Source organism: Schistosoma haematobium, chromosome ZW (genome assembly GCF_000699445.3).
Source record: "Schistosoma haematobium chromosome ZW, whole genome shotgun sequence".
Classification (NCBI taxonomy): domain Eukaryota; kingdom Metazoa; phylum Platyhelminthes; class Trematoda; order Strigeidida; family Schistosomatidae; genus Schistosoma; species Schistosoma haematobium.
In genome coordinates, this window is record NC_067195.1 from 28,279,310 (window position 1) to 28,340,257 (window position 60,948).

A 60,948-nucleotide genomic window follows, 5' to 3' on the forward strand; every position below is an offset into this window, starting at 1 on the left:
CTGTTACGCCAACAATGTCTTCATTAGGAATTATTTTTGGATCAGGAGCATTAGCCTCAAAAGAAAATTGATGACGACCAACTGGAATTGGACCAACTAAGATGGAATCCAATGTCTGGTCTAAAGCTGGGTTGTAGGCACTGCTAACATACACTAACTTCCATTCTAGATCTAAAGTCAATGAAAAACACTAACGGTAATATGAATTAATGTGGAAGTACTTGATTTTTTTAATAAAGCCAATTAACAAGGAGCACATTTAAAAGTGGAATACTGATTGAGAAAACCTGAAGAATGGAATATCTATTAACTCATTAGCATCTGACCCCCATGAAGTGTGGCTTATTAGATCAAGCAAGTGACAAATGGAGAAATGGTCTAAAAATTGCCTTACTAATCAAGGTTGGGGGATCAGGTGTAAACAAAACCAAGAAAACGGGTGTGCTAACCTAAGACACTTGCCTCTGTTAGGTATCTTAGATTTCAAGTGGTTGATGAAATCAGTACACACATTTTAATCTGACACAAACTACACTTGTAGATTAGTCTGGTCAAAAATAGCTATACACGAGTATTCACACAGAATATCCTACTTATTCGATGAAGTTCTCACTGTCCACTATCTGATTAGGTTCCGTATGATTTATCAACGGTTATGTTGAACTGTTGTAGTTCGATTTCTTATAGTTTAAATTTTACTGAAAATCTTTAGGTAAGATGTGGATATGGCACTAATTATTGCTTCAGGGGACTAGTTGCATCACAGGTACATAACACAGACAGTATACGGTCAAATTATGATGTTGGATTAAAGTGATTATTAGGAAGATTCCAGGTATGGTAACAGATTTACTATTACTACGGGGTTTACAAATACGACCGACACCAGACGAAAGGGTAGTTTGGGAAACCAGTGGCACTAATTGTTGTGTTGAGTGAAACTTACGAAAGGCTCAAAAACATCTGCATACACAAAATTAATCTGATTGTTGCCATACAAAGCCTCCTGCGTTTATTCACAAACCACACCTAGAGATTCGAGTGTTATGAAAACGGCTCTTTTGGGAACTGTAATGCTTAGGTGGCAGAAATAATTCGAAAAGTTTCATTTGATTAGCTGCATTACTTGCTTACATAAAATCGAGATAATCACGGATTGGATTTAATTTATACACAGCATTTTATGTGCTGCGGGAAGCAGTCAGTACTAACAATTGGCAACAGTTCGAACAGATTACAGCGACGCATAACGTTGGGCCGCTTGTTATAATCATCGTGATTTATCCTTTCAGTGTTTTGCTATGATGTTACTCAAGATAAAAATGAAGTGAGAAATGAACCTTCCGATGCGGGAAAGAACACAAGCTATTTCCTGAAATGACAATTCTAATAACATTTTAATGACAGGGATGGTAAACTGTCAACATCAGATCAGAGTTTCGAGTACTTTTTACATGCACTTCTTCAAATACCAGGATAACTTGTACATCTTTACAGCTTACGGCATCGCAAAGGACCTCTATGTGGTGACAGAATATCCTAGGATCGGCATCCCATTGCCTTATGAAATCGTCCTTACTTTTTAAGGATAGTTTTACTATACCTTCAAGTGCCATTTCCTGAAGATTTTAGAATCGCACGGCGGCGCTTGAGTTATGAAGATCGTGATAAATGAGTATGAGGTGTTGTTGGCTGCTGATATTTTAAGTTGTGGCATAAAAATGTATACTGATACGCCAAAAAGTCGTTTACTAGATATCAACTTAGTTTCATGACGAAGAAAGCAAAGAGAAATAACAATTTGGTGCTACTATTGATCATTAAAAAAGTATATGGGCTCACCATCATCTAGAGGTTCATGACACTCAAATGTTATACGGAACTTAAATGGATCAAAGAATGAAGCAGGGTTGTCCAAAACCTCAACATTACAAATGTTAACCTTCGCCATTAAGCAACCCCAGAGCGTAGCGCAATACGTTCGAAACTTTTCACTATCAATTTCTTGTTTTAATTATCAGATTGCACATGTTATTTCTGATTGTTATTAGTCACTCACGTTATTAGATGTAAGTTCATTCTATGTGTTAGCTGAGCTTCCTGCTCACTTTTTCTATTGTTGTCTTCTCTTCCATATAATCTCACTACTTCCAAAACCTCGGTTTTCGCTTGATGAGCTCGTATGCTGAATAGTAACAGTTTACCGACACCTCTCATATGAGACAAACTCAGGCAAGGGAAAGATCAGTAAATTAGTGTTGTATTAGGTTCCTTCTTTAGGGACTCCTTAAAAAAGTGCCTTGGACCAAGTCGGAAGACTGAGCCCCGAGACTCGTGGGGGCGTTGCGATTACATTCCAGTCTGCTGTATTGCACCTCGGGTTTCTGGTCATCGCCATCAAGGTTCCTGTTCGAATAGAACTTAACTAGAATCTCTAGAGGATACCCAGTTGTGCCTCGTATTATGTAAGTCATAAAAATTTCATTCACGAATTGCTTATTTTCTAAAGGGTAAAAATCTAGGAACTTACTGCTTGAATTCAATCCCGTGAACTGATTTTTTAAACCCCCTTCAATACGCGTCATAGCATTCTTATCTTTTTGAAGTGACAGAGGAAACATTATGCTTTCATGCTATAAAAGTGATCAGCTGATAGTGTTCACCGTCATCCTAAGATCCTTGTGTGACCAGACTACGGGTACAGGCACTTCCCCTATGCTGTACCTGTCTACCTTTGCATCCCTAAAGTATATGAAGACACATTTGGTCGCGTTAATAGGCATCACCCACTTCTTCGACCAGTTAATCAGAATACTTAAGTCTGTCTCAGGTGCACATGAATCTGGGTCTCCTGTTATTTCTCATCGACGTACAATATAAAAAGTAACGGACCTAGGACAGAGCCTTATGAAACTCCATCAGTACTGGTTTCTAGGAGGAGCACTTGGAATCCATTCCTATTATCTGTGTACGACCTACCAAGGAATCCATAATCCATTTTAGGATAGGTCTATCAATGCCTAAATTTTTCAGATTCTTGAATACTCTACTTTTGATACTTTATCGAGTGCTTTTCTGAAGTCTATGTCGACAACATCCACTGATTTTCTATTATCTAGAGCCCCTATCTATTGCTCACTTGCCATAAAAAGATTTGTTGTGCAAGGCGAACCTTTTCTGAAACCATGTTGTTCTCTGTCTAACAAGTTGTGACGTCCGAAAAGGTCACTATAGTCTTTTTGATTAGTTTTTCATAGTATTTTAACTACCACACTAAGGGATATGAGATTATGGCGTCAATTACATTTCGTCCGGACGAGTTTTTCAGCTCCCAACGCTGAAGTGGATTTTGATATAATTAGTACTTTTTTTGAAATAGCCAAATCGACTTGCATTGTCTGATCCGTCATAACCGAGGCTTCGTTGAGGTAAAGCTTATCACTTAACACAATTTCGGAGCATTATATTCAGAAACATTATGACTGAACCTCATTAATATATTACTTAATACTCATGATCATTTAACCTTATGATAATATGCTTGGTGTTGTAACTATTATTTATTAGCAAGTTGTACATTTGTTGCTCGGCGGATCTGTAGGATACAACTTTGTTGCATCATTAAGCCTTGAAGTCACAGAGAGCTTGAATGGCTTCGTCTCAACGTTAATCACAGCATGAAGTGGAGCAAGCGGAGTGTGGGTTGACTTTAATCAAACACAGACGCCTCATCATTCAGTAAAGGAAAACAGGGAGCATTATGCCCACGAAAAAATAAGGAAAAATACCCGTGAAAATTCATTAAAATCACCGAACCGTCTATGTTAGGCTGGTCTATCTGAAAACCTCAAAGCTTTATACCGATATCTTTTATTCTGTACCAAGTTTACTGTTGACCGTGAGCTTAATGCCCTCGATCTGTAAAGGTAAAGCCGTTGCAGTCATACTTGTTAGTCGACGTTAGATATTAATCGGTGTTCTCAGCTTTTGTAAACTTTATTCACTAACAAATATCGTCTAGGCAATCTGACACACATCCTTAGGTTTTTCCAGTCTGTAGCCCGTACATGTGCAAGTCAGGATTAAGTCACCCATAAGTAAATCGAGTATTGGATCTATTCAGTGGAACTTCGTTCCTCTTGCACTTTAACTTGAGGCAAACTAGATTAACAAATGACTTTCACGTTATATTTCTAGGAGTAGCCATTTGGTTCACAGGTTCCACTTCCACAAGGTAGTCTTTCAGTAATGGCAGATTAGATACCGGTTTCAGTGCATAATAAGGTTCCTACGTATTTGCACCTTTGTTCCTATCAACAGTTGATATCGCGAAATCTTCAAAACATGATATACTATGGTTTACGTATAGAATCAGCAACGTTTTTGTTACAGTATTGGAGGGATATAAACTGTCGAATGATACCTGGCTATGTACATCAGTGATGTTTCCTTCACTTTTGCGCCTTCTTTTCAACTGCACTGCCATCGTAGCTCCTAAAGATAAGCTATTAATTTCTAAACGCATTGCTGACATATGCAAGATTATCCTGGTTTATTAAAACTTTCAAATTCTCGAGGCATACGATTTGTAAGGGTTTCACGACAACCTTTGCATTTATCTTAGTGAATAGTGCTCTACACTAAATACAGAATAATTGGACGGTGGGAAAGACGCCACAGGTATTTGGAGTTTGACAACGCTTTAACACCTAATATATATCGTACCCACCAAGTGAAATCAAAAGACAGAAGCGAGGAGGCTCGAAGATATATTTGGTAGGATATCAATATATCGTGAATCGACTGATCTAATCTGGCTAGGAGCACGGCGTTTCCACTCGTGATCTGGTGAGGATGCCTGATCGAGCGCCTTCAACTAGGTGAGTCCGTTAGAACTAATGTGGTCGGCATCCAATGTCGAAGAGTTACAGGGCTATTTAGTTTGGGGATTTATTTACCGCTACATTGGCAACCACCTTTTTACCATAACCCATAGACGTTGGAAAATCTTGGATGATAACTCTAAAAAACTGGATAAACCACGACAGGAAAAGAGTTTAAATAAAACAATGGTTTTCGGATAAAACTTTAAGTTCAAGCAGTTTAAAAAAACTGGGGAAATATATTATTACTTGTCACAGGATAGCTCTTTTTTGGAACCTAAGCTGAAACAAACTCATGTGATGCAGAATTATTGGTGTGGACACACCAAAAATTAAGAAATCCAGAAAAATACCAGTCTCTTTGAAACAGCAGGAATAAAGTTACGAAGATAAAGGAATATACAGAATGATTTTCAATCAAAATGTTTGGTTTTGGGTTTGTGATCACAGAGAATTTAGACACTATCTCAAATTATATAACGGACACAGCCTAGGCAAATGCAATTAGCCGCTTTATATGAGGACAGCTTAGCGCAATCACCCTAGAGCTTTTCCTAGCTCTTTAGAACGTACGCAAAGCCCCACATAGATGTTTTCAACGTCGTTGTTCCCTGTCTTCAGAAGAGACTATATCTCTTAGGTCAGGTGCAGATGGAGAACTAAGTGGTTAGTATGTCTAAAACATCAGTCTAATGAGGACAGACTCCAAAACTTAGGACATTTGTTTCCGAACTTTAAGACAATAAGGGGTGATCTGATTATGAGATAGAACACATTATGTACTACAAGTTGCCCCGACATGAGCACCTCATCACTGCGCTTCTCAAGACAACCCCAAAACAGGTATTCATCAAACAGCAGAAATTCAGGTACGCCCCCACTTTATCTGATAAAGAATTGCTTCCGATTTGAATGATTCACAAACCGAGGAAACCAATTCCCCTTCAGTAAATAGAACCAAGAGGAGACTTGACAAGTACTTACTCAACCACTGACCATCATCCTCTGCCTGAACCAGCTGTCTCTGATGCACTTCTTGCCTGGTAATTTGATAGCTAGTGATGCCCAGAATGTATGCTACCTTGAAGTAGACGAACTCACTCGAGTCACAAAATATACGAGTCCACAAATAACTACCAAACCGACTAGATTTAATGCAATCGATTGTCTAGACTGTCGCCCATTGGACATTACCAAACACCCGTGTACAGTAATGTTAGCTCAGGTTTCAATGCACTAGCTACAACATACTTCCTCTATTTTTAGATCACGTAAAGCATGAAAAGGTTATAAAGTCGTACTAGCTAGACGGTGCAGTGTTAAGGTAATTTCAACTTCAATGGCTTTCTTATAAGTACTAAGCATTCCTGCGAGTTTCATAGATTTAGATGATCTAGGCGATATTACGAATAAGCAGCCCATTCATACCACTCGATCTAAAATCCATGAAGTTATCTCACCGTAAAAAATTAGTTTTCGGGGACTCATACCCACAAATGACACTGAAGTGATTTGACCAATTAGTCAAACCGAACTAACGAGCGAATCGTGCTACACAATAATTGAGATCGAATCGGCACAGTACGTTAGCTTTCTTAGATGGGATTATGGCATGAACTGCTTGACAAACTTAGTCATGTTAAAGAAAGTCTGAACATGATTTGAATAAACATTATTTAACAGTCTAGGAGTCAATATGCTCTCCTTTCACATTTGGTAGACAAAAAATCATAGCTATGATTTATAGGGCGACTCGAGGTAACTAAAGAGCTCACTGTTTTCAGACTAATACCTGATTCCGAATTCACTCAGTTCTTTTTCTCATTTGAACAGAAAAACATATTTTTAAAGATATTGACTAATTGGGCTCTGTCATCAAGTTTCTATAGAATTTAAAGATATATAAAAGACAACGGTCACCACACTTTTCTCCCTCTCGAGATCCATTCGAAAGCATTCCGGGCTGAGAAATTTAGTTTAAACCTTTGAAAGTTGTATGCACACGGTTATAAGCGGGCTTCAGATAGCTGTTATGTGCATATCAAAGACTTCATACTTGGCTCCTGTTCACTGGAACATATTCGCCACACCAAAGCTTTATTGAGATGTTTTTAGAGATCTAATCATTAACCAAGACAAATATATTGTAGGTCACTAATCTAGACTATCTGTATCGAATGAATGGGGGCCTACTAGAGTTAGATGGGAGTGGCGTGACGGACTAGCTAACTTCAAAGTCAAACCTCTCAGTCAGCACCTAACGTGGATTACCCTTTCGACGTGTCAAGGTACTATGGCTGACTTAAAGACCTTATAACACAAAGGAAGTTATTGCACAGATATATTAGTAAGGGTAGTTACAAGGAAGAGAGTGCGACCACCACCACATGGGCCAGTCCAAGACGTGCGACTAATTGATGCGCGTTAGTTGTCCTTGACGTTTTTGTGGCCCAGGATCTGACTCCAATCGGATGGTATGAATGATCATTGCCAAAATATACATCCTGGCTATCCTTGTTTAAAAATATCGACTTAAATCGCGTTAGTGAATAACGGAATCAAACAAGTCACATACGAGAATGGATGTTTGAATACATATATTTTGTACACTCGTTGACTGGAACAGACAATCAGAGAATTGCAGCGAATGAAGTTAAGGAGGGAGAGAGAAGCGAAACAAAAGGTTTCGCAGTGGAGGAGGCTTGTGAGCAGATTCGATTTAACCAAGCGTTAATCAATATTTATAGTAATACAAAAATAAGACACAGACATGTGATGAATAGAACAAGAGGTGTACACAAACATACGCTCATATAAAAAGTCAGGGTTGATAAGTGAATAATTAACAAGGTCAAAATATGACTCAAGAAGAATAGATAAATTTACCTGTCCAGAAGCTAGAATAAGGTATATGGGTTTAACATAGCAACCGACACTACATAGCCCCCTTGTAGAAAATAGTACATTAGGAAAACTGTCTGTTTTCGAAAATCACACTGAAGTGGTGTGTAAGTAGCATTGACAAGTGGAGAAAAATTGCACTATACCTGATAAAGTACAGTGTCACGTGAGGTAAGAGTGTTATACTTATGTAAAAATGTGCATGAGGATCAGTGAACTGTCCATCACTCAGTGACTCAACTGCCGTATGATTTTGCTAGGGCTCAGTGGCATTTCACTGGTCCTACAGTATTTTCGACATTACTTAGTTTGGTTTTTCAAACATCACATTGGCACATATGGAGTTAATTACTAAGGCTACGGCGTTGACTCATTAACTGGAAGCTAACTCGGCAAAGAAACAAAGTATTTCTAAGATTATCTGCAATTTCATTCGATGCTCTGTAGCACACTGTGCACACGAAGTGGAATCAACTACAGATCTCCTCAATGAGAAAAAGAATGTGTTTAGTTCCTCGCGCAAAGCATTGATATGGAACAGTGGTGAGGAATCAGTTTTGTCATATTCCACCGTGTTTTGGAGTTCGGCTTTTCTCCTCGACCTCTGCTATGTTTTGAAAGGGAGCAGCAGCTGTGCGATTGTCCAGTTAGTATATGGTTCGACTTCAGATTTTTCTGTAACGTTTGTTATTGAGAAATATGAAAGATCAAATAGCACTGTAACACTTAAAAACCTCCGAATGTACATCCGCCTATGGACTAAACCTGTTATACCACACTACGTAGCCGCCACGAAGAAAATCAGCAAATATTGAGCTCCAAGTTATTTCGCTTTATCGGCCCCGATAGTATTTGTATACCATTAAAGCTATTTCGTAATGGATTACTTGCTTGAAACTAGTATTCCTTGATTCGGAAATTGTCAATAAAATTACCAAAGAAGACAGTCATTCCGCTTTCTATTTAAACCAAAATGGCTTGATTATACCATTAGAACAAATCGCATAGCTCAACATTGTGGACTGATCAGCACATTTTGTTGACTAGGGACTTTGTACAAATTTTTCACTTCTGTTGTTTTGTTTAGCACAATAAACAATTTTCCTACACTTTACTTGACATATATACATTTATGTGCATTTTTAAAAGACCATCTGTCTTCAAGTCAGCTATATATATAAATTTATTTCTATTAATTACTGTCATAATTTGTTGCTAAGTATGGCAGTCTTGGATATTAAATTTTCCAGTTTTACCCCAGACATATATAACTACAGTTTCCTATATTATCGTCATTCAAGCTTGCAATATATAAATATGTAGATTCATAAAACATGACTACTTTACTCCACACCTTTTGCGCTTGATATTTTTGTGATCATTTTATTAATCAGTCTTGTATTATAGTATGTCTTCAGGAAAAGTAAGGAAGAAGTTATTCATAAATAACAAAAAATCATTGTGTAAATAAATTGTTTCGAGTTTTCCACCTAAATTCCATCCATTTTGCTCATCTTAAATTGCTGGTCGAAAAACGTCTTTTTCAGAATTGTAACGCGGCTCTTCTTGTGTGATATTAACTTAACTATCATTCCCCCTAATGCTTTTTGGTTGAAGATGATGTCTTTAAAGTCTGTGAGTATTAATATTTTGATTCATACCTAGTGTGGATACCGTATTATTTTATGAATGAAGGCAGAACTTAAGAGACAATACTTTACTGCACTGCAAAATGTTATATGTTACTAGAGAAGCTGTCGTCGAAAATGGCTAAGCATATCTGGGATTTGCAAGAAAACGTTTTAGTTGTTGGATCACTCAAGATAACCATAATAAGCTGTGGACTAAGGGTTAAAAATTTTGGAACTTATACTTACTTACTTATGCCTGTCACCCCTCAAGAGGGCATAGGCCACAGACCAGGATTTTCCAACCGTCATAGGCTGTCCTTTCCAGTCTTTTCTAGTTGCTATTCATCATTTTGATATCTGTTTCAAGTTCCCAGCTGTGTGTTCTTTGATCTGCCACTTTTCCTTTTCTTTTCGGCATTCAAATTCAGGGCTTGCCTAATGATACAGGTTGATCATTTCATCAATGTATATTCTATCCACCTCCAGCATCCTTTCTTAATTTCCTCTTCAACTGGAAGTTGATTTGTTCCCTCCCATAGTAGGCTATTGCTGACGGTATCTGGCCAACGGATCTGCAGTATCTTGCGTAGATAACTGTTTATAAATACCTGTATATTTCGATGATGGTTGTGGTTGTTCTTCAAATTTCAGCGCTGTACAGCAGAACTGTCTTGACGTTTGGATTGTAGATTCTGACTTTGATGTTATCTAACAGTTGTATTGGGCTCTGTATGTTCTCCAGTTGTGGGAATGTTTCCCTCGCTTCAGCAACCCATGCCTTTATATCTTTATCAGATTCTCCTTGTTTATCGATGGTGCTGTCCAGGTACGTAAAGCATTCCACCTCTTTCTGAGTTTCTCCATCAAGATTGATTTGACTGATGTTCACTGTATTGTATTACAGGATCTTGTTTTTTCCCTTATGTATATTGAGGCGCACTGCTGCTATACTGGCTGCCTTCACCTGAATTTGTTGCGGTGTATGGGATAAAAGAGCTAGGTCATCTGAGGAGTCAAGATCGTCTAGTTGCATCCAAGTTGTCCATTGTATTCTTTGCTTCGTCTGAAATGTGTAGGTCTTCATAATCCAGTTAACTATCAGAAGAAAGAGGAGGAGTGAGAGTAATCATCCTTGTTTGATACCGGTCTTCATTCGGAATATATCTGTCAGCTGCTCTCCATACGTGACCATGCAGTGTAGTTCGCAATATAAATTCAGTATGATGATGGAACTGGTGTTCATGGGATATCTCGTCTTAAACTAAATAATGTTAACAAAGTCCCAACCAAACTGTTGTGAAAATGATATGCTCACAATAATCATTTGCAAAGCATTAACCAACTTCATTTTGGTTAGTCTTTAGAAGTGATCTAGCTTCATCAATAAAGTTCGTTATATAGCCACCTGGTTGAGTAAATCATCGTTTCAGTTCACCTTCTTTGTTGCTCACTAAAAGTAATCTGAGGAACTCCAGGAACGTAGTTTTTTAAATATTTAGATTTTAAAAACAAAGCTCACCTTTGCACATGTTTCGTAAACGAGTTAGGGCCCTATTACCCTCTTATATGGTAATAAGAGTAACATAAATTAGGACAGTACAAAATGACTACTCATCAAGTAGTTTCTAGCGCTATTGCGTTTCTCATCTGAAAGCGGTTAAAGTTTACAATTGTCATGCAGTCATAGTTGGAAATGTGCAAATTGCAAACTAACAGTAGGTACTGAAAGACTAAATCACTTATTTTATCATATTGGTCACTTTTGATTATATAAGTATGGTCATTGTCTGTCATGTGGTTAATGTAGATTCACCTCTTTTAACCTTTAGTTTTTGCAGATTACATAAAATCTGTATTGAAGTACTCTGAGGAATATATAAGCCACAAAAACAACCTAACAAAATAAATACATTTTATTGTTTACTTAACAGCATCTCTCTCGACCGAATGTAATCACGAGCTATTCATATTCACAGTCAAATGATAATAACTTTGTTGTTATCTGGAACCCTCTATTGGTGATCATACGAACAATTATATACGCAATTACTGTTCAATATATGCCATAAAAACCATTTAAATAGAACAAAATGAATAATATGATGAATATGTCCTTGGAATTTTATATCACATGGAACCCTTCAAGTAGCGTGTTGTAGTTTTCTGTTACATGTAATTTGTTGGTAATTATTTCTATTTCGTTCATCAGATTGTCTCGAGAAATGAGTTGTTTATGGACTTTCGCAATATGTTTAGTATGGTAAGTGAATGCATACTATCTACTTTTACAAATAACATGTATGGTGTCCTAATCAACTGCTTACTGACATATTAACTATAATGTTGGTATCACTTCCTAAAATATACAAATGCACAGTGGCTGTTTACATGAAATCCTTTGGTTATTCGAACCTGTCACTGAGAATCACACAAGATTTCCTTTTAGTACTACTAGAACTGATCTGGTGCAGCCTTAATGTTAAAATTCAAATTATGGAGGTTTACAATTGTTATATATTTGGCAAATCTAACTTATGTACTGAAGCTAGTGTAATCGCTATGAATTATCAACCGATATTATGCATAAGCGTGTACCAACTTAATTCAGAATAAAAACTCTGGATAGGTGAATTAATTTTATTTCATTTTTTTTGTTTACTGAAATGAAGATAAGTAGATATAGAAATAAAAAGGAAAAGACTTGGACAGTTAAGTAATCACAACTCATTTAAAAAGTAAAAAAAAAATTGCAGTTATAAAGAAATTTTTCAGTCACTAAGAAATAATAATTATGAGGAAAATACAATGTATGAAATAATATGTAGCGTAGAACATTGATGTAGTACAATAGTAGTCAAAGAAGACAAATAATAATAAAATTCCGATCAGAAAATACTATAGATCATACCTTCAAAGAAAATATAAAACAAACCATTCAAATAAGAATGATGTTTCTCAACATAATAAAGAGAAATGGTAACAAACTTTCATAGACGTCAAGTGAACTGATAGGTACACTTCGAAAATACGTATGTATGAGAATACGAGAATCAAAATGCTACAAAGATATTTGTTGGTTTAACATTATATGGTTACTGGTTAAAACATATCACATGCTTGATTATAAATAGCATAATACTATTAAAATTACTAGTTAAGTTTGACAAAAGCAAACAGATCAACAAACCAACTAACGAACGAATAAATGGAGCAGAAGAAACCTATATTTCACTCAACTCATTTCAACCAAAACAAAATGGACGTATACACAACTCTGCCTTTCTTGGAGAAAAATGTTACCTTATTTATTTTTTGCAGAAAGCAAGGCATCATTAGTAAATGTTTAGGCATTCAGCGTATTTGATTATTTCAGTAGAAATAATAATAGAAATAGGTAGGTGTTAGAAAATGAAGAGAATAAGTGATAGGAAAGTTATTTTTATCCCACCAGGCATGTGCATGTTTTTAAATGCAAATTATTAGAATTTTAAGAGATAACAAAAGAAACTAAAATCCGTACCATCATTGTCATCATCAAAAACAGAATTTAAATTTTATGTATAAAAACATAAGTAGACATACATGAGCACATACTTGTAAAGTGATATACACAAACAGTATTAGAAGTAGCAGAAAGTGGCAACAGTAGCAATAATCAGTCACATTTCAAAATTGGAGTGCATGCACCAAACACAAAGATGTACTTAACACTAAACAAAAAGTACCTGAAACGTGTGCTTTTTGTTTAGTTGGAAGTCATCAACTCTCAACAGTAAGATATGCAAGCAAACTGAGTAGACGGACAAGCAACAGGTGTTGCTTTGTGCATTTCATATATTACATTCACAAGAAATTGCCTCCGATATACTTTGATTTTTCATATGTACCTTCCTTTCCACACATTCTGGAGATTCAGCATAACCTAATAATACCAATCAATCACGGTAGGTAAAAAAAGACCCCCAATCTCAAAGGGAGAATAAATTACTGCTTTTTGTAAGCACGTCAATCTATCCTATTTATGCGTCGAATCAATTTCTTTAGACGAGCAATGCACACCAAAACTAACAGGAAATAAATAAGGGCAAATAAACACGAGCAGATGATTATAACTTTATAAAATGAGCTTTACAACTAATAAACAATATTAGCAGAAGTGCATTCCACCTAATAAGGCTAGCTATATAACGAAAACGAACAAAGGCTGATGGAAGTACATTCGATTTTAATAAGGCGAGAAACGTTGATAGCTTGAGTTAGTTCGATATATTGCAGGTGTAGTGACCACTGCATTGTTTATTGCATAGCCCGCTGCAAGTCTATTTAGATAAGGGTCCATACTAGCTGCTGCGGCAGCTGCTGCATTTAAATCCGGTAAATAACTGAAATCGAAAATAATACAACATTTTATAACATCACACATTTTTATTTTAAAGACACTTCAATAGAATAGGTTAGACAAAATTATACAGAACCATTGAGAAGTTAACTTGTATACTTAACAACGTAGGTAATTTGAAGATTATGAGATAGTATATAAGCCACTAACCAGTTATTAAGTCAGTTCATTAAACACCACAGCATTAAGTATTTATTATTGAGTTATTGTGATTATTAAACAAATTCCCACCAGCGGATATTTGAATTTGGGAAAAGTAAGTTTTCTATTATTTCTAAGCGAATCCTTTTAATAATTATTATATTTTTGTTATATCCCAATGAGTAGAAGATTGTATTTCTGACGTTTCATGACTTAATAAAACCACTTCTTCAGAGTAAATGACTAACCGTGTCGGTCATTTATTTTCTCTGAAGAAGTGGTTTACATTAAGTCATGAAACGTCAGAAATACAATCTTCTACTCATTGGGATATCACAAAATATATATTTATCATTAACTTTCTAACCAATGCTCAATTTATTTAAAAATATCAAGCCCAACCTTGGCAGTGATATCCACAAATATTTCTAGTTAGTGCCTACTAAGAAGAAATGTGCTTTGAGGTTCATCTTCCGATCAAATTCGACCATTCAACACCAAACTAAACGGGTTATAGTTAATAAGCACTTACTCTAGTGGCGCAAATAACCTGACAGTTGAAACTGTTCTCCTACCATTTGGGTCATTAAACAATAACATATGTCAGTGCATCACACTCATGATAAAATGAACTTCAGATAAAGCTTCTCTTTTGATGAGTTATAAAACAGTAGAGTTCCAAGTGACGAGTTTCAGTAAGACATTATTTGGATCACTGTATCACCAATTTCCTAAATATTTTACATTTTTCCGAAGGTAGGACTAGGAATAAACAACATGACATTATCTGTAGAAGAGTCATGACCTTTGCTTCGACTTGATACACAGATGCACCTCCTATAAGTAGTAAAAGAGTATAGGTTTAATAGCCTGCAATTTTCATTGAAATTATGAACTGATCAATGTTAGGCCACCAGTGAAAACCTGGGAACACTAGACGGCCTTTTTGTCGTAGTATGGGATTCCTTAGCAATGCGCATCCACAACCCCACAGGTGGGAATCGATTTCGCTAATTTGATTTTCATAAAACGATGATTTAAAAATTTCAAAGTAGTAGATCTGAGTAGGAAATGCCTTTAACAGAAACCTAATTCGAACGTCCTTGATAAAACTTCTGTGTGTCAGATTGGTTACCCAGACTGATAGTTCTAATTACGTTCTCAGGACCAGTTATGGGTAAAAGCTGTTATGAAATAGGAAATAAGCCTAATCAGTCAACTCAGTTTTTAACCAATGTATAACTGACAATAAATTGTGTTAGCAACTAATGTCACCGTTTAAAAACACCCCTATTTTGTCAAAAATCAACAAGAAAGTGTGACATTGAAAGATATCAGTATCACTTTATAGTTGAATATCGAGAATTGGTGTAATATTTTTGTTATATTGTATTTGCAAATGATAAATGATGGCAGTTAGGTTTACGATGAGATAATTTACTTTCACAAACCAGTTTAGTCTACAACCACTAAGCATCAACTTTTGTCGTTTCTTTTGGTTTGATCCAGCCTATCTGACTGAATTTAAAGACTACAATTCGTTGATAAAACAACATACTTCATATTGCTTGTATTGGAGAATATATAAATAAACCAGTAAACCTTGAACCAAAGCCTTTCAAATCAGTGTTAACTAATGATCTGCATAATAATAAGACATTTAAACAGTATAACGAACGCCTGATTTGAAACCATATACTTACGACATCACTGTTGGACTAACTGATGTTTGTGTGGGAAAATGTTGAGAAGCTACAGCTGCAGCTGCCGCAGCTGCAGCCGCAATTGCAGGTTGATTTGTTCCAGAAAGTGAGGCCTGGACTACTCCTGGTGTATTTGACCCACTGACTGCGACTTGACTGGCAGAAATTGAGGTATGAGCACCATTTGCCTGAATTTGTACAGCAGTAGCATTCTGAGAACCGGAAGCTGAACTAACAAGTACATTTGAGTTACTTGTGACAGATCTGTTAGACGTTAAATTAGTGGCATTAAACGAATTCGTTGAGTTTGAGAAAGCCCTCAACATATTTGCAGCTACAGCTGCAGCTGCTTGAGAAGGTGAAAAGGCTCCACACAATCCAACTGGATTCCCTGAAATCGACCCCGTCAAGTTTTCGATCGTATTCGTGGCAGGAAGACTTACAGGAGTAAAACCAGCAGCTACCGCCGCTGCTAGAGCCCTTTGGTTTGCTTGAATCTGCTGCTGTTGCTGTTGGATACGATGCTGTAACTCTAGTTCAACACCCATATTTGAACTAGGATCAAACCACTGAACCTATTAAAGTAACGGAGAGACATATATAAGATTCACAGTTCATAAACAGAAATAAAAATAAATCTATTATTGAAAATTTAAGATTTCCTCTTTTACGGTATAATATAAATTTAACTATTATTAACAGCTGGTGTCGTTTGAAGAACAGGAGTAGAAAATGGTTAGTGGATATATATTGTTATAGTTCCAACTCCTAACGACTACGTATATAACTATATATATAACTGAATCAGTTCGGACACAAATATATATCGCCGTATAGACAGCATGAATTAATAAAAATAACACATTTACAACCAGTGGTATAAATACCAGACTGTACACGTTTTTAAGTGAAATTATGTTGATTAGTGTCATTTGATTTTACTTGGCGCTTGTCTGAATCATTATTATTATAGTAAGGGATGGATTGCTTACCAGTGGTGTATGACCATTCGGTCCTAAAAGAGTTCCCGTTTGGGGGAACATTGCCATAGCAGCCAAGGAATTTGTCAAACCGGGTGCTTGAGACGGTGATCCAAACGTTTGGATGGCGGTTGATGGTGTAGTTCCACTAACGGGCCCATTATTGGTCCCAAGGCATCCAGGACTTGGACTTCCAATCCCTCCGAACGCTGCAGCAGCATAACTAGCAAGTAAAGCTGCGGTGTTTGGGTCAGCTCCAGCTAAACAGAATGCAGCTGCAGCTGCAGGATTGTAATTTACGGGTGTTCCTGAAGCACTTGCCATCGCAGCTGCTAATAAAGCTTGATTCGCATTAAAAGTATTACCAGCAGGCATAGCAGCTATATTTGTGAGTGTTGGGTTAGTGGTTGCAAAACAAGCTTGGTTCTGTAATAGTCCACCAAGTCCTGAACCAACAACCATGGATGCTAGGTTGCCGGGTGTTGGCATTGAAACTACTGGTAATCCACATGTAATCCCTGCTGCACCACGCAATGCAGCAGCAGCAGCAGCTATCGCAGCTGTCGAAGACGTACTTGGTACAAGCGCTCTGACACCTCGAAGCGTTGTTGCTGCTAAAATAACAGAACAACCAAATGGTACATAAGTTAGCTTGGGTTTACATTTTAAAAAATATCAGTTTTCATGTATTCTTAAGCGACAAAAATTAAAATTATTGACATTAACATATAAAAATATTTTGAAGTGCAAGCGCTATGAAGTGTTGATGAACTAACTCTACTTCTTGTTGAAAAGAAAATTAAATAAAATTTCCAGAGTAGGTAAACATCGAGTAACATAGTGTTACACAAGTGATGATGGACGGTCCAGTCAAATGCACAAATGAAATTTTTCGAAAAATGAGGAAATGGATGCGTAAAAGGAGAATGGATTTGCTTCTATTTTCGTTCATGAATACAGCCCAGAAATATTATTAGTCGTATAAAAATCTTATAGATATTATTCATTTGGTGGTGCACAAAACGGACTGATTATGTTCAAACAAATATTGAAAACTAGGAAGCATTGGACAACTGTTTTTAGAAGAATCAACTCCATTACTCTAAATCCTTGCGATGGGTACTTAACCCTTCAACCAATGAGTTGGTACTCAGTGGCTTACATTTTTGACTTTAGTCGATGAGTGGTGTTATGCTAACACTTTACATTGCCATCGGTGTTATCTGTTTCACACTCGGGCCGCTTAAACTCCATCGGTCACAGCTTCTCAATAAGACTTCGGGGATTTCCTTTCGAAATTGACCAATATTGCGAACACAAACATCACAAGTGAGGGTTTTTGGAGGTCGTTCAATAATGAGTTTACAGTTAATTAAGTCCCCCCATGGGAAATCAGTTCATTATTATACTTTGAAATTTCTCACTTCCGTAGATAGTGGGCAGTAAAAGTTCACGTATTTGTATAGCATAATTAGAGTAAGTTAAATGAAGGCTTTAACCTCAATCTTTGAACCTTATGACGTTCACTGACATAGTACATTTAAAATTCTAGTGAAATTCACCCTTCCTCAGAAATTGGAACTAATCCTTTGATATTGTATTCTCATAGATTGTCGCTAATAATTAAAAGCGAGAATCTACCTTAGTTATGACAACTAACTATTAAAGAGAAGGGTGTAAACTCAAATCTTAAACTAAAAAGTTTTCAAATGTGATTTCATGTTGATTATCAAAGCAGTAGACTTCTTATAGGCTGTCATTAACATTCAAGTATCAAGGACACTACACTATGATATCAAGTTGTAAAGCGTAATGCTCGCATCAAACAAATTGATTAATATACCTGATCTGAGAACTCAACAGATCGATCTTACTTTATAAGTTTACACTAATAATCCTTTATGTAATGATAGTGAAAGCTTGATAACCAAATTATTCAGCAAGGTGGATATCGTATCATTAAAAGCAGCAGACGAATTTCAAAATTTTGTCCGTCTTAAAAATCCGCTAACTTTGTAGATCCTACAATCATTCATAATACTAAAGATGACAAACTATATACTCAGAGAATATAATCAACATGAAATTATGCAACATATTTAATAGATAGACACCAGTTAGGTTCATAAGTTAAATGCTGGTAATCTGATCACTGTGTTGATTCACTTTTGTTTCCTGATTCGTAGCTAATAACGTGATTGTAAAAGAGCATTCTAACATGGCTAATCATTACTAGTGACTGAATCGCTCTAATAAAACTAGTAGTGATCGTTCGTATATTACGTAAAATTTCGATGAGAAATCGATATATTTGAACCTTTAGAAACAATGTACATGACTAAAAGGCACTTAAGAAGATTTGGAACTATTAAAATAGTCTTATTTTCTACCATACAAGCGGACATACTAATTACTGTTATGCTAACATTTGTAATGATGCACCACTCTTTTTGCCCCAAAAAATATAATACATATATTCTTATTTAAATTACGGTTTTAAATCCCATACTTTATTGATAAGATGAACTTACTTTTCAGGAGTGTAGGTGATTCAGACTTTTTCTTTGTCATAACCCGTGCAGTAGCATTATTAATCTAGTAAGAAAATGGATTGACACGCAGACCTATAGGTTCAGATTTTTAGTACAAATATAAGAGCATCTAACTACTAAGTAGATACCAATAAGCAATTGAAGCGGTAATGAAAGTAATTACTAATCCAATGTAAAACAAGTTAAAGTAACTATTTTGAAATGTTTGGCGTAAGTAAATACACACCTCAAAGACTTTGTCGATGAATTTAGGACAAACTAAAATCGTATAACAGATAAAGTCGATATTTTTCAATCAATTTTTATTTCTTATCACTTGTAAATCGGACTTGTATCTGTCTAAACATTTCGACATTCAGCTATTACGTGGTAGAACTTGAGTTAGCTACATAATAGGTTTGAACAAGATTTAATGAATCTTAACAAACATAAAACTCATATCTAAGGCACCTTTCAACCATCTTTTAAAATGAGTATCAGAGATTTGTTTCAAAATTCGTTTTAGGGTAAAAATTTGCAAAATATAAGTAATAAGCTATAAATGATTCATTGACCATTAATGTTATTCGACGGACATTTGGAAACAAAACAGTTGGTTAAGAATTTCAGTTTGTCTCTACTATTTTTATTTCAATATAAAGCCTAAATTGTCACTAGTAGTACTTTGTTAAATGCCCCTGAGTTTTATTAGTTCCGTTATCAATCGTAACGAAGTACGGCTTTGAGACTGAAGTAATCAACGAGAGTTAATCTATTGCATCAAACTAGAATGCAGTGACAGAGAGTTGGAAATCTTTTATACTTTGCTGAATGATTAACTTTCGAAGTAAGCAGTCAGATAATGTCAGTGTTCCTAAAAGATAGTATATCTTCAGCTTAGTTAAATTAGAAATTAAATACAAATATCAACGTGTGAAAAGAATTCGTGGTTCACTAACCTCTCTCCTGATTCTGTCTAGAAATTATCCACAATCGCTTAATGCTTTTTAAATATCTACATAAAATCATATTCATAATCCATTGTATGACATATCAGTGACAATAATACGATGTACATCGTAACTTTATAAAGCTTATAGATCATAATCAAACAGCAAAAATGACTTCATAACTTACTCAACTATCCTTTATTAGATAAAAAGACAGACACTATGTTTTTCGTTAAGAGAGATGAAGATAACTAGGCCAGATGAGGTTTCCGGTTTCCCCCATAATTCGCATAATCAATCTCAAATTAGAAAGATTTCATGTAAGCCTCCTGATTGAAAGACATAATTAACCGGTACTTTAGTTAGTAATATGAAGCTGCGTGCATCACTGGACTTAAACACATCAAATACTCTCATATCATTGGTAGCCTAACTACATAACTCCTGAATTCCCCTTAACCTCGTTAAAGCTGATTTTATCGACCATAGGACACTAAATTTAAGGTAATGCAGCATTACATGCATCAACTGATCAGTCTATCAAATGTTACACGTATCAGCATTGAAAAAAAACACTTTATCAACATAGAAACAGATAAGTAATTATACATGCGAACCTGATTAAATCGCTTTTCTGTGAACAAATGGCGTGCCGCGAAAGTCATGCGTGTCAAATAGTTATCGGAAAAGCTCTAAATGTGGAACATAGATTAACTTTAAGCTGAAGGGTTTCATTCGACAACAGAAGCTTCAATATATATTGTCCATAAATGCTAACAAATCTACAGTCACTCGAAAGTGAAAAAATTACTAAACTGCCTTAAAGTTATATGGTAGAAAATCAAATTTCAAAGCTGCCATACAGATAATATACTAGCTGCTCACTTTTTTCCATTGATTTACAGAACTTTTATCAAGATTATACCACAGAAAAAGAATTGATAATGTACATCAGTATGTAACTTAAACATTAAAAATAAAAAAATGATTCAAACTACAATCAACTTTACTTTTCAAATTATCGAAAAGCTTGGGGTATAATTGTGATTCATGAAGTTACCCATTTCAAGCTCTAAGTTATCGTTATACATTAATCTGTCATAATTATGGTATTAACATACTTACGTAGTGAGTAGTTTCAATCTATATGCACTTGTGTTCAGTGCATTACCATACACACAAACATTCACAAATGAACCAACAAATATTTGACTAAGTAACATAGGCTTTGCACACAGAATTGCGCATTCAAATATTGAAAAAGCTTATGTTCATTGACTGATAACACACAGTATTCTTTACCAGTATGTCGTCTTATGGGTATTGGACCAGTGATGTTAGTGAACGAGAGTGAAATTCAGCATACTAGAAACAGATTGTTTTGCACATAGAAGAATGATCAAAAATTAAAATTACTACGAAAATAATACAGTGTATGATGCATTTCAAATATTTTGTTATTCATTCTTCACTATGTCATCATTTTACTTAATTCATAATGCAATATCTAAACATTAAAGTGTAGGAATAAATAAGAACTTTCGTCCAAATTTGAACGAATAGTTTCACAATATTTGGGCGCCGAGTTAATGTGAGTCATTAAAGAGGAAAAATGTATTTGTAAAATCTCAGCGAAAGAATTTGAAGTAAATCCAACGTTTCGATAATTTTGTTGTTTGATTATATTTTCCTTGAAAAAGCTTGGACCAGATTGCCAGGTGAAACGTTGGATTTACTTCAAATTCTTTCGCTGAGATTTTACAAATACATTCTTCCTCTTTAAGTATAGGAATGCTTCAACATGATGCCTATTTTGCTCTATGATACTTCATTTACGAGGTGTAATTGGTTAACTTACATATACGACTATCAGCAATTAACATATTGTGTTATCAAAGTATGAGTACATGATGTCTTGATTAGAAAATTTCTAACTCTTTTGATAGAAAATCACTTTAAAATCAATCTACAATATACATTGTAATTTGACAGTATTTTCATCTATAACATTGAAATCTGGTCGAATGATTATCGTATCATCAAAGATCACAATTCAAGTCATATCATCACACTATTAAGTGCAAATAACAGTTTTAGACAGTGAGTCATATAATGAATCTTGTGAACTGGAGAATACAACTAATTTTCACCACTAGTTTAGAGTATGTCAAGTGTATGAATCTCATTTCGACAATAATTTCTAAAGAGTTTTTCTGTAGCACAACAGTTTTTGAAGTGATTCAGTTTCAGTCATCTTGTTCATCAAAGATTAATCAAACGTTGTTTTTAAAAGATTTATTCAGTTAAGAAGTGACCAAGTTGCTAAATGCTTTCTAATATCCCACTGTCTATTAAATAGGTTGACTGTATGACAAAAGTACTAGTCTGTTGGTCTAAGGGGTCTTCAAACGAACACATAATGTTCTTTACAAATTTTACAGCTCGTGATTGAAAAGTGGAGTCAGCATGTCAACTGGAATTTTCGAAACATAAATTGCTAACTTTTTAAAAATATAAATGGTTAACAATCAATATGTTAATTCTAAAATGAGTTTTAATCCTACGCTTAGGAAAACATAACATTAAGAGGACTAAATAACAAGTTGATATAGGCGGGTGGTGAATATCAATAACTTATAGTATTGTAGGGTATCGAGAGTTGTATCAAAATGGGATTGGATAAATCCCTAAACACTCACTAATGACTGGTTTGAAATTCAGCCTCATAAATCTACTTGGCGCTTGATTATAACAGTAATGTAGATGACAATAAAGAACGTTTTCCTATATAGTAAATCGCTCAAGCAAAAATATCAGTTATTACAATTTGACCCAATAATTTTTCAACCTAGAGTATTTGTATAAGGGTTTATAGATTCCAGATTTTTAATAAACAAGTGTTATGGATTAAAATTGATAAATACCTCCAAAGAATGACAAAACAATTGTCTATTACTTTCTACTTTCAAACATTTGGAAACTAATTCGAAGTAGTGAAACAACCTTATGTTCATTAGAAACATTTCCATCTGTCGGTTAATAACTACTTGACTATTGGCACCAAACGGATAGTTTTAAACAATATGTGTTGTTAAAAGATATCCAGTATTTTAATTCCCAGAAGCGTTTTGTCAAATTATTTGAAGATTTCACCTCATCAAAGATACAATTTTCCATTATAGAAAGTGCCAAGTTGATGCTTTACACAAATATTGATTCAATGAGGCAAATTTTAATAGGTTGTAAGAAAGCAAACAAATGAACACAATTTTAATGTAGCATAGATTTTTACACGTTTTTGAAGACATATTAATACGAATTAAAACATGCCAACACATTCATTTGTTTCATGTATGCACTACATTAACTGAATTGATTTTCTTATGTACCCTTCACTAACAAACAAGCACCAAAGGTCATAGCAATAATTGTGTATGTGTTTAGTATGATGGACTGAGAGTGAAATACAGAAAGAGTGGCTCAGTTAGTTGAGGTCATGATTTTCTTTGTAGATATGTTTTTCACAAATCCTTTTCATAAATAAGTGGAGATTTACTGTGCAAGTAACCCTAATTTAAGTAAACAAGTATCGCATAGATTGGGATGTTTAAACAATGTATTTTTTCTTTTTTGGTTCCATAATCTAAAGTGTCGTTTTACAATATCTCAGTAGGATCCTACCTCAATTTTTCTGCCTTCAACTACCGTGCCATTTAGATTTTCTCTTGCATGATCAGCTTCTTCGCCCGTTGCGAATGTGACGAAACCAAAACCCTATCAACAAACATAATGAAGAGAGAGGAGGGTACTTGTTTAGATATCAGGCTTATGAAAGAAAATTAAAATATGAAAGAAGTCCATGGAAGAAAAAAAGAGCAAAATAGTGAAATCTGAACTCAACTGTCCAATAATGATGTAAATAGGGGGAAAATTACTACTATTCCTATACCTTGACCAATTTTATTAAATAACTATAATAGCCGACTATAGATATATCTGTTAAAGTTTAAGATTGAATAAATAAACATTACCTACTCAGTACTCAACGTAAAACTCACAAAATTAGTCTCTTAAGTACTTATCGAGGTTAACCGATTCAGTGTTTCCAGAATGGAGGGTGACAAATATCAAAGGGAGGTGGTTACTGAACAATAATCTTATCTATCCACTTAGAAATAAACCTCAAGTTCCGACTTCATTTTATCGACTGAAGTCCTATGGTAGTTAAAGTTAAAAACGGCTGTTCGATCATTAAATACCTCCATAAAAAAACTATAAAATATGGTCTTAATCCTAACAGAAGTTGGGGATGCGTTCCCAATAGTAATCATAGAAAATAAGGAATGCAGTATGCAATAGACTCAGTAATTTAGCTTCCTCGTATTTCTGATTTAAATTTCTATTGCCAATGGTTTTTCACTTTTGATAATACTTCCCGATCATTGGAATTTCAATTAACCAAAAACTTTCACAAAGTATTTTCATAAACAAAACCCGCGAATACTTTTCCTTTTTATTTGATAACTGTCAGTTACTACCAATAATGATCGTGCAGATTACTACTTCTTTCATCATGACTATTGCAAGAGAATACGGACTAGCATAATCATTGATGAGTATGTGGAGATTTTGCCAGGACATTAAATAAAAAAGCATTTTGCTAGAAGTCACTTTATCGAATGTTTTATTATCTCTCGAAAATATCAGTCAATGTGGATTATATCTTCAGAATAACAAATAAATACTGCCAAAATTAAAAATTAAAAAATATACCTTGGAACCACGTTCATTGAAGATAATTTCTACATCCAGTATTGTACCAAATGGCTATTAGTGGTCAAAAGAAAGGAAAATGAAGGAAGATGAGTGACTAGATATGTTCTCTGCAGTTACACTTCTAATTGATCATATAGATTACAAAGTGATTACGAAAAACTGGATTCTTAACTGTTGCTGTTATTAAAATTGGTTAATAGGTTAATGTAATTGGGCTTACATACGATAGTATTGGTTAGCTACCGATTTGTTTGCTCGTATACTTGTCATGAAGAATGACCTTTTTATCAGTCTAATACACAATGAAACGTTTTGGACATTTATGGGATTAGTTATATCCGACATACACTTGACCAAGTGAGAAGTATGTTCTAGTTTAACAAATGATACTGAAAAACGAAACTACTTATAATAACCATAATTTTATGTTTAGTGTAAAATTTTGTATAACTTACTCCTAAAAGCTGACGAAGGTCTGCCTCTCTGAATCTAAATGGAATATTAGACACATGAAGACGTTTAGGCCCAACATTGACCAGATTAGCTGCTAAACCGGCTGCTGTTCCGGAATTCATGATGGAACTAGTGACTGAAGGAGAAGCACTAGATGTGATTGTAGTTGAAGTAATCAGCGGCAAGTTTAAATCTCCACATAAGGAAAATAATGGAACTTTATGATTCTGAGTTATAGAAGAGCTTGATGAAGTAAATGAGTAGCTCGTTTCTGTTTTATCTTGTACGTGAGCATTAGAACCAGCATCTTTCGTTGACAAGTCAGTTAGGTGAGCTGGGTGGTTAACAGGATCACCATAAGTAGAAACCGGTGACATTATTGTAGACGTTTTCGATGAGACAACCAAGGCCGCAGCTGCTGCTGCTACAGCAGCTTCCAATGAGGCAACCTAAATCAAATATTCAGAAATCTATTAAAATTGCTGTTTAAAGTAGGCATTTATCTACATTGTATGTATCATTACCAAGGTTTGATTTGATAATCTCGAATAAATTGAGCATTGGGTAGATTGTTATAAATAAATAATATATTTGTAATATCCCAATGAGTAGAAAATTAGATTTTCTGACGTTTTGTGATTTAGTGTCAGTTACTTCTTCAGAGAATAAATAACCAAATTTGTTCCGTTGTACTATTTAAACTTGGATTAATTTTAATTTGGTTATTTATTCTCTGAAGAAGTGATTTACACTAAGTCACGAAACATCAGAAAATCTAATTTTCTACTCATTTGGATATTACAAATATATTATTTATTTATTTATCTACATTGCTTCAATTAAATACCGCTTTTTCACATTCAGCGGTAAGTGATAACTTATTTAGACCCAGGGGCAAAACACTTTTATATCATGAACCGTAGTTAAGAGAATTATCCCTCTGCTAATGAAATTACGTGTTCACAAGGTATATTGGTAAGTAGATAAATAATGGTTAAAAAAATCATTTTCAGCTCAAATTCCTCGAATTGCCGGTGACAATTTTAGACAAGTATTTAATTATTGTTAAACAAATTTTAAAACTTATGACCATCGTCTACATCAATAGGATCGATACATGTGGAGTTGGTATATTTCTTCTCTTAGCTTTACTTTCGGTTAAGCACTTTGTTGACCAGAAATACTTCCATCGTTTCTGAAAAATGACCTCTATCTAGTATGATTTTTCAATGTATATACGGGATTCATCAATCTAACATGAATACAAAGCATATGAATACTTAAAAACTGTCTAGTATTCCATTCATTTAAAAGTGGAGGAATACTTTCTCCTTTTTGTAGTATGCTGAGCTTTTGCGGTGGCCTTCAAATAATTTTAGGATGTCTATAAGTTTGTTTTATGAAATTTGTTTGGGTCATGTAGTATTCTTTGTACAAACGATTGTCATGCAGTGATCACGAAGCTCATTTTAATCATCCAAAATTATGGAATAAGACATTTTCGACAGGATAAACATACCCGTAATTGATGAAAACAGAAATTAAATGTTTATTTATATGTGCAATATATTCCGCTTAAGTATTGAATCGTGACTTGATGGAAGATAAGAGACAATCAAACGATTAGTGCTTAGACTCTCTTGAACCATTTTAACTAAATTGTGGACGATAACAGAATGGGCAATAAGATTTTTAACAACCCAATAAAAGTTAAATTTAGACTTGGTTACATCTGGTATTTGCTAACTCGTCAATTAGAACAAAGGACTAGTCACTTGAAAAACCAAATACGGCCTGATCTATGGGTATTAACGTAAGGAATTTAATTTATATGGTGAATTAGTTAGCAGGAATCATATACTTAATGGTTGGAATGTAGAAGGGAATATTAGCTCTTTGCTTGACAATGGTATAACACGATTCATTTAAACAGTTATCAGTGCGAACAGTTAAAGAAGGTGAGGTCTCCGGATATGTAACCTTTTTATGTTTTAGATAACGTTACAATGAGTAGTTAAATCGCGATCATGTACTACAGAAACTTATTGAAATTAGGTCTATAAACCTTAGTCCATTATCTTACTCTTACAGATTTAAAACTGTGATTATCAAAGACTCAGATTAACGACTGTGACGATCGGATTTACAGTTTTGATATAAAGATTATGGTATGCGCTTGTAACATACATGAAAAATACTGGAGTCTAATGGTGACAATTTTCTATTTACGTTTAACTAGTAATTTAAGTGTATTTTAACTATTGAATGGTTGATTTATTGAACTTAAAACATTATATCAAACTAAGCTATTACTGATAATGAAGATAAACACAGGTAAAAACAAATAGATAGATAAACCCTGTTATAAATATCCACATTGGACCTGAGACTATCGAATGTATTTAGAATCTTAGTTATCCGAACTTAATTAAATGACAATAGTTATTTATACATTTGGTTTAACTTTTTGAATTCTCTTTAATAAATCCACCACATATCCACCTAAAGAATCTTGTACCAAATGATAAATAATAGGATTTCGAATTCCCGTCCTTTAAAGTGAACAGTGATCTGTAATAAATTTTTGCGATGTGTAATTTGGCTCAAAAATAGAAGATCAATTCATGAGTGACTTATGCTATAGAAACATTGTATGTATACTGGTCAAATGGTATAATATATTTATACCTATAATAACTTACTTGATGTGAGTTAATTGGATCTAATATATTGGTTGCTTCAACTTCATTGATTACTTTGGTACAGATGTCTGCTACAGGATTCAAGCATGTAGATGTTGTGTTGGAAAATTGAATGTCTTCATGGTCCTTTGTATATGTAACTCCGGATGGTTGAGCAGTTGATGAGCCAGTGGGACTGTTGAAATTAGCTGGAACACCAGTAGTTGAAGAAATAATAATGTCACTTGATGCAGACGATACAGTACTGGGCACCACGAGGTTATTATTTATGGGGCTAGTTGAAGTGAACATGATTTCTTTTCTTTCTGATAGAGTGAATGCCTTAAGAAGTGATCTAATTAACTTTAATAACTTCCTTACAGTGAATGATGTTAGGTATTCGTGAAAACCTTCAGCTTTTGTGCCCTTATAATATAATAAAAAGGATATTGATATAATCTTAAGGATTTCCATGAATAAGAAATGGCTTTATATTTCATGAGATTAGAATTGTTGTTAGTCGTTTCAGAATTGAAATTGTTCGGACAAAATTTGAAGAATTGGTGTTGAATGAGGTTTTCATAACTTATTATTAGAGTGAATGATTGACGGTCCAGATAGTATCGGTTTCCAAGACGGTCACAAAATTAAGATTCTTAGAATTGACTATGTCTATGGAAGGTGAGTTACTAAAGAACAACAATAGTTCTCCTCTTACCCCGACAAATTAATGTTAGATATTAGATGTTTGGTGAACTAAAGGACTAGCCAACAATCTCTTATGGAATACTGGATATCAACTCAGTGGATATATATTGTTGTCGTGAGACATGTAGGTTATAATCTGTTTGAAGTCCTCACTGAGTGCAGCTGTAGCTTTCACACTGGTACGAATGGACCCTCGGTTCTCCATTACATGGTTCTCTAGCTAATGTTATCGACGAAAACTGACTTCAGAACGTTTTCTATTCGACAACAAATGAGTGTTTGAACTGTATATAATATCCGGTGAGCATATTGTGATCAGTCAGTTTTAAATAAATACAAATAACAAACCTTTCGTTCTACATCAGCTAATCCTTCAAGTAAACATGAAAATTTGAGTAGTTGAGTATGTGATAGTGATATATGTATTAATCCATCATAGTCATTTATCTTACAGCACCTTATCTTTATTACTCTTCTACTACTAATAATGAACATCAAATCCCTTTTATTTCTAAAAATAAAGTGATCTCTTGGAGACATATTACGTGCTAATTGGTAACAATAATTATGGGTTTTCTCATAATATTCAATAATATCCAATAAGTAAATTATTAGCAATTTAGGAGAGCCAAACCAACATAAATTACTGGACTCAACAATTGATTACGATTAACTACTTGCTACAAAGGGAATTGACTCACGGAAATACATGACTGATGCTCATTATTACCGACTTTTTAGCTTTATCGAAACTCTTATATTCAGCTTTAGTGTAAACATGAAAGGTACTGTTTATCCAGACGAAGTAAAATAAGTAACTCTTGAAGAATAACTAAACATGAAATAAAACGAACAGTTCTCCAATTGGTTACTATTAAATGTACAAGCGTTAAGTTTTAGATTACAGGAAGCTTACCAATAATAACAGTTAGCGGTACTAATTGAGGCAATTATTTTTAAATGTTTCCATGATGGCCTAACTCTTTGAAATATTAGTGACCTTAGATAAACAGACAGAATAACTTGGAATTCACCAATAAGTTTAAAATGGTACATTCCTTTGCAGAAAAACCAGTAATGCTAGCCGTAACTGGTGATCCATTATTAACAATAAGTTGCATTTGAAAACTCCATATTATGCATCTATTAATTACTTTACATATTTAAATCACCAACTAATAAAGAGTTTAGGTTAAAGATTTATGATGGGAAGCCTCCACAATAAAGCCTGAAATTTTGTAGACTCTTTAAATGAAAGTGCGTGGAAAAGAGTAATTTCTTTAATATATTCATCCTCCACAGTCTTATAAGCATTACGCATCCAGTAAAAATCTCAAGTAGCAAATAATTATAAGGCACTGAAATACATGAATTCTAAATTTGGTTTAATGACACCATAGAACTCTGAACATAGACTAATTTGAAAAAAAGGTTGAAATAATCCTAAACGATAAAACGTAGTTAATCGTAGATTAAACAACATACGCGTTAGATTTTCCACTTACCAGACTCTTCTTTCCGTTGGAAACTTAATGACCGAACTATCAAAATAGCAAAATATATTTGATAAACTGAAGCTTCTGTTTCACTTAGTTGGCAGGAAAATATGTGTTCAATCGATACGATTTACCCAAATAAACATTAAGATTCCTAATGTGTTTGTGTGATTCCCAGCGTGAATATTAGTGAATACCTGCACACAAAAATAAACACAACGAAAGCATCAACTTTTTAGTGAATCAGTCCAATCAGGAACCCAAAAGAGGAAGAAAATAGGATATTTTCCAAAAATATTTGAACACATGCTGTCTGGACTTGCGGTCTGCCCTACTGGGGCAATAATCAAAGTAATGAAGCACACTACCCTTTATATGCATTTTGACCGTGCCCAGTTCTTATTTAGATGTTTTTAACAAATGGTTTTTGTTGAGGAAGGGGAATGCAGCATAAAAGTTAGTTTAAATGGAAAAAACGTTTACTTGGAGACAACGTGTTATAAAAAAACTAGATTTTTTATGTAGGCAATACATTTTTCTTTCATATAATACTTGTGAAATGTTAGGAAAGGTAGTGTCCTAAATAATTTTTTGATAGAATATGAATAGCTTATTGATTACAGGCAACTTAAATCACTGTGAATATACTGATTGTTAAAGTGGGCAGATTCCTAATATTTATTTTAGTAAGTGTGCATCTACACATTAGATTGTTTCTACCTACATTTAAATCATACCAGTCTACGAACATATTTATTTAATATCATACAATTCAACTGGAGCTGAATAAATAAATCTAAACTTATTGTCAAATGAGTCACTACTGAAAAGTTTTAGTTTAAAGTAAATAAATGGGTTTTATATTTTGCCTTCAATTTTTAATATTTGGACGACTAGTAAATTACATATTATGTCCGTTGTACATACACCGTTTCACGAAAATGGAGATAACCCAGTCAAGTAAATTCACATGAATTATCTAACTATTGAGTGTCTGCTCAAGTAGCCAGTTAGTTGAGTTTAATATTTTAATCCAATATTCTCCATCAACCATTATTTCGACTGGTAGTATTATTTGATCATAACGAAATGCGATTGGCGTAACAAAATGACTTAAGTGCAAACTCTGATAGTTAGAAATAACAAACTGAATGTTATTTTGAATCTTCATTATGAGCAACAGTGGTATCATAAAAATGATCCAGTAAACAAATTGTTTCTCCACTATTAAAACATTTTCGAAACTACGTGTAAATGTAAAACTCCTTTGAAACATGTAGATAGTGAAAAGTCTGAGACATCCTATGTATATGTGAATCACATCAGTACATCAGTTAAGGATTAAGGGAATAGATAAATGATGTAAAAAGTCACAGTTTAGTTTAATTAAAAAGTTAATACTTCAGTACAGTAACTTTTACCTGTAGACTCGTAGCTATTGGTGACGATTTGACTCATAATGAAGACAAACGATGGACAAATTACGAATTAACTGCTATGAGAAAGAACGTACACAACAATCCTTGTCACAATTCTCAGTGCATCGTATCAAGTTTAAACTTCGTAATACTCTGTGAATTTATGAATATAAATTTGTTGGCTGGATGGAAACTGATCGGTCTCGGATTAGCGATCACTGTTATGTTATCCGGTCCCTGTACCAGTCTACTTGTGACAATAAAATTGTTGTATTATTTGTACTTAACTGAAGTTTTACACTTGAAATATGTATTTAGTCTAATGTGCATTTGACTTTCACAACTATGATGTTTTCTACGCTCAACAACTTCTTAGCTGATTTACATTTTCTAGTTTATTGTCTGTGTTAAAAAATAGAATTTCTGTATATGTGTTTTATTCCTCTTATTTCAGACTTTATAATAACAGTGGATAAGAAGTATTAGGATATATTGATACTGTAAGGTGTTTCAAATCAATATGCAACATGCGACATGGTGCGCTGTTCAGAGAGTTCAGTGTGGGGCAAGCGGTAATAGCAAGAGATTGCTATGGAGTAAAGCCAACTTGGAAGATTGGAACTATAATCGACAGCAAAGGGAAAGTTATTTATGAAGTAAAAGTCGGAGAAAAGATATGGGTGTGACATACAAACCAAATACGGCTGACCAGAAAATAGTGGGGGATTCGATGTGATTTAAAGCTGGCTATACCATTAATAATTAACCGAATTGGCTAATGAACCTAAAAATAAATCAAGTAACAAGAGAAAGTATGTAACACAGCCAAGGCAGATGCAGATCATCCGACGAAAATCTGACCGAATAAGAACAAATCCTTATGATTTTTATTATCCCTAATGCTTCAAAAAAGGGAGGTGTTATATGCAAAAAAGATTAAATTATGGGTAACTTCCGAGAACTGTTTATAGACTCCGGCTCTGAGCTGGAGCTTAGAGGACAAAACTCCATCAAAATCATCAACGTGAGCTACAAATCTTCACCATCTCAAGACTTAATGGCTATTATTATACGATTTACTACTATTAAGTTATTCCCAATCTATTGGTTACAGTTATTCATTTCCCCCTAATTATATGACTTACTAGTGTTGTGATAAGATATTAAGGAAATACTTTCGTTCAATAAATATTAATCAAGAATTTATTATCAGTAAATGCATAATCAACCCCGGTTGTTATTTATTGTAAAAACAAGATCCTTAACTATGAGTGTGAGTTTATTAGCGCCATTATAAAGTCCCAGAAGGATAAACATTAACATTCGTTGATCTGAATTAAATATGTTTCAAGGTTGTCATAGATAACGCATTTCTTTGTGACTTTAGTATAGATAATTATTTTTGTTTTCACGTGTACAAAATAGGTTCTCTTTGGATCATTTTCTGTTCAACTTATAAACCTATAATAGTACCTCATCAGTATTTCCAGTTATTCATTTTCCCTTTATTTAATATATCTTATGTCTGGATGGCTGCAGGTATAAAAAAACTGATATGTTATTACTGTATCTCCTAATATTATAAGTTGGGTGCACATTGGTTTGATGACTACATCTCCTTCATCAACTGATGGAATAAACTGGCTTACGAAAACCACAAAAACTAAAGTATAACGGTCAATTTACTCTAGGCTCATGTCACACCATTTCTGCTCATTGTTGATCAAATTCCATTATGTTGGGTCACTTATCCTGGTGATAACCCTTGACATTTTGTAAGTACTGAACCTCAGAAAGTGCATTCACCAGAGTCATAATCTAACAACATAGTAGTATATTAAATGAAAGTGTGAGACAAGAGTAACAGCTGCAATATTACAATTCAGTTAAATTAGGTTAACTTTGATTTCTTTCTGAATGACTTTTATAATCTTGATTCACGTTGCCTTTTTCGAAATCTACAAACATTTTCAGTATTTTTCTTAATGGGATTGAAACAGTGTGCAACGTTTAAGTGTTATATACTTTGTAAAGTAACTTCAGTTAAGTCTGGTCAGTCGTATTTGGTTTGTATGTCACACCCATATCTTTTCTCCGACTTTTACTTCATAAATAACTTTCCCTTTGCTGTCGATTATAGTTCCAATCTTCCAAGTTGGCTTTACTCCATAGCAATCTCTTGCTATTACCGCTTGCCCCACACTGAACTCTCTGAACAGCGCACCATGTCGCATGTTGCATATTGATTTGAAACACCTTACAGTATCAATATATCCTAATACTTCTTATCCACTGTTATTATAAAGTCTGAAATAAGAGGAATAAAACACATATACAGAAATTCTATTTTTTAACACAGACAATAAACTAGAAAATGTAAATCAGCTAAGAAGTTGTTGAGCGTAGAAAACATCATAGTTGTGAAAGTCAAATGCACATTAGACTAAATACATATTTCAAGTGTAAAACTTCAGTTAAGTACAAATAATACAACAATTTTATTGTCACAAGTAGACTGGTACAGGGACCGGATAACATAACAGTGATCGCTAATCCGAGACCGATCAGTTTCCATCCAGCCAACAAATTTATATTCATAAATTCACAGAGTATTACGAAGTTTAAACTTGATACGATGCACTGAGAATTGTGACAAGGATTGTTGTGTACGTTCTTTCTCATAGCAGTTAATTCGTAATTTGTCCATCGTTTGTCTTCATTATGAGTCAAATCGTCACCAATAGCTACGAGTCTACAGGTAAAAGTTACTGTACTGAAGTATTAACTTTTTAATTAAACTAAACTGTGACTTTTTACATCATTTATCTATTCCCTTAATCCTTAACTGATGTACTGATGTGATTCACATATACATAGGATGTCTCAGACTTTTCACTATCTACATGTTTCAAAGGAGTTTTACATTTACACGTAGTTTCGAAAATGTTTTAATAGTGGAGAAACAATTTGTTTATTGGATCATTTTTATGATACCACTGTTGCTCATAATGAAGATTCAAAATAACATTCAGTTTGTTATTTCTAACTATCAGAGTTTGCACTTAAGTCATTTTGTTGCGCCAATCGCATTTCGTTATCGCAAAATATCTTCAAATTTAGCGAATAAAGTACACGTTTTGTTTCATTATCCTAGACTTATTTGATTTACCATGTTTTGTCTGTCTTTCATTTTGCTAATTTTGTCAGTAATTCGAGAAAGAAAGTAAGACATATGTATATGATATGCAATATCGTTTCAGCTTTTGATAAACGACCTAGATGCTGAAAATCAATTATAATTACTTATTGGCCAATTCTGTTATTCTAACCTAAATCGAGACATAATTTAACCAGTTGATTCTTTTCATGCCAAAAATAGCTGAAAAGGTGTACTTGTGTATCGCAAATATACTTTCAAAACTTCTTCCGGTCTGCTCTTATTCCTGGTCTCACCATGACCTCATTATTTTGGCTTGTTGCTCCTGATGAGGTTGAATATAAAAATCGCAGCAAAATATCAGTTGTTGGTTGTGGAGCAGTTGGAACATCGATTGCATTTTCTCTGCTCGATATGGCTGGTGCAATTGCCCTAATTGATGTCAATGAATTTAAGGTAAAGGGTGAAGTCATGGATTTGATGCAAGGTCAGCTGTCCTCCGGATATTGTAAAATTACTGGTGGTTCCGACTTTAAATTGACGACAAATTCAGATATTATCGTAGTTACAGCATGTGTGACTGATAAAAACGAAAATCCTGAACAACAATTAGTAAAAAATGTTAAACTTTATCAGGAAATAATCCCTAAGATTACTTATCATAGTCCTCAATGTGTTTTGTTGATTGTCACAAATCCAGTTGATATAATGACACATGTAGCCGCCAAACTCAGTGGTTTCCCGAAACATCGAGTTTTTGGTACTGGGACAATTTTGGACTCAGCAAGATTCCGTTATCTTCTTGGTCAGAAATTTAGTGTCGATGCCTCATCAGTTAATGGTTATATAATTGGAGAACTTGGTGAAAATAGTATACCTTTATGGAGTACCGTGAATATTGCTGGTGAACGTTTAGTCACAAAAAATGCACATATTGGATGTTCAAGTGATCCTGAAAATTTCAAATTGGTTTATGAATCGACAATCAAAAGTACAGAAGAACTTAACCGATTAAAAGGTTGTAATTCATGGTCTATTGGACTTGCTTGTCGTGCCATATGTGATGCTATAATACACAATCTTCATACCATTTATCCCGTCTCAGTGTATGTTAAAGATATGAATGGGATCCAAGAAGACGCTTTTCTGAGTTTTCCTTCTTTGATCAACTCTAAAGGAATAAGTCATATAATACCACAACAGTTAAATCCTGATGAAGAAAGGAAAATAAAACAAAGTGTTCAGAAGCAAATAAACATGGTGATACATCTAGGCATATGAAGCTTCACTGTAATGGATATTTTCAGTTTGTTCAGAATGACTTTTATTATTTATCCGTGAGTTTTTGCCATTTTGATAAACTACTTTTAATACACTAGTGCATTGGAAGTACTTCAGATGAATTTTCTTTCATTTGAGTGTGTTTTTATCAGTAACAGATAGGAAATAGTATAATCAAAATTTACCTCAATTAAACAGACGTGTGGTAGCTATTGTCCTGTTATGGTTACAACTAATAATTACTAGTAATGGTTTTAATACAATAAGAATGGCAGCAAGTATTTAAGAAGTACGTTTCATAAAAAAGTGAATGTTCATTTAGTAATTTAAGCTCAACTTTACTATGAAAACGGACCCATATGGTGTAGGTTTCCCTAGAGACAAGTTTAAGACATGAAACTTCCATAGCATTTTACATAGACAATTCTTGTTAACCTCTAGGCTTATTAAATATATACATGTAAAATAGCAATTAGTGTAAGAGCATTTCGAAATAGATTGTTGCTAAAAATATTTCACGATGTATGACACATTATAATTTCAGGTCTCAACAGAGACCAAATGAAATATGAATGTTGACATTCCAACGAAAGATGTAGATATCCCGACATCTCTTCTAAGATTTCCTGCAATCCAGAATGTGCGCATTTTGGTTAACAGATCATGAATGAACAGACGTAGATATTTAATCTTCAATTTACATTCACTTAATTATCCAAATAATTTTATGCGTTATATTATTTTATCTACGTGTAAACTTTATTTAACTTGCTTAAGTAGAAAATTATGTTGATTCAGTCTATCCATGGAATGAAATTCTGTATTCATAACAGAAACTTTGATATTCATTTATTACTTTCCATATTTTAAATATCTAGAAAGATTATTCGTAGTATAACATTACGGTGATAGTTCAGAAACTAGTACAATTAACGAATGATAACTACAGAGTTTATTCTCTAATTAGAGATTCAAATTATAAAAAAATTCCTGTCGAATATTTGAGAAATACTTAGCTTTAGTTCAATATTACTAATTATTTACTTGTTACCAAGTTTTGATTTTATATATTTGAATAAAAATAGAGTCCTTATTGTCTTTGACACTGTAAAAATAATCTGTTACTATAATTAGTTTTCCCAGTAAATTTAGATAAAGTAGCTATGGTTTTATATTTGGTTGATAACAAGATGGTTTGTATATTCGCCTCAAATGTGTCACTGATTGTCACTATCGCTAACAGTACGACTTTAATGATTAGTAAAAATACTAAGAAAGTTATCTAGGTGTTGGTTGCAAAGGTATCTATCTATCAATCTGTTATTTTATCTCTCATGCATCATGAAATAATACAGACTTGATGACGTTAGATTTTTAATATGTGGCTAAGTGACTAGTAGGAAGTAAGATTTACTTAAACTAGAAACTAAATAACTATATCTTAATATATTTAGATACCTCAGCAACATATTCTTTAACTAGAGCATTGGTTTTTGACTTCCCGAGTCAGTCACGCGAGTTTTCAAAGTTTTACGATGCATCAAGGTTGTTTGGAAAGTGAATACTTATGTGGAGATGTGAACGATATAATAGTAGAGAAATAGATCATTCGCTGAACTAAATTTCAAAGCTTAATTTAATACTACTTGGATCATTTAGGTTCACTTAATTCTTACTTACTCATTAAGAGAATCTCCGATATAGTTCCCGTCTACGATCGAATTTGTTTGTAGATGAATGAAAGTTTAGGTTATAACAGAAAACTTATTATTCATCAACTATAACTTATGCTTATTAGTATATTAACATATCTCAAGACATCAGTAAAGAAACTTGTAACCAGTTGTTAAAGCAGAGCTATCGTACCCTGTCGTAAGGGTGCCCAAGAACCAATGAGTCCAAGCGTCAAAGATTAGACTAGACTTCAATAAATATGTAATTATTGGAAGAACATTGTTGCTCATTAATTATGCGTCCCAAAGAAAGTAGAATTTAAATAGCTTTAGGAGTTATACAATTTATGAACTTAGAAGTTGATGTTAGTAAGTTAGGGAGTTATTCTAACTGATTTGTCTAGTTTCAAACAAGTAGATCTTCAAAATGAAAAATAGGGTAAATCGAAAGTCAGCAATAAACAATGGTACTAATATCTTATTTGATCAGCTGATACGTAATCTGTTTTCCTATATCTTTGTATCAAAACACGCAGCAAAAAAGTCAACTGCTAACACACAAAAAGAGGAATTTTCAACGAGATGAAGTAAGGAAATCTTGTGGTTAGCGGTAGAAACAAACTATAGTATACCTATGTCTATGTAATGTGAAATACTTTTCATTTATCAGGCTTGAAATATTTCTGCCTCTAATAGTAAATAACTCACAACCACCAATCCACCTTTCGTTCACATATTACCCCCTATATTGTTTTCTTTGTTGTTTTATTCATAAGTTAGCCACTAGTAGAGAATTCCCAAGCCACAATCAAATCGACTGGTGCTTTTCACCTTGTGAATTCATAAATGATTGATGGCATGCTGACATACCATTACAGGACAGCAGTACATCCATAAAATTCTGGTTTGTTAATAAACAAAGAAGTAGCTTTCGGTAGTACGAGACTGACATAAGATTCCGGGCTAGAATCAGATAACTCAGGTATCATACATTGATTACATTCATTGGGTATGTTACAAATGAGATATTTATTCATGTACTGGTATGCAAGTCATATCGACCAGACGAAGATGGTCTTAGTTTTTATTCCTGGTTTTAATTGTTCTGATTCACCTGATGTCTTATAACTACTTCGTTGATACATCATAGTATATTTGATAGTAGAGTTCGTTAGTATACACAGTATTCATGGTCATGAATATCAACAGATCTCTTCAGTTTGTTATGGAGTAATGAAATAAACATAGAAAGGAGATTATGTCCTATTAGAAATTTAGCAGTTTGTTTATTTGGGAAACATTTCCGAGGCCTAATAATGACTAAATCGTTCTTTGTTGAATTAGTTTATTCAGTGTCTTCAAAACTCTTGTAGCCTTCATTTTACTACAGTATTTCGGAATAATCAAAGTAATCACAACTAAAAATCCGTCTTGTTAGAGCTTTAAAACATTTGTTAAAACCAAACACTCAGAAAAGTACCTAAATTTGCAATTACATGAAAAGCACCCATTGAGTTATAAAAACTAGAAAATTGTATTGAAATAAAACTAAAATTATTTTGAAGCGATCTTATTTAGCTCATCAAGATATCCAACTATTTACTGTTTAAAGAAGTATTACAGCCAGCTATAAATTGGTTCAAACTTACTTAACATTGAGATATCTCACCAGATCACCAATAAATAGAGATATTTAAAGCTTAAAAATTATAATCAGGCGTCAGACATGCATCTTGGTTTAATGCATCGGTTTGATGAATCCCTGTTAACTTGAGTAACTAAAAAGGGGCAATCACCAGCCTTATGTCATAGTATTAATACTAACCAAGGTTGTTGGGATACACGTTAAATATTACAATCCACCGACTATTCTGATGTACCACGTCGGATAGCAAAAAGCCGACGACATGCGGGTTAAGACGTGTTATCAGTCTGTTAAGTCACTGACCATTGATCTAAGTGGTATAAAGAGCTGAGAACATCTTAGTCAAAGCCTGTGAGACTATCATAATCTTTCGTTGGAAATTTTAGGTGATATTCCTAAAATTTAAAAACCGTTGCTTTCATTCCATGTTTTCTAGATCTTGAGACTAGTATTTGTCTTTCAAATCATATGTTTAATCTTTACCTATCGAAGGAACCCAATCTATAAAGATCACTTTTGGTTTACTGAAAATATAATGTTGATAATTTCATTATTTGATATTCAATATCTAGTAAATAAGGTATCGTTTCAGTGAACAATATTTTTAGTATGCATGAAAAATGTTCTGCTATTGTTAGGTGATTATTAAGTAACTGCTTGGTTTTTATCAGAGTAAATAAATTAAAATAGCATTAAATTCACTTGGTGTTGTTTTACTTGTATCTTCCCATTGTTATTTGGGACTGCGATTGATCAGTCTCATGTTAGCATATGTGCATCCTATGTGGATTGCCTCGATATAGCATTAAGTCACAAGCTTTTTAAACAAAGATGGATAGTGGCTAGTAGTGGAATCCAGGACGCACGTTTCGTACTATTTGGGACTCGTCAGCTGGATGTACCTGCATCACAGAGTTGATATTCACTCTGGGAAGATACAAGTAAAATAATATCAAGTGAATTTAAACTTCACCTCACTGCACAAGCAAGTGGCTATCAGGACTCAGTAGCTAAGTGGATAACGCGATGGTGTTTAAAGCGAACGGTACTGGATTCGAGTCCCGGAGTGGACATCAACACGGGGATGCTGCTGCATCCAGCTGACGAGTCCCAAATAGGACGAAACGCGCGTCCTGGATTCCAGTGCTAGCTCCTATCTGTCTTTGCTTAGAATAACAATAATTACACTGGACAATATTTTATGTGGGGGTTAATTGAAGGAAATAACTCTCATCCGAATCATATATATCTACTAGATGTAATGTATTATTTTAATACAATCAAGTTTATAGCCTGGAATTTATTCAGTTATTTTTCTGGATTTTAAAGCTATTATTTACATTATTGTATATCCAAATAAGCCAATGGAAGATATTTATATATATACATGTGTTGATCCAATTGATTCAGTGAATTAATTCAGTTACTTAGTATAACTGAGCATATATCAGTTAATCCCCAGTTGTTAAACATCCGACTTATAGGAATAACCCATTTGATTTATAGACATATGATAAAACTAATTTATTTCATTGAATCATTAACTGAGTGGTGGTGTCTTTTGACCTAAAGAAATGGCGCATATTGTTAAAATAATTATAAACCTCATGTCCATCGATCTAATGCAGAAGAATAACAATCTAGAAAAAATGGAATAAAATTTAATAAACCAGATTATAAATGAGGGGAGAACAAATAGCTCAAAAATAATCAGGAGATGTACATAAGGCGATAGTTCGTTTTGATTATTGTTGCATGTTGATCTGACCGTACTCAGATATAAACTAAAAATTATAGTTCCTCACCATCCCTTCTGATTCTTGTGACAATACAGCATTGTATAGATGGGATGAAAGATTTTGGGTAACGTAATAATTAAGGATTTAAGTGTTTTTGTCTATTGGCAAGCCCTGATCAATTGATGCGCATTTGGACAACAGGTAGATTCTATTCTTAAGATTTAGATTTCTTACAGATTTCAATTCCGAATAACTCTTCAAGTTCGTAGCAATAATTGACAATAAAACAGTTCTTGATAAACCTTTGGATGATTTATAAACATTGTTTCAGCGAAAACAAGTTCAGAGCTTAATGTAAAAAGCCCAAATGAATGATGTTGTTTTATGGCTTTGATATCATGAACTATGTTATTTGATAAAACGGTGACTATCACTGCTGAATCTACTTCAAAATAACTCATTTTTAAACCACTTTTAGCTAAGTGGATAGAAAGAAACAAAAAAATAGGATTACATTCTACTCACAAAATATATCTGAATAATTTATGCTACTTACAAGTAACTAAACCTGATGGATATAAATACTTCAAGTTGCCGTTTAATGTTGCTCAGGTCACTACTTTTCAGAGATTTCACAACTAATAACTAAGCCCTCTGTTACTGTTAAAAATAAATCGTTGTTCAGAAAGAATTAGTCTAATTTTGAAAATTGGTAATTATACTAAGTATACAAAGCATTATTAGATTAAGGAAAACGATTGTTAATTACAATACGCTACAATAAATTAACAATATCAATGTGGATTCCAATTCCTGTTTACATTAGCCAAATTATTAAGTAAAATGACAAGCTAATGAATGAGAAATTGATGAGAAATGGCTATTAACTGACATCCAAAAGCTTATGGAAAGGCAGCATAGGCCTACGACCAGGATCCTCCAACCAACTGTCATAGGCTATCCATTCCAGTTGTTTTCAAGTGCTACTCATTCCTTTGATGTCTGACTCCAATCCCTGAGGAAATGTACTCTTTGGTCTGCCACTTTTCCTTTTCTTTTCGGCATTCAAATTCAGGGCTTGCCTAATGATACAGGTTGATCATTTCATCAATGTATATTCTATCCACCTCCAGCATCCTTTCTTAATTTCCTCTTCAACTGGAAGTTGATTTGTTCCCTCCCATAGTAGGCTATTGCTGACGGTATCTGGCCAACGGATCTGCAGTATCTTGCGTAGATAACTGTTTATAAATACCTGTATATTTCGATGATGGTTGTGGTTGTTCTTCAAATTTCAGCGCTGTACAGCAGAACTGTCTTGACGTTTGGATTGTAGATTCTGACTTTGATGTTATCTAACAGTTGTATTGGGCTCTGTATGTTCTCCAGTTGTGGGAATGTTTCCCTCGCTTCAGCAACCCATGCCTTTATATCTTTATCAGATTCTCCTTGTTTATCGATGGTGCTGTCCAGGTACGTAAAGCATTCCACCTCTTTCTGAGTTTCTCCATCAAGATTGATTTGACTGATGTTCACTGTATTGTATTACAGGATCTTGTTTTTTCCCTTATGTATATTGAGGCGCACTGCTGCTATACTGGCTGCCTTCACCTGAATTTGTTGCGGTGTATGGGATAGAAGAGCTAGGTCATCTGAGGAGTCAAGATCGTCTAGTTGCATCCAAGTTGTCCATTGTATTCTTTGCTTCGTCTGAAATGTGTAGGTCTTCATAATCCAGTTAACTATCAGAAGAAAGAGGAGGAGTGAGAGTAATCATCCTTGTTTGATACCGGTCTTCATTCGGAATATATCTGTCAGCTGCTCTCCATACGTGACCTTGTAGTGTATTCAATGGTATGAAATCCGTATTATTTTAAAGATCTCAGCTACACCATAGTGTCGATGAAGTTTCCGTAGGGTTCTCCTGTATGCTCTGTCGAACGCCTTCTCACGGTCAAGGAAGTTAATTTGTAGTGATGAATTTCACTCATTTGATTGTTTCACAATGATCCGTAATGTCGCAATTTGGTATGTGCATAACCGATCCCTACGAAATCCGTACTGTCAACCACGAAGTTGGGCTTCTACTGGAGGAAGGTCTGTAGATACTGCTTCGATACCTGATGGGTATAGTAGGGTGATCTGTCCAGATCCTCAAAGTTCTATATCCACCTGTTTTGCTGTTCGTTAATCTCAGTGATTGACTTGCTTTCTTCAAGTGTACGTCATTGAATTAATTAACTGCTATTGTTCGAGATGGACCAAAACCAGAGTCACTCTAAGTTTTACTACATAATGAGAGATGTTATTTGCTATGTATCCAATAATAGACATAAAAAACCATTTAGATAAAAGGTCACACTAGTAAATGCAAACATACGTATACCTTCTTGTTGATGTTGATCGTTTAAAGGATGCACAATAATTACACGTCCCGACCCTCAATTGATTATTTGGGATTGTTTAACATTTTAAGATTGAATCATAGATATACTAAGGCTTCTCTTCGCAAGTGAATGATCTGGAATATGACGACCAACACTCTTTGGAATTTTATTCGATGTCAATTTCAAGATATAAATAGAATGAATAAATTTATCAACACTGCCCAAATCTTCTTCTGGTTTAGAAATGATTGTGTTATTTCTGATGGGTTCTGAAGACAGTAATAACTTCGCAAGAATACTGCTTTCTGATGTATAATTAAAAAAAGCCTAGTCTAACTGATGTGTTTTTTAACGAGATGATGGTCACTATATTGACATCCCATCACCTTTACACTTAGCTGCCTGATATAACTGTATTCATACGTGGCTATATTGATCTAGAACTTAGATGAATTGGATGATTGAGAACGAGAACATACTTTTTTAATGACGCTAAGAATATGTTTAATTAAATAACGAAATGACAAGGAAGTTAAAAGGATAAAAATTCTAGTACAAAAAAAACAATATTAGTTATTTTTACAGAATTCATAAGCCGTGTTCTCCCACTGTTGGATTGGATAGCAATGAATCGAAAGCATAAATTAGATCTTTCTCCAGTTAATCAAATTACATAATTACCATACTAGACGGGATCTATTAACTCCATAACTACTAAATTAGAGTGACGATCACTGGGAACTATAATAATTTGACTGGATACTTAGAACGGAACACAGAAAAGTTACTAGGCACAGCGATCAGCAAGTATAAGATTTGTGCTCACTGCTGTATTCGCAAACATTCGGAATAGGCCGATATGCATCAAGAAGTTGGAAAAAAGTTATGTAACGCACGTCTTGCGGAATCCCAAACGAAGTTACAGAATATTTCTATGGCACCTTGTAAAAACACCAAATGTTCAGTAACAATTTTCCGGCAGGTGTAAGCTTCCTTAGGATCTAGTTCGGTTTGATATTTTAGTGCCAAGGTGGGGCTGATTGACGTCAACCAATTCACAGTGGTGAATTAATTGGTCGGTGAAACGCAAGATATGCTTGTCTCACAGGGAATAGTAATCTAAATATACAAAATGAGTATTGTACACACTTGCCGTCAATCAAAGACGTGATAACATGGAGAGTTCAGCACGATGACAGGTTTATTTGAATTTAAGATAATTTACTCAGTCATAATTTACATTCAGTTAGTTGCTATACCCAGGAATGTATACCATGAACGAGTGTCCGATAGATTTTTTTCATTTATTTGAAATGTGACCGAGCAACAATCTCTCACGAAAACACAATTGTTGATCCGAAGACCTCAAATGGACAAACGTCAGAATATAGGGCTACCAAACAACACAAACACAATACAAACCCCATGAAACGTGGAAATTCAATGAATTTAGCATTTTGGTCACCAGTATAATTTCTGTCTGTTTGTTTAAGTCTGAGATTCTTTGGATGCATGCAGCTAAAGTAAACGTTCAAACCTCCTCCAGAGCCACGATAATTAATGAACGCGCTTAATCGAAGTCGTTTCCTGAGCAATTAATTCTCGACTTCGATTGAGTCCGGGAGTGCATATATAAAGTGGGCAAGAATTAAGCCAAAGTCAGATTACAAGTAATTATAGTGACCATGAAATTGATAACTTCCAATTACTTATAACATCGAATCATACCTTTGTAAATGGTTCGTGTATAAGCACTTTATTTTATTAGAAAAAACTACTATTATTTATTGATCACCGTCCTAATTGCTCATTTTGACAGTCATCAAACTATGCATTACCTATGAAATCGTAATTGATAACAATAACTTCAAGATACTGTTTCCTTATTGATTTCTGTATATATTCCTGTATTGTGTATCCAGCCACTATAAACAAAAAATTCTTGTTACACTTACACATTTTCTTAAAGAAAACAATACTGATGCTTTAGTCGTTCTTCTGAAATAATTTTAAACAACACATGGTAAAGTCCAAAAGTGGTGGTCGGGTTTGCCTATCTTAATGAACCAACCGAGCTATACTGGCTGGAACAATCGTTCCTCAAGGTCCTACCATGCCAGACAGGTAAGTTGAAGAGTGGTAAGACTAAAAGCAGCAAACCTAAAGATCGAGGGCGAAGTCGTACTGCTGACTGTACAGTGTGACAGCTGTAAGGTATTTCCTTCAGACAACCAACGTAACAGCGATGCTGCCTTCCCACAAGGAGGAGTGGGGTTAGAAAAGGCCGGCCCTAAAAATGCACACCACCTTGTCCCACGGGTTTCCGCACCGATAGTAAGGCCTCATCAATTACGGAGCTAACACGAAAGCCACTCATAAAAGGCCGTATGTGACCGGCTTCAAGCAGTTGTCCCTTGGGCACTGCGATCACACTCTCAGGTCACTAAGACCACCCCTAATCCAATTTCCTCTTCAGGTACCTCTAGAAGAACCCTTCACAGCATGGGCAACCAGGAAGTGATAACCTACCTCACAACCCTAACAGCACTCAAGACCACTGTATTAATAATCAACCTCCCTCTTCATATCCTGTTACTCCACCTACCTCGACTTTCAACTCTAAACTTCCCCTTTTGGCTTCCTTCTCATGTGTCATCATGGCCGACGATTCTAGTAGGCGAAACACTGTCGCAGGTCTACTGAAACCTCGCTCCAAACTACACATTGAAGCCTTCAACGTACACACACTATGTCGAATCGCCCAGCAGGCCTCCTTGACTAGAATCCTAGAATCTCGTACCATTGATGTATGCTGTGTCTCCGAAACACGCATACAGGATTCTAGTGTGGTCATTCACTTGATCTCACCTCGCCAACACAGGGAACCGACGAAATATACACCCCGTTTATCTAGCGACCCGATGGCTAGTTTACGTGAACTGGCAGGTGTAGCCATGGCACTGAGCACGACGGCAGAGCAAGTGGTGTTAGAATGGATCCTCGTTAACAGTCTCCTATGTCCTGTTCGGCTAAACGGCTCCGTAGGAACTCGGAAGGATAGGGACACACGTCGTTGCCTTTTCGTCGTTTCTGCCTACGCTCCCACTGACTGCAGCTCAGATGATGTGAAAGATGAATTTTACAGAAAGCTGTTCGAACTTCTTCAGAAAGGTAAACGCTCAGATATAGTACTCGTAGCAGGTGACTTCAATACTCAGGTAGGTAGCTCAAACTAAATAGAAAGACTTTAGTATTCCGGCTCGACGAACAGATAACGGCAACCACCTGTTGCAACTGATCTCAGATAATCGTTCATTTTTAGCAAGCACTAATATTAAGCATAAGTAAGGACATCGTCTAGCATGGCTGTTATAACTTGTAACCCGCGCGCCCTGTTAATGTATAACGTGGTGATACCGCCAATCAGAGAACAGTGAATTATCGACCAGACCAATGACGCGTAAACACGTACGAGCAGTCTAGAGTCCTTATTGGTCCTGTTTTCCGCCTAGCCCAGCCAGTTAAGTCCAGAACATCAATCCCAGCCTCTGCGATACGAATCATTTATATACCAAACAAACAGACCACAACGTACCATAAAATAGAAAATAACATTTGTATAAGATTTGGCCAAAAGTGGCTGTGAATGAGAGAGGTAGTGATTAATAGACAGGGCATAATTCAAGAATGGTAAGACGTATAATAATAGTTCATAGGTCAAAATAAAGCTTATGATAAGAAGAATGTGAATATGCATAGTTTAGTTATTTAACAATTATACGGTAAAAATATACGTTTATTATTGGTCCATAAATGGATCACAAAAGTTACCATTCATTATGCTTATCGGGACAATGGCAACCTCCTGCACCAAACCAAGGATGGACTCAGATAGAACACATTGCCATTAGTCATCGTTGGAGAGGCTCAATAGAAGACTGCCAATCGTCTCGGAGTACATGTTTAGACTCTGACCAAGCTCTAATACGAGCACGTATTTGCTTGCGCCTCACTAAACGCAGAGGTCATACTAAGGAGACCCATTAGAGTTGAACTCAACGATGAGAAGGCCAAAGGCATATTCCAGGAACAACTGAGGTCACACATAGGTAGTTCTGAAAACAAGGCTGACCCAGATGTTGCTTGGAAAGATACACAAGCAGCTATGGGAACAGCAGCGACATCTGTTAGTGATTTAAACTACAGGGTTACAAAGAACCAATGGATTTCCTCAAGGTCTATTGCACTGATGGATTCTCGTAAACTCATCCCATCAGACTCAACACGAAGAGCGATGAAATATCAGATCTTGGGTAAGCAAAAGTCTAAGGAACGACCGTGAGTAGTGGTGGGCAACGAAAGCAAAAGAGATGGAATAGACAGTAGCTGTAGGTAACACCAGACAGCTTTTCAGACTAATAAAAGAAACTAGAATTAAGAAGTCAAGTGTAAATGAAACTATCTCGGAAAACGAGGACACTCTTATATGCTATCAGCCCAAACGTTTGGAACACTCTAAGGAGCAGTTCAGCTGGCCTTGAGCTACTCTACAACTACCCACCATTCCCAAACAAACAAAGAAGAGCAGCTGGTCCAGATGGATTGGCTCCAGAGGTCTTCAGGTATGGTGGTCCAGTCTTAGCGATTAGGTTGACTAATATTTTAGCTAAAATTTGTGAATTGGCTGTAATCCGATCTGACTGGTCGCAATCACTGAGTCCCAATACATAAAGAAAAGGCTGAAATCATCCTGTGGTAAGTATAGAGGGATTAGTTTGACTAACGTAGCATCTAAAATACTAACCTCAGTAATTATCGGACGCCTGACAAAGACTCGTGAAATGCAAACACGAGGAATCCAGGCTGGCTTCAGACCTGGTCGTGTCTGTATCGACCACATATTCACCATTCGTCAGATACTAGAACACATGCATGCTTATCGGCGTCCGACAATGATAGTTTTTCTTGACTCAAAAGCAACATTTCACTCTGTAGACCGAGAGGTTCTGTGGCAATGTTTGTCATTGAAAGATGTACCTCACAAGTACATAAATCTTGCGAAGGCTCTTTACTCAAACACCACTAGTCGAGTAAGAACTTATGGAGAACTGTGATCTAATTTGGCAACCTCAAGTGGTGTCCGTCAAGGCTGTCCACTACCTGTTTTTGTTTAATTTCGTCAAAGACCTACTGCCGGAAATAACGTTCTCGTCGTCTGAATTTTCGGGAATCGATCCCTTTCCAGGAGGTTCACTTATTGACCTAGAATTCACAGATGGTATGGTCCTGTTTGGTGAGGACGCTGATAAAATGCGGAGTTTTGGTAGCACTGAGCAACAATGCCAGAATGTTTGAGATGCATTTCTCCCCCTCCAAATCCAAGTTGTTGCTTCAAGACTGGCCTGCATGAACATCTGAACTAAGGATAGGGAGTGAAGTAGTCTAAAATAGCTGCATCAATAAATCCCTGTAAATAAATTATCAGTGACTATTTGAGCATAAACATGTTTCGATAGTATAAAATGTGTAGTCCGGATAGTAATCATGTGCTGAACTGTTAAAGGGTATGGCATACCGATACCGTCACTTTTTATCCATGATTATTCGATATGGAAGGAAGAAAGGGTGCATACAATATATTACATCGTGAATTAAAAGTACTGTGATATCAATGATTATTGAGGTACCTAATATGTACGTAACTATAGTTAATATGTTAAGGACCCATACGAAGCTACTCTAAACAATCCAGGGGAAAAGAATGGTTAACAGGTTATCACATGAACAGTATATTCAAAATGAATACAACAAAATTCATTACTGTAATAACACCAAGGTTTCCGTAAATGAACTATCATGAAAAATCAGTAATAAGTAAATACATAAAAACACAAATGATCGAGTAAAGATAATGTGGCTTCACACTAAATTATACGTACATAGATCCCATACAATAAGTGAATGCATGATAAAGCTAATACAAGAAAAACGGGAAAGTAATAGAAATCCTGAAGTGAAACAACTACCTTCAGAGTCGTAAAAGGTATTTCATTCAAAGATTTGAAGGCATGATAAACTCATTTTTCGTGAAAATACATTATATTCATTCACAAAGAATGGTGAAAGATAGCTATAGCTGCGAATATTTATTATTAATTAGTGGTATATGTTGCCACTATAACATCATAATATACTAAGTATAACATTGCAAAATTCCTACATGGTTATCAAGAAAGCGAAATCGTCTGGATTTGTTTGAAAAGGTTTCCAGTATATTTGATGAGTTTAGAAGAGACAATTTAGTACAAAAAACATAAGAGGACACAAATGTGCCGTAAACGCTTCAGGATAAAATTACATTGGAGTTTTGTGACCTGACAAAAATACACGTGGAGATTACTCATATTAGAGTAGAACCAGTTAACAACTTTAACATAATCATACAATTAAGATTATGAAATAGACTAATGTTGGAAACATTGTATGGAAGTATTTTCTTTTCTTGCTCAGTCTTCGTCGTCAATCATATCTTCATCATCACTTTCCTCAGCTTTGAGTTTGTTTGTACTTCTATCTGAATCAACGTCTAAAAACTTGTAGTCACATGTAGCCATATCTATTGCCCATTGGAATTTTTCTCTTTGAGTTCTGTTAAAAATTTTCTCAATAGGAACGTTATACTTTTTACACCTTTTTAAAAGGAATACAAAATAATTGCGACTTGAAAATAGATAACTAGCAAAAACAAAGATCAACACATGTGGAGCTGATTGGAACCGAGAAAAATGAAATTGGGATAATTGGTTGTAATAATACAACACAATGTATTTCCTTTATGGTCTACAGTTAAGGTGATATTTGTATAAACAGGCTATAGCAATAATGGTCTAACTTTATATTCAGAAAAATAAACATCTCCCGCTTGGAGAACAAGCCTGGAATTTAGAAATTATTCACCTATGATTATACGATCGCTTATTTTTTCAAATGGTAGGCCAGACGAGTTGTATTATTGATGTTCTTATTAGCCATGAGAGAATAAAAAAAACATGTGAAAGAATTTCGACCTTAGGCTGTTCAGCGCTGGACATTTTTACATATAGCATGACGAAATTATTAGTTGTGTTTTCTAGTGAACCTATAACAATAGCTGATGCTATCGTATTTGAAAAATATAGTGCCACGAAAGTATCAACTCGCCACATGAGTAGATATGATAAGAAGTCTAAAGCGAAAATACATGAGGCGAAACAATTACGACTGATCACATAGATAAGAATTAAATAGTTCTGAGTTTAAGATCTACTGTTTTACACCGTTTTCTAGAATCAGCTCCTGGACAGTCTATTGTTAACGAGAATACAGAAAACTTGTTTGACATTCTCCAACCTATTCCATAAATGAAATCCACTAGATATTTAAATTATGTGGAATGTTTTAAGCTCGTGTACTTATTTCTTTGTTAATGTTTAATATGTAAAGTCTGAAATGAATGCTGAATGTATTGAATTGAAGTAGGATGAGAAGTCTGTTCCGAAATGCCAATATTTTTACTAAATACTCTAAATGGTGTCGAAATTCTGGAGGAACATCTCACACCGAGAAAATAGTTAATGACCCTAAGCAAACATTTAAAAATATGATAAACGCAAATGAAAGCTTGAGCTTTAATTTGAGCATTAGTGTGGTGGATTTGCGAACGATTCACCAAAAACAATTTCCTGGTGGATGCTTTGAATGACCACTAGCGTCATTTTCCAGACGTCAAACGAAGCTGAAAATTGTGAAGAGGCTTATATATACATATAGCCATAAGGAATATGATCTTTTGAATGAATGATATTCTGCTAGACCAATACAACACATCTTACCAAGCAACTGAAATCCGAGGATCGAGGTAGTTCAGTTTACTTGTACTGAGAGCGATCTCTTTATTTTCATCTCGATCAGTTGCTTGAAGCTGCAATTTTGATAAAGCCTCTTTAGCAGATGCTAAGCGTTTCTTCAGCTTTTCATAAGCGACCTTCTTGGATGCTTGTTTGTGATTTTTGTAATCTGCTTTTATTTGTTTAGCTTCAGAAGTTATTTCCGAAATTTGCTCACGTTTTGCATCGATCTGCAATATAAGATGAGGAATTGTACGGTATTTGAACCTTCAAAATATGAAATCAGTGCAAACACAGATTTAGATACATATAAATTTTGAAAAGGATCGAAACGAAATATACAGTAAACAAGTTTTTATTCTCCTGATCTATTACAATGAAAAAACACTAATAATAAAGCGATGCTTATGTAGTAATGATCGTAGTGCTATCTAACATTCACCACAAACTATAGATTGTTCGAAAATCCCTATTTAGCTAGAGTGATTGCATTGTCAAATGAAAAAAAAACCTTACTAACCAATAAAGAATAGATAAAAAAGCAAACAGAAGACACTTAGGAATTCGTTTATCAGGCCCTAACACGTATTTCTGTTGGTACGGTGAACAACATGTATGCTTTTAACTGAACACATCACCAGACATCTTTTCCAGTTACCCTTCACATAAAATTATTCTGTACAAGGTAATACTTTGTCAATCTTTAAGAACATGAGCATTTCAGTGGTGGCATACTTCCCTTAACCCATAAAAATGTAGGGCATATTTACTGGACGCAACATTAAACTGTGTTAAATTGACAAAGCTAAACGGTAATAACAATATGAAATGAATATCACCAGTAGATGAGAAACATTTTATCTATTTGTTGTATAAAGGAAGGCAGGGCAAACTGGTTGACATTTGTCTCTTTCGACGAATAGTGAAGATAAACCTTGGTGGCAATCGTCTAAAAACAAGGCAAAGGGATTTCGCTTACAAATATTAAACTCCAGCATCCCGAGAATGTAAGCAAGGAACTAATAAATTTGATCTTTCATAGACCACTCATGTTTGTACAAGACAATTTAAATATTTTGGCAAACAATAAATTGGGATTTACCAGAAAAATGCATTATATTTTTAAAAATAAACTTCAGGAAAATAAGAGAATGAGTGTGGAAAAATAAAATAAACGATAAAGAGGTATTTTGAGTCGAACTAAAATGACAGGTGCGTAGTCAATTAATAACTTGGACCGACTACTGTCTGACATATTTTTCATTCAAATTCAACTTTGGCTACAGGATACTGTCGCTAGAAATATGCATCTTCTTTTGGACACTTCAATTTCTTGGAAAGTTTGTATCTGGTATCGAAAATTATAGGATTAGTGTTGGGATTTGTAAATATGGTACTCAATTAAATGTCAACATCCCTCTGGTGGTGCAAAGAAAAAACACAAGTGTTTAGTTTAGCTTACACTTCACTAAGTAGAAGGAAGCATACCATAAGCACCACTATTAGAGCGCATTAAAAAAGGCTGTTGAACAGACATTTTATAATTACTTAATGTGAACTAACTGGATTAACTTTTCATTTTTGATGCTGGTCAAATCTAGGTAAGGGAAAGGCTAATGTTACAGGTTCAAAATTAAGGTTGTAAACACTTATAAAGTCAGTTTAATTCGAATACTGAAAAGATAGTAACCACACAGACAAGGTTTTTAGCAATGACAGGCTAGGTATAAAATTTATAAATAACTTGCACAAATTTCACATACTTTTTTCTGTAAATTCTCCATTGATTTTGCAAAAGATTTCGGAACTGAACGCTGATGGTTACAGAGAACAGCAACTGCTCGATTTGCTCGATTATATGCCAGAAGTTTAGCATGAGGAGGATCATCAGGATTGGTAAGCCGTTCCAACTGCTCTTCCAGAGTTCGACTTGCATTGTACGTACGAAATACTTTGGCAGTTAAACCATCCATAAGTTCTCGTAAATACTGATTCAGGACACTCGTCTAAATGTTTTGTATATAATACTAAAATCTTGAAAGACCTACATTAAGTCGATCAAATAAATCATCATTTTCTTTTTTGTTCTTCAGAAATAGTTTGACATTCTTGAAGACGCGTTTGGGAACGGATACAGCATTTTGATAGCGAATAGAGTCTTTACCTAAAAAATCGAATTCAACAACATAAGGTTGTCCGTTCAACTCTTCATGGAGTTTTATGTGTTCGTAGCGAAGTGAACAGCAACCAACAGTATCAGCTTCATCCTCGTCCTTTTCATTCCCAGCACGAAGAGCCAACTACAATCGGAAGTGGAAAAATGACGAGAATCATAAGTAGCTGTATATGATCGTCAGGAGCATGAGTTGTAACAGTCGTAGACGATGCAGTAACCATTATAATATCAAGACTTACAACTGTTTCCTTTACTAATGATTAGGTTGCCACTCCAAAAGAGGTACTTAATCATATATTTTGTATTTTCGAATTCGAAAATCTAAGCCCTGTATTTTACCTGACTGTTGTTATGAGAGGCGTTTGTGCTATTAAAGAATGGAGAACATTTCAAAGAGTGATATGAACCCTTACTCAAAACATCAATGTAGCCCATGTATATATAAGGCTTTTTAATGAACGCTTAATAAGGCATTTATCAGTAACATATCTCTGTAATAAGTAGAAACTAAACAAAAGGAAAGATAACAAGGTTTTGAGTATGCATTTAATGATTGTTGTATTGACGATCATCACACTAGCTCGTTATTAGCTGTCACATTCCATCCGTACGGTAAACATTTGCAGAAAACTCATGTTTTTATAATTGCATAAAAGTAATTTAAAAGTTAGGGGTTATCTACCTTATCGATAAAATATAGTGCAACAGCCCGCTGGCGTATCCGCATTTCTTTGTGTTTGAAATCAGCTCGGTAGTCTGCTCTAATTTTGTCGATTACCTTGTGTAGGCAACGAGCAGTTTCGTACTTTTTCCAATCTTTTTCACCCTGGAAAATAATTGTTAATCTCGATGCATAACCAACCTTAAGACGAGAGGATGGATTCAGCATTATGTATTTGAAGCTATTTTGGATATTTTCAGTCCAGCATGCCAGCCAAGTAACACTGTTGTCATGTCTTACTTCTTTCCACTTGTGACCTTTTGGAGGAGCAGGAACTTTTGAGTCTTTTGAGCAGTTAATGATGACATCTTCAGGCATAATACGCTTTTTTAACATGCCCATTTTAGGATGGTTGCCACGGCCTCGAAATAGGCCTGGAGGTTCAATACGGAAATTCCCGATTCTTTGCTTGTGTCCGTCCAATATGCAGTAGCCATATTCATTTTGAATTTGTAAGTTTTCTTCCTTTATCTTCTGTTTTTCCTCCTTAGTTCGGTTTTTTCTTTCTTCACTTAACTTAAGAAAATATTGATGCATTTCGCGGAAATCGCATTTGCTAAGGGATTTAATGGTTCGACGTTCTTCTTCATTCATTGTCTATTTAACGGAATCCGATATGAAACACAAATTACTTACTTTCACCCAGTCACGGAAGAAGTTGTGGTTGAACACTTCCTTTGTGGTATAATCATGATCCAACATACGTGCGTAAAACCCTGCAACTTCTTCTGCAAGATCCGATAACTTGATAGGTTTGGAATCATAGTGAAAATGAACAGAGCTAGGCAAGCGTTCATAAGGAGGGGCGAAAAGTGGACCTTTATGTTCTAAGAATTTCCACTTGACACCGTCATCTTTCTTTTGCTCTTCCCACCACCTCCAAACTTCCTCTTCAGGTTTTTCATGCTTTCTAACTTTGCTAGGAGAACTAAGTGTATTTTCTTTTTTAATCTTTTCATTTGAAGACTTTGAATGTTCTTTTCTTTGATCACCTTGGCTTTTATTACGAGGCTATGACTGTATTAGAAAAATAAATCAGTTACCTGTGGAGAAACTGGAGGTTCCAATTTTGGCTTTTTGGACATCTGGGCTAATCTGAGACGAAGTAGATAGCTAGCAAATATGTCTTACTTGGCAGACAGAGGAATATCATCGTCATCGCTAGAGGACGAATGCATTCTACTTCGCTTTAACTTTTCAGATAAAGGGATGTCGTCTTCTACTTCTGCTTTGATAGAAGCATTAGAAGTCCCGTTGCCAACGTGAGACACATTATTCAGAACACCAGTCATCACTATGAAAAATGATGGTCAAGATTTACCATATATTCATACTGGGAAACAAAATATTTCAGTTAAGCAGTTACTGAATCCAGATGATTTCTGTAAAGCCATCAATGGTGACGTATTACCTGTACGATGTTCGATGCAGATTTACTTACTCAATTTAGCCATATTCTGTGAGGTGTAGTATACTACCAAATACTCAAAATGAAGTGGGATTCAAGCTTGTGACCTATTGACTGGAAATTGTATCATGATCATTGAAAAGCCGCACTCTATTTGGAAAAGAGTTGGGCATTTTCACAATATAGGAGTGAATATATATCCAATTTATACAAGTATGTCTGGTTAGAGCTGAAAATTCTCATTTCTTATAGAACCAATATTCCTAGTTGTTCATTTTTCCCTTTGATTTAGTTTAAGTTACTAGTTTTTTGGATCACCGATTGCTCCCGAAATTGAACCAACTCTACATCCTATTGCAAGTTACAGAACCGAATTATTTTAAGCATCTTGAGACCGTTTCTGTTCATTTACATTTAGTAAACTAAATAAAGTGACTAGATCATGAACTTTGCTCGACCTCAGGTAACTTATGGTGTGTATGCTTCAATGTAGATTCAGACAGTATGGAGAAAACAAGCTCATTTCGGCGGGACAAATGCAACCCCATGTAGCTAGATGAATCAGAATAGTGGTATGTGTTGAACAAAGCTTTCAGATAAATAGCGTAAGCATAACAACCCTAGGATTAACGGAGACGTAGTGAAAGGGGGCATTTTTACCGAACGGGAACGAAAGAGAATCATAAGTCAAATCTCGAAAATAATTATCGTACCCAGTGACTGTGGCTATATAGACACGTTCTCAGGGTTATTTAGACCAAAGGTTATATGTGAAAAACAATAAGATGCTTCTTTTTTGGTTTTAGTTAAGCTTAGAAATTAAGGCAAGACTACTCATTTTAAGGATTACTAGCAAAACGTGGCTTTACAAACTTCCCGGCTAATTTAAGTACAGCAAGACTTAACTACGGTGTATATCACAAAAACGTTGCGGAAATTGCTAACGCTATTATTTGGATGTGTCAACCGCTTACATGGGAAGTTTGAACAGGGCAACTTTGAATCCAGTATTACTTATTGAATTTCAGAAAACTCAATTCGCACCTCAGCTAGTCAAAAACCACATGATAAGCAGAAGCTTTAGAAGTCTAAGTAGTTTGGACTTGAAGGCTAGAAAACCTGATCAGGGCGTGTCACAATGGAATGAGTACAACGATGTCACAATCTAAGAGTTGACACTTCATAGTAAGCAGGCTTATAAGGAATATGGAAGGGCATCGGAAGTGAATAAAATGCTGCAGAAGACACTCAACCACTATACAAATGCTTTGATGACAAATATTACTAAATAATCTGTGCAGAAAACAAGATGACAGAAGAACGGACGTACCCAGTTTGGCGCCAACAGTCAGGTGAACTTCAATTATACGAACAAACGAACTGCTGCTAAACAAAATCAGAAGTACCAACAGTCAAGTAGCTAGAGTTGTATTAGTTCAAATATAAAGTTCACTAATTTTCGAAATGTTTTGAAGACTAATGTTTTGGGAAATATTCGATTTCTTAGTTGATTGTCTTGAAAAACGACAAGAATGGTTTGATGTGACATCGTAAATAATGAATAAGGAGCAGTTAACCACACTTCATTATATTCAGCCTTGATTATCCTCATCAAAGAACACACCATAAACTGGTCACGAAACAGTGAATTGCTGAGGTACTAACTTAAACTAACAAGATTAGGTGTTGTTTCATCGTGAAATATGCTTCTAGAAAGGTCGATCAGAGTCGGGTTGTTTTGAGAGGATTAAATTCCGAATGGTTTGTAATTTCTTGTTATAAATGTAATGTATTCCAACTCAGAAAACTCAGAATGAATTCATAAACATATAGGCATCTTCAGAGATAAGAGTATATTTACTGAATTTTATGGATATTGTCTTGCTGCTTCAGGTGGCGGAGCATATGCTAATAAAGGGTAGAACGTGTAGATTTTTCGAAAAATTTATATGCAACCTCAGGTAGCTTCTGGGGAGTTAAATTATATGGAGGCGTTTTGAGAAGGTAGGACCGATAGGGGGGTTGTAAATGTTCGATAATGCAATGAGAAGACGAAGTTAATCAGAATTATATGATATATTTGCGCAATACATTTCGAACAATCTGATCACACATATACTTGTTATGAACATTTATATATAAAAAATAAAAGGTCAACTAGACAGGTTAAGGGTAAGTCATAACAACGGAAAAATAATAAAGTACACAAAAACAAATGTGATTACCACTCCGGATGATAAATCAGTATTACCAGGGTATGTTAAGTGTATGGACAGATTGTTTTTGAACACATAGAGCTTTTAATTGAAGCATTGGCAATACGGAAATTGAAACCCTCTTTATGTGTTCAAAAACAATCTGTCCATACACTTAACATACCCTGGTAATACTGATTTATCATCCGGAGTGGTAATCACATTTGTTTTTGTGTACTTTATTATTTTTCCGTTGTTATGACTTACCCTTAACCTGTCTAGTTGACCTTTATTTTCATATATAAATGTTCATAACAAGTATATGTGTGATCAGATTGTTCGAAATGTATTGCGCAAATATATCATATAATTCTGATTAACTTCGTCTTCTCATTGCATTATCGAAATTTATCAAAGGGACTAATTGTTGTAAATGCTCATTGATTCCTCAAAAACAGTGTATATTTTGTCGTTTCTTTTATTCTGTATTCTATCCTGTGAGTCCATAGCATTTAATCTGTTTGATCAAAAACAAAGGAACCTGCTGTAGATTGTTTTCACCAGACAGACATTGTTGATATTATGAAAGCTGAGCAAACGTAAGTTAATGGAATCAAACCAGGTTCAACAATATTGACGTGCCCTCTATGGACACTCCTTGATGAAAAGGACCACCAAGCCCCCTTTCTCGTTGATTTGACTTGTGCTGCTGATGATTTTAGTCGCACCAGATGTTGATGTAATCACGTTAATTCATCCCTTTGACCCGGTTACATTCGAATTTGCTTGGTTAGTTTCATTGTGCTTTAGTGGAGCTATAGGATAAAGCCATGTCACTGGTATTATTATGATAAGCGACAGAATATTCCTGTTTATTCTGCATAACTGATAGAATTTTATTGCAGGCAGCGTGACTTAAAAATGTCATAATAAATCACGTATCGTGCAACTCCATTGTTGGAGTACCCGGTGGTACAAGTTACAGAAATCATCTGACATCTGTTATTGTCTGTGTTCAACCTATCAGTTACATCATTGAATTTATAACCACCATGGGACGTATTGTATAAATATCTGTGATTCACAACCACAGAAAATAAACAGAAGGCTGAAACTAGCAGGATATGTCAACCACTGGCCTAGAGGCTATTCTATGATTGCTTCGCCATGTATCAAATATTTTGCTTCTTTATGTAGTCTGGTTATTATTGACGCATCATACTTACCCTGCCTTCTTCCGGCACGACGGATAACCATAGTTTGGTCATTCTCAATGAGTATCCTACACGTCACCTTATCTGTTTCCATAACTTGTCTACTAGACGATTGCTTGCAATATTAGCGCTACTTAGCTTACAATGCTCCATGCATCACTCAGCGACTAACTGTCAAATATGTCAACAACCAAAGTGGGAACCTCTCTGGATCTAGCGCATTAAACTAAACCTTGTCTTGATCCATCAACTGAATGAAAGCTACAAAATATTCACAAATATTTAGTAGCTGGTCATAATTCCACATCCTAATATCATCTTAGCATTCTCAACACGTTGAGTTTTCTTGGTTGTTGTTCAGAAACGTTAGTAACAGAGGTTCAGGTAGTCTTTTATCATCATAATAAACAAGGTGCTATCATAATCTCATGTACCAAGACTGGTCTGCCAACGTTCTACTCCAGTCTAGCTTACGTTCTACGGATCCACAGGCAGGATTCTCAGCCATTTTCCTTCGCGAAGTTTATCTTTGGCCTCTCCAACCTGTTTGTCAGTCGCAGCCTGGCACTCAGCTCCATGTTGAACATCTGATTCATGGTGCGTACTAAGCTCATTCCTGTGGTGTCTGTTTTGTCAACTTTTGAAGCTTTATTTTAACTTGTCTAGATTCTTGACACTCCGTGACGTCACTGATCAAACTCCAGCTGGTTGTCCCTTGGTGCATGCTCTTTTAGGACTTATCTTTCTGACCAAACCTTAACTTGATCAGTTTCGGCAGTTGTACGCCTGATTATGACTAAGCTAATCAGAATAGATTTTCACCATGAATCATTCAGTGATTATGAAGCACGTTGATGTTTTTTTACCCTGAAGATGAACACTTACGCATATTAACGAATTAACACAACCCATTACTGGACACGATTAAAAATAATCTTATAATGAATGAAAAGCAAATGACGGAGATTAGGGCGACACTTATATAGTAACGGTTATATAATCAAAGGAACACGAAACAGCACCAATACCTTGACTAACATGGTCGGTCTGTCAAATAATTTGGGCCCAGCATTGAAGTTGACGTAATTTCATAGATCTGTAGCGAACACTGAACCAAAAGCTTTGGTCAATACAACGCGTAAATCAAGCAGTTATGACATGAATATACATTAGACAGAAACGTTTTCTAATTAATAACTCATACTTCATAGAGCGTTAGATATTCTGAATCATGTTGTTGCTTCATATAACTATTCATAAAGTAAATAAACAAGAAAGGAGTCAATTATTTCCATGATAAGGAGTACCGACAGGGTATGACGTCTAGGCTGATGGTCAGTGAGTGAGTCAATTTTAAACCTTTTGCGGGCGAAATTCCGTTGTATTCCTTTGACGTTCAGTATATCGGATTGACGTAATTCGGAAAATAAGGGCGAACAATACACAGTGTTAGGTCTTACAAATATCTTGTAAAGAATGATGCTAGACTCATTTTTAAAGAGGTTAATAAGAATGAACCCTAGCAATTTTCGCGTTTTAGATGCTTTCGTGAAGATATGTTTTGGAGTGTCTAGACTGTGCTAGTAATTAACTCCAAGGTCAGTTAGTTAAGCGGCTCTGGGCGGTGTGTTCATTGTTATATTTCAATAGACGTCTTCAATACATAATTAGCCACATCCCCCTGTGTTTTCAATTCTGAGCTTTAGCGTTTGTACCAGTTATCAATTTTGCTGATTTCATACTGAATTGTTTGAGTAATACTTTGTATATCACAAACGTAATTCCAGGTCTCTCCATTGTTGAAGCAACTGAATA

General features: G+C 35.0%; 4 protein-coding genes across 9 annotated transcripts in view; 1 reads left to right on the top strand and 3 right to left on the bottom strand.

Moving 5' to 3' along the window:
* Positions 1 to 2,004, bottom strand: part of ASF1A_1 (ASF1 anti-silencing function 1) — a 12,506-nt gene extending 10,502 nt beyond the window's left edge. For both annotated transcript variants that reach the window (XM_012941842.3, XM_051210914.1), the window contains exons 1-2: positions 1,843 to 2,004; positions 1 to 171 (exon numbers count right to left, since the gene is read on the bottom strand). The exon at positions 1 to 171 is cut by the window's left edge and continues 122 nt beyond it. In XM_012941842.3, the coding sequence (XP_012797296.3) occupies positions 1 to 171; positions 1,843 to 1,951 (280 nt within the window). In that variant the 5' untranslated portion in view covers positions 1,952 to 2,004. The remainder of the gene's footprint in view (positions 172 to 1,842) is intronic.
* Positions 2,005 to 13,369: 11,365 nt separating this feature from the next.
* On the bottom strand, positions 13,370 to 30,581 carry RBFOX2_1 (RNA binding protein, fox-1; the record flags this gene model as incomplete). Of its 2 annotated transcripts, none has more annotated exons than XM_051210915.1 (9): positions 13,370 to 13,797; positions 15,659 to 16,233; positions 16,651 to 17,252; positions 19,170 to 23,893; positions 24,893 to 24,946; positions 25,351 to 25,797; positions 28,051 to 28,371; positions 28,411 to 28,455; positions 30,243 to 30,581. In XM_051210915.1, 4 exons carry the CDS (start codon positions 19,207 to 19,209, stop codon positions 13,641 to 13,643), a joined length of 1,374 nt encoding a protein of 457 aa, XP_051070943.1. The 2 variants fall into 2 exon arrangements, with proteins under 2 accessions (XP_051070943.1, XP_012797297.2); XM_012941843.2 differs by lacking the exon at positions 30,243 to 30,581 and adding an exon at positions 29,772 to 29,858 and having other exon boundaries at positions 13,641 to 13,797; positions 19,170 to 19,233; positions 23,801 to 23,893; positions 28,051 to 28,455.
* A 272-nt stretch (positions 30,582 to 30,853) lies between these two features.
* On the top strand, positions 30,854 to 39,676 carry MS3_00003193 (uncharacterized protein). Its single transcript, XM_012941844.2, has 3 exons — positions 30,854 to 31,076; positions 35,031 to 36,145; positions 38,543 to 39,676. Exon 2 carries the CDS (start codon positions 35,106 to 35,108, stop codon positions 36,087 to 36,089), a length of 984 nt encoding a protein of 327 aa, XP_012797298.1. The 5' UTR covers positions 30,854 to 31,076; positions 35,031 to 35,105; the 3' UTR covers positions 36,090 to 36,145; positions 38,543 to 39,676.
* A 7,666-nt stretch (positions 39,677 to 47,342) lies between these two features.
* Positions 47,343 to 57,086, bottom strand: TOP1_1 (DNA topoisomerase 1). Of its 4 annotated transcripts, none has more exons than XM_051210917.1 (10): positions 55,651 to 57,086; positions 55,448 to 55,610; positions 55,360 to 55,411; positions 54,953 to 55,327; positions 54,458 to 54,913; positions 54,278 to 54,421; positions 53,468 to 53,719; positions 53,183 to 53,425; positions 51,405 to 51,649; positions 47,343 to 50,223 (listed from the first exon to the last, which is right to left on the bottom strand). In XM_051210917.1, coding segments are annotated over exons 1-10 (2,115 nt in total). In that variant the 5' UTR covers positions 55,652 to 57,086; the 3' UTR covers positions 47,343 to 50,039. The 4 variants fall into 4 exon arrangements, with proteins under 4 accessions (XP_051070945.1, XP_051070944.1, XP_051070947.1 ...); XM_051210919.1 differs by having other exon boundaries at positions 49,307 to 50,223; positions 57,055 to 57,086; XM_051210916.1 differs by having other exon boundaries at positions 47,343 to 51,686; positions 57,055 to 57,086.
* Between the last annotated feature and the right edge of the window lie 3,862 nt (positions 57,087 to 60,948).

What these genes read in the sequence shown, in the direction of transcription:
- MS3_00003193 (XM_012941844.2), top strand. Translation starts at nt 35,106, where the DNA reads ATGACCTCATTATTTTGGCTTGTTGCTCCTGATGAGGTTGAATATAAA.
- TOP1_1 (XM_051210917.1), bottom strand. An exon ending in GATATTCCTCTGTCTGCCAA is followed by an intron (nt 55,412 to 55,447) that starts GTAAGACATATT and finishes ACTTCGTCTCAG; the next exon opens with ATTAGCCCAGATGTCCAAAA. An exon ending in CCTCGGATTTCAGTTGCTTG is followed by an intron (nt 50,224 to 51,404) that starts GTAAGATGTGTT and finishes CCTTTTAAAAAG; the next exon opens with GTGTAAAAAGTATAACGTTC.